This window comes from Candoia aspera, chromosome 1 (genome assembly GCF_035149785.1).
Source record: "Candoia aspera isolate rCanAsp1 chromosome 1, rCanAsp1.hap2, whole genome shotgun sequence".
Taxonomy (NCBI): domain Eukaryota; kingdom Metazoa; phylum Chordata; class Lepidosauria; order Squamata; family Boidae; genus Candoia; species Candoia aspera.
In genome coordinates this window covers 338246053-338299774 of record NC_086153.1, presented here as the reverse complement: position 1 = coordinate 338299774, position 53722 = coordinate 338246053, and the positions used below count along the sequence as shown (strand labels likewise).

At 46.7% G+C, this 53722-nt stretch overlaps 3 protein-coding genes across 3 annotated transcripts; 2 read left to right on the top strand and 1 right to left on the bottom strand.

The window, feature by feature from the left end:
- The first annotated feature begins 5029 nt into the window (after nt 1–5029).
- Nucleotides 5030–10989, top strand: LOC134488464 (mast cell protease 2-like). Its single transcript, XM_063290914.1, has 5 exons — nt 5030–5103; nt 6436–6583; nt 7096–7237; nt 9912–10166; nt 10780–10989. The coding sequence occupies exons 1-5, from the start codon at nt 5043–5045 to the stop codon at nt 10909–10911; spliced, it is 738 nt and encodes a 245-aa protein (XP_063146984.1). The 5' UTR covers nt 5030–5042; the 3' UTR covers nt 10912–10989.
- A 6757-nt stretch (nt 10990–17746) lies between these two features.
- On the top strand, nt 17747–24855 carry LOC134488462 (mast cell protease 1-like). The gene is made up of 5 exons (XM_063290912.1): nt 17747–17851; nt 20345–20492; nt 22106–22241; nt 23062–23313; nt 24585–24855. Exons 1-5 carry the CDS (start codon nt 17794–17796, stop codon nt 24723–24725), a joined length of 735 nt encoding a protein of 244 aa, XP_063146982.1. The 5' UTR covers nt 17747–17793; the 3' UTR covers nt 24726–24855.
- Nucleotides 24856–27957: 3102 nt separating this feature from the next.
- LOC134488460 (guanine nucleotide-binding protein subunit alpha-15-like) lies at nt 27958–45174 on the bottom strand. The gene is made up of 7 exons (XM_063290910.1): nt 45022–45174; nt 42699–42883; nt 40129–40283; nt 37747–37875; nt 33605–33734; nt 31598–31751; nt 27958–28266 (listed from the first exon to the last, which is right to left on the bottom strand). The coding sequence occupies exons 1-7, from the start codon at nt 45146–45148 to the stop codon at nt 28028–28030; spliced, it is 1119 nt and encodes a 372-aa protein (XP_063146980.1). The 5' UTR covers nt 45149–45174; the 3' UTR covers nt 27958–28027.
- Nucleotides 45175–53722: the final 8548 nt, after the last annotated feature.

Below are 53722 nucleotides of genomic sequence, written 5' to 3'. Positions count from 1 at the left end.
ATGTTTCTGCGAAATTGGAAGGTAGATTTTGGCTTTGCATTAGTTCTGGATCAGGTCCCATGCTCCTGGATGCTGCATGTGGTCAGGGCTGGTGGCTGGCAGGTTTTAATAGTAAATGCGAGTGTGCAAAACACGCCATTCTAGAGGTGGCACCTCTGAAGGATTAGTGGAACCATCTTTTTTTCCTTCTAGAACCAGTTCCAGAAATCTGCCAGGCCCCATTCAGAATAACTGGATTGGCACATTCCAGAATTAAAATGGAGTGTTTTGGTGTCCCCCAGAAAATGCTAATCCTGGAATGTGCAGATTTGCCCCTGAAAGTGGGGGGTTGCCTTGGCCAGGGGTGAGGTGAGAATTTGATTGGTTAGTCCAGGGTTCCTCAACCTGGCAACTCTAAGCTGTGCAGACTTCAACTCCCAGAATTCCCCAGCTGGTTTGAGTTGAAGTCCGCATAGCTTAGAGTTACCAAAGTTGAGGAACCCTGGGTTAGTCCTTTTAAGGGGACCTTATCTCCTAAGGGAGGCCTCTGACCTGTGATGGTGATGTCATAAAAAGCAAGGGAGGACCACAAGCCACCCCACCTTCATAACCAGAGGGGGATAATGAAACTGAGGAATATGATCCAGCAAGAATATCCTTCGCTACTTCTGGATGTTTGGGATGGTTTTATTTTCTGCTGGCTTCACACTTCTCTGTCTCCCCAAACACATGAAGATTGCAGATTGGAAGTGAATAGACACAAGGAGGCATCCAGGTAAGAAGAGACATGTTGGTGAGATCCAAGTGTGGAATCCTTTCTCCAGATCTTGATATTCATCTGGTTTGACACACGCTTCTTATTAACGGAGCAGCTGGTATCTCTAATTCAGGTTCCCCAACAGCTCCAGATAGGGTTGAGGGGATTCCAGCCCCTCCCCATGGAGAACTATGACTAATCTAGGTTGATGGTGGCAGGCTGTGCCAGCCACCATGCCAAAACCCAGTGGTCTGCTTAACCATCATTTGTGGGATATACCACAGTGGTCTCACCCGGCATGCTAGGCCAAAATCAAGCAAACCATTGGATGACTTAGCACAAGGGGGCCACTCAATCTATGTAAGGTTGTCACTGAAACCTGTTTTACACTAACCACACAGGTCATATGCCTTGGATAGATTGCCTGCTGGGTTCCCCATCCTGATCAGCAATCATGGCTCTGCGGCAGCTAGCTTCTCTAGATTCAGGCAAGCTAGATTCTTATAGTCTTGTTTATCAGGTTTATGGAAGGAGTGGGGTGGGGGTGGGAAACAGGGCTAAGCTACCGAAATCTTGACACCTCAATCATTTTCTTTAGCAACCCTTATATCTTCAAGTTCAACCCATGTATCTTCAGGTTTTGCCTCAAGACTAGGATTTCTTGATCTTCTTACTAACCACTTACTGACACAGTGAGGAAGTGGCTATCCATTTTCCTGGTAAAGGAGGGGTGAATCAATGTTCCAGAATGTGCAATCTTTGGCAACCCACCAACCTCTCAGAAGTCCATTACAACCCTGTGGTTTGCTTGTCTCTTTTCTAGCGTGACCTTGACCATCCTGTTCTGTCTCCACGGGTAGTAACAATACTGCTCCCTGGAACTTCTCAGCACCAAGAACGTTTTCGTCCATCAGAAGCAGATCGGAAGCGACTAGCTGGCCAGAGAAGGCAGAGACAAGAAGCTTAATGGGTGACAAAGCAGCATGCCAGAGTCCACCACCACTACCACCCGCTGGCCCTGGCCCTGGCCCATATCAAGCCTACCCACCGAGATATCCGCCCCCTTACGCGGGTTATCCACCACTTGGAGGAGGTCCATATGATGGAAGACCAGTCCAGGTAGTGTATGTGAGGGAGCGTTATAACAGGGAAGAGACATGCTTAGCTGGCTGTCTGGAAGGCTGCTGTGCGTTCCTCTGCTGTTGCTGGCTCTGCGACCTCTTGTCGCGCCTCTCCCCTGCACCGACTTGAGAAGCTGCTTAGGATCTCAACTATCAAATGCTCAGCTACGCATCTTCTTCTGACAGGGCTCTCCAGGATGTAATAAACCATCAGCTTTGTACCAGGGCCAAGGACCTGTTGTCTGTCCAATGCCAATGTTGATTTAATGATGGTCAATGACCAGCCAGGTTAAAAACCTAATGCTGTAACCCAAGGCGTTAAAATTCTGCCCCGGTGATACAGAGTCTAAATGTGAAGACTTAAAAAGAAAAGAAGAGGGGAGGAAGGGAAAAACACCATAGGAAACATAAGGTAAAACAGAAAGAGAATAGAATAAAAATATGTAAAATAAAAATACTTCATAACGTCATCCTTCCCAGATTAGGGCATTTTACACTTTGTATGGACATAGTTACAGATGGGAACTCAACAACTAAACATTGGAATTCTGGATGAGAGGTAGCGCTGGATGATGTTGATTCTGCCAGCTTCCAGAGAGGTTGGATTACAATGCTCATCATTCCCAGCTGGCCTGATTTCCAGAGATGAGACAGGCTACATCCTCATGGGCCCATTTCTAATATCTCACTCTGCTTCTATTTCCTCTTTCTTTTACACGGGTTGCTTGTAGATCCTGAGTATCATTTGAACCCAAATCATGTTAAGGCAGAGCATACACACATTTTGCCCAAAGGTGGTTGCTGGGTCTCCACCTTATTTGGATCAGAAAAGAAAGTCGTTCTGAACGTAACCCTCCAAACCATAAAGGTGGAGTGCTAGAGGGGCAGCAACAGGGGGCAACTTCAACTGTTTGTTGTTTATTCGTTCAGTCGCTTCCGACTCTTTGTGACTTCATGGACCAGCCCACGCCAGAGCTTCCTGTCGGTCGTCAACACCCCCAGCTCCCCCAGGGACGAGTCCATCACCTCTAGAATGTCATCCGTCCACCTTGCCCTTGGTCGGCCCCTCTTCCTTTTGCCCTCCACTCTCCCCAGCATCAGCATCTTCTCCAGGGTGTCCTGTCTTCTCATTAGGTGGCCAAAGTATTTCAGTTTTGCCTTTAATATCATTCCCTCAAGTGAGCAGTCTGGCTTTATTTCCTGGAGTACGGACTGGTTTGATCTTCTTGCAGTCCGAGGCACTCTCAGAATTTTCCTCCAACACCACAGTTCAAAAGCATCGATCTTCCTTCGCTCAGCCTTCCTTATGGTCCAGCTCTCGCAGCCATATGTTACTACGGGGAACACCATTGCTTTAACTATGCGGGCCTTTGTTGTCAGTGTGATGTCTCTGCTCTTAACTATTTTATTGAGATTTGTCATTGCTCTTCTCCCAAGGATTAAACGTCTTCTGATTTCTTGTCTGCAGTCAGCATCTGCAGTAATCTTCGCACCTAGAAATACAAAGTCTTTCACTGCCTCTACGTTTTCTCCCTCTATTTGCCAGTTATCAATCAAGCTGGTTGCCATAATCTTGGTTTTTTTGAGGTTTAGCTGCAAGCCAGCTTTTGCACTTCCAACTTCAGCTGTACCCTCTTGTTTTTCAAATGTTCCCCTGTGAGACCAGGTGCCCTCAGATCAGGATAAAAGGGGAGAAAGGGATGGGCCAGGCAGAGCCGTTCCTTCTGGCATCTGTAGTGGTCCTGATCTGAATGAGGCTTATAGCAATATTTGAAACAACTGTTAAAAAAATAATAAAAAGAGCAGACTGGAGACTTCTGTGCCTCTATGGAAGCAGCTGACATTCTGGCCATGGTTTCTGGTCCCCTGCAAACTTGGTTTTCAAGATCATCTAATGTTGGACCAGGTGTATTGCATGCAAATACAGAAAACTCCGGAGTCTGTTTTTTCACTCAAACATCCCAGTGTAAGCTTGTCTCTCCAGAAATGACTTCCAGGTAGCTTTCATGAGGGCGATTCTCAGCTTCGTTAGGGTTCACCTAGCTGAGATACCTGGGTGTGGTCCAGGTGTGGTCCAAAAAGTCAAGATGGGGCCTGCAATGGTGCCATCGAAGCTCCACCTGTTTTGGATGCACCACCTAAAAAACAGGCAGAGCTTTGATGGCACTGCTGTAGCCACCACCTTGACCTTCTTCGGACCACACCCTGCTGATACCCTTGTGCAGCTTGATGTGATGATGTACAAACCCAGCCAGTGTGGTTGTGTGTGATTCCTCTGCTGGAGATACAAATAGCAGAGGTTTAATTCCATGGCCAGAAAGGAGCTAACTCCTTTGTGGGTAATCATCTTTGATCATCGCACCAGGGTGTGGTGAACCTCTAGATCCATGTTTCCCAACCTTGGCAACTTTAAGGGGTGTGGACTTCAACTCCCAGAATTCCCCAGCCAGCATGCCAGGAGCCTGTACTAGGATGCCCGATTATGATGAAGGCTGGAAACTGTAGTCCAGCAGCATTTATTTGCAAGGCCACAGAGCCAGGCCCCTCTGGAGGGACACAAGATGGGAGATCTTTCACACGTAGGGCAGGTCTACTCTTCCAGAGTGAGTGTGAGCCACCCATCGTTTCTGGAGGAGAGGGACACGTGATGGTGGCCTCAACCTACCACCAACCTCTGCCTAGCTTTGTGGCCCATCTCAACAGGAGCATTTTCTGTCTTGCACTGGCTCGAACCTTGCTGTCCAGGTGGCCTGCATTTCAGATCCTTGCAAGCCTCCCCACTCCAAATGGCTCCTGGGCCTTCAGCCGGAATGACCTCTCCCTTCCCATCATTCATGACTGCCCTCCTCCTCCTCCCTCTCCCTCTCCCTTTCCTTCTCCCCTTCCTCTTGTCCTCCTTCTTCTCCTTCCCTCCTCCTCCTCCTCCTCCTGCTCTCTACCTAACCCACCCTTTCCCAAGCTTTGGGCCTGCCCCACATGTTTCCAAGAAGTGACTTTGCTCACTGATTATTGAGTTAGAGATGAAAAGATGGCAGATATGGAAGCCACAAAATCAGATGGCCCCAAGTCACAGTTTACAACTGTCAATGGAGGGACTATATAAGGAGACAGCACTGCCCAGAGGACAAAACTCCCCGTCTTCTTTCCCTGGCTTTGCCAAATCTACTCCAGAGCCAGAATAGGTGATGCTTCGAGACTTATGTTACCTTTTGATGGGCTTCTTGTCTACCTCCTTGGGCAGTGCTGGTAAGTAGCTTAGAGGGCTGTTTTCCAAGGGGCTTCCATCTGGATTGGCTGGGGCAGGAAGAGATGAAAGCAGGCTGCAAATCATAGCAGTGTGATGGTTGCCTTATTCTAATAAAACACAGACTCACCAGCCAGGGCTAAGGATATCTGGTTTATTAGGAATAGAATGCAGACACAGAGAAAGACGGGAATGAGCACATGGCGTGCGAGGTAGCCGGTAAATACCCGTGGTGCGGACCTGATCCTTCCCCACCCCCCATTGTCCCGAAGTCTTGCCCGACGGTGAACTCAGAGTCTCGATGGGCGATCAGGGGGCGATTCCGGAGTCTCGATGGGCGATCAGGGGGATTAGCGCTGATTGGCTTTGTCCTCTTCCTGTGTCCGGAGCAGGTGTGTCCCCCGTGGTAATGCAGAGATGTCAGGGAGATAGGATGATGGCTTCCCGGGTCAGGGCAAAGGTATGCCCCTTTGTCCTTTATTTTTGTCTTTCAGTGCTTATAGGATTAGCACTGATTCTTTCCTTCCCCTTCCCCTTCATCGGAAAGGCATGTTCCCCGTTGTGATGTATGTATACATCGCAACAGGGGACATGACAAGCAGTGTACTTAGAGGTCATCTAGTCCAACCTCTGCTCAAGGCAGGAGCTCCTAGAACATCTCTGACAGATGACCCTCCAGTCTCTGCTTGAGGGCCTCCCGTGAAGGAGAGCTCAGCACTTCATGCAGCAGCCTGTTGCATTAACTGATCGCTCACATGGTCGGGAAGGTCCTCCTGATGTCTATTTTGAAGCTGGGGAACGTCCATCAATACGTGGGTATCCCAACTTCTCAGGGTGGTACCCAACCTTGAGCAAAGCAGCTGGGTTTTTCCAAGGGTGTATGGAGTCACTGAAGCGACTTGAGTGATTTCTCCAGCTGTGGTCCTGATTTCCAGCTCTGGTTGGAGACCTCGGGATCTTCTACATGCAAAGCATCCCCTCAAGGTATGTAAGTTGTAGCCTGCCAGCAAGCCCAATTGTATTACCTGTTCTGAAACAGGCTTCCCCAAGGCCCCGTTTAGAGAGAGAGAGCCTTCATCATCCCCTTGATTGTTTTACATGTGGATTTGAGGGACTGCATTGCAGATCTTCTGCAGAAGACCAAAGACCCAACACCCTACAGTTGGGCCAAGAAATCGCCTTGTGTTATTTTCTCATGTAGTTGAATGAAAGAGCATTTGCTGCTTTGCCCTTAGTGATCCACACAAGCTGGAGAGGTTCATGGTCGGGAGAGCCCCAGGGCCATCAGTGGGGCTGAATAAGGTAGATCCCACCTCACCTATACCTCTTTGCAGGTCCCCCACGCAGCCGGATCGTTGGAGGACACGAAGCGAAGCCCCACTCAAGGCCTTACTCAGCAGCTTTGAAAGTCAATGGACATTTTGGATGCGGGGGGTTCCTCATTGCTCCCCAGTGGGTGCTGACTGCAGCCCATTGCAATGGGTGAGTTTGTATTTTGGATGAAGGCTTCCCTAATAGGGAGTGGCTGTCCATGTTAAGGAGGGCCAGGAGCTCTGGGAGAAGTGACTTTGATCTTCTTTGATGTGGGAGAGACAGCAGGGAGTCCAGAGTCCCACTCCATGTGCTGAAATGTGGCTGTCAGCCTTCCCAGGTAGACCAGGCAGGAAACACGACCAGATGAGCTAATTCTACTTTATTGTAAGGCTACATTGGCAGAATCTTGCAAGTCTGAAAGGACAAATCTCCCGCCATCTCTTTTTACAACCTGTAAGTTACGGAAGGTCCCTTCTGAGCCTCTTTCTCCACCCATTACGCAGCTGTGGGCTAGGCCCTCCCTTATCTGATTGTTCCCTAAGCAGCATCTCTTCCCTCTGTCTCCCAAGGTCATTCCCACATACCATTACAATGGCACACAATAATCTAGGTATGGTTTGCGCGGGTGATTTTGGTTCTGAATCAGAGGAGGATTTATCTTTTTTTGTTTTCATTTCAAGAGAGATTTCTGTTGTTTTGGGTGCACACGATCTGGACGCTGTTGAAAACACCCAGCAAATGATGGAAGTCGAAAGCTACCACAAATATCCCGGTTATGTCATAATGGAGGGCGTCCCTTTCAATGACATTCTTCTGCTGAAGGTATGAGGAAGGAACACCCTTGGTGCTTGGCATTGATGTCCTTCGGATGTCAATAGGAATGCCATTCATTTTGCCTGTTTGAATCAGTACACAAAACGAAGGAGCTGAAATGTGAAGTTTTGCCCCAAATTCCCCACCATTAACAGTGATTGCTAAGAATTCTGGGACTTGTGATCCAGGATTTGTTGTTTATTCGTTTAGTCGCTTCCGACTCTTCGTGACTTCATGGACCAGCCCACGCCAGAGCTTCCTGTCGGTCGTCAGCACCCCCAGCTCCCCCAGGGACGAGTCCGTCCCCTCTAGAATGTCATCCGTCCACCTTGCCCTTGGTCGGCCCCTCTTCCTTTTGCCCTCCACTCTCCCCAGCATCAGCATCTTCTCCAGGGTGTCCTGTCTTCTCATTAGGTGGCCAAAGTATTTCAGTTTGGCCTTTAATATCATTCCCTCAAGGGAGCAGTCTGGCTTAATTTCCTGGAGGATGGACTGGTTGGATCTTCTTGCAGTCCAAGGCACTCTCAGAATTTTCCTCCAGCACCACAGTTCAAAAGCATCGATCTTCCTTCGCTCAGCCTTCCTTATGGTCCAGCTCTCGCAGCCATCTGTTACTACGGGGAACACCATTGCTTTAACTATGCGGGCCTTTGTTGTCAGTGTGATGTCTCTGCTCTTAACTATTTTATCGAGATTTGTCATTGCTCTTCTCCCAAGGATTAAGCGTCTTCTGATTTCCTGACTGCAGTCAGCATCTGCAGTAATCTTTGCACCTAGGAATATCCTTAGAGAATTTTTCCCATGCTTCAAGCAACTCAGGGGATGTTCACAGTGGGGTCAAACAAGTCAAGATGGCGCCTACACCATTCAATCAAAGCCCTGAATTTTTTACACGAGTCATGACTTTTGTTTAGTGATCGTGACATCCTGGCTTTTTTTGACACATGTAAAAAAAGGGTGGGGCTTCAATTGCCTTTTTGTGCCTGACATCTTGACTTTTTTGACCTCCTCCCTGAGGACAACCGTTTTTCAGTGTATGGATGAATTGTTTTCAGCGTTCGCATCCTCTGAATCAAGGCTATCCACAGGGGAGGTTAAAAAAAATGTCAATATGGCAGCCACGACCACCTGATGGAAGCCCCACCTCTTTTCTACATGCATCATATGAAAGGGGCGGGGTTTCAGTCATGTGGTCATGGCTTCCATATTCACTTTTTTTTAACCTCCCCTGTGGACACCCCAGATCGATAATTTTATCCTGGTCTTGTGAGGCCTGACTGCATTGCCAAATTGAGAGTTTATTCCATTCACCCTTTGCATAATTCCTTTTATTAGAACATTCCTGCACAGTGATTGCTATTTTCCTCTGCACCCAAATTATGGGGGCTTCAATTTCGCAGTAACACAGCTTTTACCCAGGAAAACCAATTTAAAGTTGTAGAAGCTATTGGCTGTCATCAAAGTGGTGTCTGCTTTTAGAGGCTGTTTTTCATTTTCCATCTAAACAAGCACACAATCCTGTTTTGTGTGGTTTAAACCATTACAGGTAGTCCTCGCTTAACAGCCATTCATTTAGTGACAGTTCAGATTTACAATGGTGCTGAAAAAAACAACTTACAACCATTTCTCACACTTACAACCATCTCAGCACCCCCATGGTCATATGATCATGATTTGAGTGCTTGGCAACCGGTTCGCATTTATGTTGCAGCACCCCATGGTCACATGATCACCATTTTCAACCTTCCTGGCCAGCTTCTGGCAAGCAAAATCAATGGGGAGCTGCATGATTTGCTTAACAACCACATGGTTCACTTAACAACTGCTGCAAAAAAGGTTGTAAAGTTGGGTCAGATTCACTTAATGACTGCTTCACTTAGCAACTGAAATTCCAGTCCCAACTGTGGTCGCTAAGCAAGGACTACCTGTATTCTTCTGTAGCTGCAGCTATACATCTGCAACAGCTGGACTGTTAAAGGAAGCAATGCTTGTTTTTCTGTTATGGCTTTGAGACCTTGCTTGCCCAACCTCTACTTTCAGCCCATTTCTGTATGTCAGTGTTTTTCAACCTTGGCCACTTTAAGATGTGCGGACTTCAACTTCCAGAATTCCCCTGGCTGGGGAATTCTGGGAGTTGAAGTCCGCACATCTTAAAGTGGCCAAGGTTGAGAAACAATGCCCCATGTGATAATCTTATATGATTCCGTAGCATGCTGCAAAGACTATTTTTAATAATAGGAGAAAAGCTATCCTATATACTTGCAGATAAGCCCATCTGGGGATAAACCAACCCTCAAATTTTTAACCAAAATGCCATGGAAAATGGGCCAGTTAGAAAAATGCTCCACATTAGCCAATTATGAATGTTTGAAGCCAAGTGTTCTGGAAAACAATATTTATTGATACCAAATATGAAAACAAATGAAGTCCTTCAGAATATATTGAAAAAAACACAAAAATTTCGACAGTCAGCTTCTCCATTGATGGGTTTAATCCACAAATGCAACGGTAATTTTAAAAAGTATACCCATGTGGATAAGCTGAACCCAATTTTGGGGTTGTACTTTGGGACCTAAAATTCTCGCCTTACCCACAAGTATATACAGTAATTACGATAGGGGTGAAAGGTAGATCCAGCTTAAATCCAGCGGGGATATTCTCCGTCCTTTGTTCTTTATGGAAGCTGAGACACGAAGCCAAGCTGAATGAGTATGTCCAAGTGATTCCTATACCAATCTCCATGGATGACCTTCCCAAAGACACCAAATGCTTTGTGGCGGGATGGGGCCGGATCGATGCGACGTTCAAACCCACGCCGAAGCTGTTTGAGACCAACGTGACGGCTCTTGGCCGTAGAAAGTGTCTCGTGTTTCGCCCAGAAATGACTGATGGGATGCTGTGCGCAGGCAGCCGGGCCACTCTCTGTGATGTCAGCAACGTGAGTGACGCCATCTTTGTTTCTCTTTTTTTTCATGATAAGAACACATCTTCCTTTTTTTTTTTTTTTAGTGATGATGGGCATTAAGATATCTTCACGGCACATTTTAAAGGCCACGAAAGGGGTCAAGAGTCTACATCAGTGTTTCTCAAACTTGGCAACGTTAAGATGGGTGGACTTCAACTCCCAGTATTCCCCAGCCAGCATTTGTGGACTTCAACTCCCAGTATTCCCCAGCCAGCATTTGTGGACTTCAACTCCCAGAATTCCCCAGCTGGCATTTGTGGACTTCAACTCCCAGAATGCTGCCAGGGGAATTCTGGGAGTTGAAGTCCACACATCTTCATGTTGTCGAGGTTGAGAAACACTGGTTGAGGACCAAGGATGTTAAAAGTGGAGTGGGCTTGGATCGCTCAGTCACTGCCCCCATCTTTTGACACACAAACCCACCCCTGCAGACTCCCCTCCTGGTGTCTTTGATCACTTTTAGATGTCCTTTGAAAGAGGAAATGCTGAGAGGGAGAGAGACCCCGTAGGAAGACTTGATTAAAAATTAATTCGCTTTGTCTCACTTTGATGATAATCCTTTATTCTCTTTTCCACCTGTTGCTAGGGGGATTCCGGGAGCGCCTTGGTCTGCAACGGGGTGGCCCACGGCATCGTCTCCTATGGTTTTCAGGTCCCCCCTTCGATATACACCCGCGTTGCAGCCTTCCTTCCTTGGATCCAAGAGATGATGGGGTGAAAGCTGAGGAAGAGAGAAAAATCCACTGCAATGTTTCAAGTGCCTTTGTTTCGTTTTCCTGCGCTTTCCAGATGCTTTGCGGCTGCTAAAGAGAATGTTGCAATAGAGAAAGTCTTGAGAGGCACCATCTTTGATCGGGTGCATTAGGCATCTTAGAAAGTTGGCCTTTGGATCTGCACAAAATACAATCCTCCCTTGTCAATTACTGGACCAGCTATTGCCCCCCCCCCCCCCGCCTCCTTTGCTGCCAGCTTTTTTTCTTGTTTGCAAAGCTGTGGGTCCATTTATACTGCAACACCACATCTGTTTTCCTGGCCAACGAACAGAATTCTGGATGATTGCTGATGTTCTTCTTTTCCACTTTCTCTTCCCAACCTTTGGTCCAGGCAAAGCTGCATTCTTTGCAGACAAATAATTGCATTTTCATTTCACCCTGGTTTATTCAATTCCTCCCATCTGGAGCAGTCACACAGCATAACCTAACAGGGGCTGGCTTGACCAGACAGACACCAGGGTGAAGTGTGGTTAGTTAATCTGAACAATCAAGTCAGCGCAGCCTCCGTCTTTCTGGATTTCCCAATTTTCCATAAGGAAAATGGCATTGCAATTGGAAGAGGGTTGGGGTAGACGTCCTTTTAGATCCCCTCCATCGCTTTATGCTGCCCCAATGTCAAAATCGTTCTGTATGCAGGAATAACATTGTTCTTCCTGCAAATGAGAATCTGCAAGCCCCTTAAACCGTGTAACCACAACATCTGTGCGTCTTTTCTTACGTCTGGCTCAGAGCTAATGCCTTGGTGGGGCTGGTGCTGCGCCCTTCCTGAAATAAACAAGCTTTTGCATTTCAAACCTGCGTCTTCAGTATGGCATCCTGCTTCACCTCCGGGTTCACAGCCCAGTAAAAACAGAGCCCGTATAGTGACTGACAGATCTGACTTCTGACTTTTTCTTCTCCTCCTCCTCCTTCCCTCCTCCCCTCCCCATCCCCTCTTCTCCTTCTCTTTCTCCTTCTCCTTTCCTCCTCTTCCTAAATTTACTTACAACTAGAGAACCACAGGAATCTGTGGGCAGCACAAGGAAAGCCAAGGGGCCATCTTGCATGCAGCGATATCAGCACACAAACAATGCAGGTGACTTCATAAGGATGCAGAGGACACCATTTGAGCAGTGACATAATTCCAGGAATGACGCACCAACAGACGTGGCGTCCTTGTGCATGCTACCAAACGCCCGTCCTGGGAGATGGAGAAGCGATTAGGCAAAAGGATGGAATGAGTATCTTGGAAGGGGATTTGGCAGATTTTGGGGCAGTTCTCTGTTCGTGAACGTGTATTTTACAATGGTGTAGAAAAAATTTAAACCCCATCCGCCATAAGGAAGTGGTACCCTTCCAGGATGGAGATGTGAAAGATGCACACTGTTTTCCCAACCAAGTCCAAAATCCCTTTGAATGTAACTTCGGCCGTTTCAAGCACCGTCCACCACCAGACAAATGGTGATTTCCCTGGGAAAAGTAATTTGCCAGGAACCTTGGCCCCTTCCAAGGAAGACAAATGGAAAGTTTAGTGAACTCTGGCTTGATTCTCCCCCGTGCGAAACCATGGCTTATTGTATAAACAACAAGTGGCTGAGATCCCACCCCATGCTATAATTATTAACCATGGTTTTTCATATACGGGGCTGCTGAGGATTGAGGTCCCCTTGTGGTTTACAGTAAGTCATGAGATCAAAACTGGAAACAGAGATATTAAAAATAATGAACATCAGCAAGCAAAGCTGGTTTTAAAAAGTGTGTTTTCTGAGCCTTTGCAAAGCCAGTGAAGCACTCCGGCCCCGCCATGCAGGAGACTGTTTCCAAAAAGCAGAGTTCGCAATTTTCAATTTGCACGAGACAAAGCACAATCGGTGAGGCTTTGCACATCCGTTCCTCTGTTACAACCGGAGGACAGCAAGCTAGGAAGATTTCCAGTTCGAAATGCTTGTTTCTTGCTTGCATGTTTACCTGAAACATAAATTTCCCTGGAAAAAAAGAGGGCTTTTCCCCAAATGAAGATATCTGGCTGCCTAAATAACCTTAATTGAAACTCTGCCCGTTCTGTTCTCTGGACCACTGACCTGGAGAAGCCACGCAGGGGTAGACCTGCTCAGTGGTTGGACAGGAGACCACCAGGAAATCCCACAACCGTAGGCTAGCCTGGGAAGTTGAAAAAAACATCAGCAGAGCACTCTGCCCTGCTACCCAGAAAACTTCATAGACACATAGTTACCTTGACTAAACCGGCCTGGGGGGCTGCGCTGCCTTGAATTCTTTTGTCCCTTGACCCGTGACTGCCAGAAACACGTCAATGGCTGTGCATGCAGCCCCCTCCAAAAACAAGAGAAAAACAAAAACCTCGCCTTCTGTGGCTCTTCTCACCCTGCAGACTCAGCAAAGGGGAGCCCGCCTTCGCTCGCGAGCAATCCCAGAGCTGCAGGGTCGAGTTGACTCAGCACCCGTCTCTTTCCCCCGCTCTCCCCAGCTTCTCATCTGATCCTAAACCGAACAGAAAGTCCCGGGTGACGTTGGGCCATCCGCTCCCACCAACCGTTAGAGGTTTGCACAGGAAAAGATAGAGGCCAGAGAACAACAGTCAACCACATGATGTTCGCAAAAAACGGTCTGGGCAACAACAGCCAGTTAACAGCTGAGATCTCTTCCCAAAGATAGGAGCCAAACCGAAAACTGAACTGGGAAGATGTTTGGAGGTCTATCAAGTCTTGAAAAAGAACCTTGGCAGTTGAGATTCAGAAGGACGTAGAGCCATTGATTCTTCGTTTAGTGCCCGGATCAAAAAAGCCACCTTCCCACAACACACTCGGTTAGGCTAAAATGGAGCAAGGTCGTTTATTTTATCTTGTTTTGTTTTGTTTATCACATTTCTTCACCGCCCATCTTGGCAAGTGACTCTGGGTGGTCATTTATAGTTTAAATCTGGGAATCCAGATGTGGTCCGGCACTTTGGGCGAACCGGGCTAGCCCATCTGGTTGATACGCAATCTGCCATCCACGCAGCCATTGGGTTCCCAAACTGGGTTGAGCGTATTTTGGGAAGATCTCCGATATGAAACGGAATCAGCATCTGAATTTCCACTACACCGTTACCACTAACTCAATTAACCCAATATTCTTGGTTCACAAGAGACACCGAGCCTTAAACTGACCACTCAGGCCGGGTCCAACCAGCTGTCTGGGAGAAAAATGGGCTTGGCCTGTTTGTGGTTGAATGTATCCTATGAGGGATGAATATGCAGCCTTGAGCAACTGTTGTCACACAACTGAGAAGCACCATCAGCCACAGCCAGGATGCCACAGAATCAGAGATGCTGAGTGCTCTGATTCAGAGGTTAGTGCTTTTTGAGCAGAATAAAACTCGTTTAATTCTACATGAGGTATCTTTCTTTGAAGGATCAATAGGAGAAGAACATCCATGACAAGGATTTGATTGATAGATAGATTAATTGATTATGTGCCATCAAGTTGATCATACAGATAGATTTTCTCCATGATCGTCTCTCCCCAGCCTGGTCCTCCAGGACTCCCACGGGTGCCCCCATCGCCCCTGTAACTGAGTCCCTCCCTCTGCTGCTGGTCCTCCTCTTCTCTTTCCTTCCACCTTTCCCAGCATTACGGACTTCTTCAGACAGCTGGGTCTTCACGTTGATTGATTGATTACATGCCATCACATCAGTGTTGACTATTCGCAACCAGATAGGTTGATTTTCTGCAGGATGATCTGTCTCCATCCTGGCCCTTCAGTCTTCCAATAGTGCCCCCCTCGCTGCTGGTCCTCCTCTTCTTCCCTTCCCTTCCACCTTTCCCAGCATGATGGGCTTCTCAAGGGAGCTGGATCTTTGCATAATGTGTCTGAAGTAGGATAATTTGAGCCCGGTCATTTGTGCCACCTTGAGTGAGAACTCTGGGTTGATTTGTTTGGTGATCCATCCATTTGTTTTCTTGGCCGTCCATGGTACTCTCAGGCGTCTTCTCCAACACCAGAGTTCAAGAGCATCAATGCTCTTCCTGTCCTGCTTCTTCAGAGTCCAACTTTGGATTCCATAGAGAAGCACCGGGAAGACCATGGCTTGCACGATTCCGATCTTTGTGGGCAGAGACACATCCCGGCATCTGAATATCTTTCCCAAGGCCTTCATAGCTGCTCTACCGAGTGCCAGTCTGTGGCGTATTTCATAACTGCTTGTTCTTTTACTGTTCATGGCTGATCCTAACAGGCAGAAGCTATTTATACCATTTTGATCCCTTCATGGTCAATTCTAAGGCTGGTTGTTCTACCTGTTGTCAGTCATTTGGTCTTCTTCATATTTAATTTTAATCCCATTTTTTCACTTTGCTCCTTGACTTTCATTACTAGAGCTTGCAGATCCTCTGCATTTTCGGCTAGCAGAGTCGTATCATCAGCACAGTGCAGATTATTGATATTTCCTCCTCCAGTTTTAAAACCACCCTCATCTACTTCCAATCCAGCTTCCCTTAATATACTGTATAGTCAGCAAAGAAGTTGAATAAATAAGGGAGAGTTTGCAGCCTTGTGGCACTCCTTTGCCACCCTGGAGCCAGTCTGTTTCACCATGTTCTGTCCGTACGGTGGCTTTCTGACTTGTATATTAGTTTCTCGTGAAAACAATGAGATGTTCTACGATTCCCATGTTTCTGAGCATTTTCCACAGCTCAGCGTGATCAACACAATCAAAGGCCTTCCTATAATCCATCAAGCACGTTCTGACTTCTTTTTGGTATTCCTTGGCTTTCTCAAGTATCCAGCAAGCATCAGCAATAGTGCCTCGTGTTCTTTGGCTTTTTCTAAAGCCAGTTTGAACATCTGGCATCTCTTTTTTCCATGTAGAGCTCTAATCTACATTGGATGATCTTAAGCGTTATTTGCTAGCATGTGAAATTAAAGATATTAATCAATTTTCATTATTACGGTCACAGACCAGAATTAGAAATTAAAGATATTGTAGAATGATTTGCACACTTTGTTAACTGTCCTTCGTTTAGTATTGGTACATAGACTGGACCTCTTCCGATCTGTTGGCCTCTGTGTCATTCTCCAGATTTGCTGGGAAAGAACTTTGACTGATTCTTCCTCTCTTGCTTGCCATATTTCAGGGGCTCTTCCTGTAGCCTTCCGACTTGATGCAAGTAGTCCTCTTTTAGTGACCACAACTGGAACCGGCAACTCAGTTGTTAAATGAAGCAGTTGCTAAGTGAAACTGCAACTGTGCTTACGATCTTACTTCAGCTTTCCTTTCCTTTACAGGCCTACAAAGGCTGTAAATGCAAGGATTGGCCGCAAAGTTACTTCTTCATCACCGTGGTAACTGCAGATGGTTGCTAAACGAGGCAGTCACTAAATGAGGACTACCTGTAATAACCAGAGTGCTGATCTAACTCCATCTTCTAGTACTAGAGGCTCTTGTATGTAGGGAATATCTTCTAAGGTATTTTGGTAGTATACTGTTTCAGTATACTTCCATCTTCCTTTGATTTCCTTTGAATCGGTCACTATCTGTCCATCGGTGTCCTTTTGCATAACATCTGTAACGACATTGAAGATGGAAACAGACGTGGAAAAATAAGGAAAGTCTTACAAAAGATCTCGAACTCAGAAGAAGATTCCAACCTCGAATTGGTATTTTATTTGTTTGTTTGTTTGTTTGATTGTATAGCTGCCCAGAATCACTTGCCTGCCCCTCTTCGTTATTATATGCTTGGAAATGGATCCTGGGTTAAACAATGATTGGAAAACAGCTAATGGAAAAGGCATTCTTGAATATGTAGAATCAAAAGCCTGTTTCACTGGAAGGCAACTTTTTACAGCCGACTGCTCCAAGCTGGAGCAACCTTGATGCCTTGGAACTGCATCTCCCAGAATCCCTAGCCAGAATGATGGCTGGGGAATTCTGGGAATGCAGTCCCAACACAATGGGAGAGGCCCTGTTTGGAGAATGCAGCATAGCACACACTGGGAGCTCCTCAGGATCTGGATCTGGATTCCTGACCTTTCGGATGTCTTCAGAGGATGAAGTGAAGATGTCCCAGGATAGAGAGGGGCCATTCCTGCCTTTTGATGGGTTTAAGGCAGTGTTTGTCAACCTTGGCAACTTTAAGATGCGTGGACTTCAACTCCCAGAATTCCCCAGCCAGCATGGAATTCTGGGAGTTGAAGTCCATGCATATTAAAGTTGCCAAGGTTGAGAAACATTGGCTTAAGGTGTGAAACCAACCAGAAGGCTTCTGGAATGGAGCTTTCCTTGACACCATCAAGCATTCTTCCAAAATGCAAGAAGAAAACAAAAAAAGAAGGGTCTACCTCATGCTCCTGACTTTCAGGGGCAAAACGTCCCAATTTGGCAACATGAGTTGGGGATACTTTGGATCTTTTGGGGGAGTTTTCTGAAGATTGCCTGCCACCCAGAGCCCTCCCATCCCAACCCTTAATCTTGCCTCCCACTTGGAAAAAGGTTGTGCGGTGAAAAATGGGCCGTTCTGCCCCCAAATTTTGGCATATGGTCTTGCAGGGCTGGGGGCTCCAAAAATGGGGTGCTGGGCCATCCCTGCAGGCCATGGGTCATGGGCTACTCCTCCCTTGTATTTGGCATGTGACTTCGCCTCCACCCAACCGCAAAAAGATAAAACTCGTTTATCTGATTGCTGTTTTAGCGAGCATCTGTTCTGGGAGCGTGAGGGGGTTCCATGGCTGTTTCGTAGCCAATGAGAGGCCAGCTTCTACGGCTTCTCATGGGCAAGGGTGAATATAAAGATGACAAGATCCAGCAAGCCAACCATGCATACAACCACTTCCACTTGAAGTGAACCTCAAGATGGAAATCTTCTTGCAGCTTCTTCTCTTCCTGATGGTCTTCTCCCTGGCCCATCCAGGTAAGTGAAACCCAAAAGAAAAGGAAAAATTATTGGGCTGCATCTTAGCATCCTTCATCTTGGCTCATTTAAGACAGGCCCTCCTTCTTCACATCTCCCTGCTGTACAATCATTAGCTAGCCAAAAATGGCACCTGCCCTTCCGAAGTCAGAGAGAGTGCCAAGCTAGATGAGGACACCCAACCTTTGCAAAATTAAGTAAATAAAATCCCTGCTGGATGGGGCATCATCCCCAAAATGCAAGGAGTTTTAAGCTGGCAAAGGATTCTGTGATTACAATGCACCCAAATTCCTCCAGCTTGTGGGGTGATGGTGGGAAATGAAGAGGCTGTTTGGACCAGCTCAAGAAATTCTGCAGCCTGCGGGGCTGTAACAATTAACAATACCCACTGCTCACCTCAGTTAATGTGCATAATGCTCCTATTATTCGGGAACATAAATCAGACATTTTTCCAAATGTCTATTTCCCCCCACGTGTAATGAAATTCAGGTCGTCCTCATTTAGTGACCACAGTTGGCACCAGTAACTCAGTCATTAAGCGAAGCGGTCACTAAGTGAAACAGCAACTGTGCTTATGATCTGACTTCAGCTTTCCTTTGCTTTACAGACCTGCAAAGGTCGTAAATGCAAGGATGGGTCGCAAAGTTCCTTCTTTGTCACTGTCGTAACTGCAAACAGTCGCTAAACGAGGCTATCGCTAAACAAGGACTACCTGTAATAACAAATTAAGTAGCTAACAGTTACAGTAGAGTTTTTTAAGATGTCCAGAACCTACCAATCATGTTTTGTTTTGCTTAGGTTTTTTTTTAAATCATATGGCATAACAGTTCAGTGTTCATGCTGCTTTTTTCTTGCTGGGAAATCCTTGTGAGGTCCAGCAGTCAGATGTGTGGACTGTTTAGCCGTGACAAGTCACATTGCCCGGGGTGCACCACGAGGAGGCTAGTCTACATTGCACCAGTTGGGCTGAGAGGGAGGGACTGGCCCAAGGCCGCCCAGCCGGCTTTCATGCCTAAGGCGGGACTAGAACTCCCATACCACGCCTGATTGGCTCTTGGGCTGAGAGAGAGTGGCTGGGCCAAGGCCACCCAGCCGGCTGTCATGCCTAAGGCAGGACTAGAACTCCCATACCACACCTGATTGGCTCTTGGGCTGAGAGAGAGTGGCTGGGCCAAGGCCACCCAGCCGGCTGTCATGCCTAAGGCGGGACTAGAACTCCCATACCACGCCTGATTGGCTCTTGGGCTGAGAGAGAGTGGCTGGGCCAAGGCCACCCAGCCGGCTGTCACGCCTAAGGGACTGGAACTCACAGACTCCTGGTTTCTAGCCCAGCACCTTAGCCACTAAACCAAACTGGCTCTCATTTTGGTCTATTTTGAGAGGATTGAGAAACAGGATTATGGCTCCCATTTGCCCCTTAAAAGGTGTCTCTCTTACATTTTTGGAAGGCTAGGGGGCATTCAAGGAGCAAAATGGGCTCTTAAGCCTTCTTCCAGCTTAAGGCATCCATTTCCACTCTTAAAACTCCTGAAATCCCCTCTCAGCATGGGGCCTGGTCTCCCCCACTTTGCAAGTGTAGCCCTCAACGCGTCCCAGAAAGCTTGGAGTGAGTTTTAAGTGGTGGAAGTTGTGTGTACTTCACTAAGTTATCCAAGACAGTTTCTCACTTGTGGCTGTTCCTGATGTTCTTCCTACTGGTCAGATCTGCTTTTCATTCCTCTCCCACTGACCTCAAGTTCTGGGATTTACAAGAGAAGCAGAAAACAATTTCTTCAGATGCATTCTTGGTGTCAACCTTAACGTTAGAATCCTTGGCCACGTTCCTTCTGCTTCTCCTCCCAGTATTATGAGATAAGCCAAACATTACAGACGTCCTCATCCATCAAAAGGCCATCGCTCCCATCTTGCAAGAAACTCAATTTCAAGTCCACTGCGTGTGGCTTCTCCTTCTCAGCTGAAAAGCCACCTCAGGGCATCCTCTGCCTGCTTCTTACCAGCCACCCCCCAGCAGGAAAGGCGGTGGCCTTGGGAAAGTCAGAGCTTAGCCACTAATCAGCCAGATGCTCTGACTTGACCAGCTGCCCCGTGTTTCTTTCAGTGCTTCTTAAATGCTGGCTGCTCTCACACGCAACGCTTGAATGTGTTAGGTGTGCACCTTTCCTCGGCTACCGTATTCAGCTGGGTAAAATTTAAAAAAAAAGGATGGAGAAGAGATGGATGCTATGACTTGAACCCCAAATCAGCTTTCCTCATGGTGTCTGGAAGATGTGCTGGGCACCAATTTCCAGAAAAACAATTAGCATGGCCAAAAGGCATCCGGCTGGAGAATTATGGTTTGCTTGCTTTTTTGCTTGCATCGATGTCCATGCAAAGCTTCCTCTAAGCCCCTCTTTAAGATCATCGGGTTCTGCTGCTGCTTTGATGGGACTTTAATAACCCCCTGCAATTACGAAAACCTACTGGCAGCTGAGCATTCCTCAAATTCTCACACAGGTCCGCTAAAGAGCCGGATTATCGGGGGCCACGAAGCTGCACCCCATTCTAGACCATACATGGCAGCTTTGAAGTCACAAGATGATTTCACATGTGGAGGATTTCTAGTGGCCCCACAGTGGGTGATGTCCGCAGCACACTGCATGGAGTACGTGGCGCCCGTGTCTTGCTGGCCTTGACAGGGCAGAATGTGGTGGTCTGAACAGGGCCCAGATCAGCGGTGGAAAGAAACAAAAAGCCACAGGGCGGGAAGGAGGGAAAGAGAGGGAGGGGAGGGGAGGAGAGGAGAGGGAAGAAAGGGAGGGAGGGAGGGGAAGGGAAAAGGAATGGTAAAAAACGGATGAAGAAGGGGAAGGGAGGGGAAGAGGAAGGGGGAGGGAAGGGAAGGGAAGGGAGGGGAAAGGGGAAAATGGATGGGGAAGGGAGGGAAAGAGGAAGGGGGAGGGAAGGGAAGGGAGGGGAAAGGGGAAAACGGATGGGGAAGGGGAAGGGAGGGAAAGAGGAAGGGGGAGGGAGGGAGGGAGGGAAGGGAAAGGGGTAAATGGATGAAGAAGGGGAAGGGGAAGGGAGGGAGGGGAAGAGGAAGGGGAAGGGGGAGGGAAGGGAAGGGAGGGGAAAGGGGAAAACAGATGGGGAAGGGGAAGGGAGGGAAAGAGGAAGGGGGAGGGAGGGAGGGAAGGGAAAGGGGTAAATGGATGAAGAAGGGGAAGGGGAAGGGAGGGAGGGGAAGAGGAAGGGGAAGAGAGGGAGGGAAGGGAAGGGAGGGGAAAGGGGAAAACGGATGGGGAAGGGGAAGGGAGGGAAAGAGGAAGGGGGAGGGAGGGAAGGGAAAGGGGTAAATGGATGAAGAAGGGGAAGGGGAAGGGAGGGAGGGGAAGAGGAAGGGGAAGAGAGGGAGGGAAGGGAAGGGAGGGGAAAGGGGAAAACGGATGGGGAAGGGGAAGGGAGGGAAAGAGGAAGGGGGAGGGAGGGAGGGAAGGGAAAGGGGTAAATGGATGAAGAAGGGGAAGGGGAAGGGAGGGAGGGGAAGAGGAAGGGGAAGAGAGGGAGGGAAGGGAAGGGAGGGGAAAGGGGAAAACGGATGGGGAAGGGGAAGGGAGGGAAAGGAAGGGGGAGGGAGGGAGGGAAGGGAAAGGGGTAAATGGATGAAGAAGGGGAAGGGGAAGGGAGGGAGGGGAAGAGGAAGGGGAAGAGAGGGAGGGAAGGGAAGGGAGGGGAAAGGGGAAAACGGATGGGGAAGGGGAAGGGAGGGAAAGAGGAAGGGAGAGGGAGGGAGGGAAGGGAAAGGGGTAAATGGATGAAGAAGGGGAAGGGGAAGGGAGGGAGGGGAAGAGGAAGGGGAAGAGAGGGAGGGAAGGGAAGGGAGGGGAAAGGGGAAAACGGATGGGGAAGGGGAAGGGAGGGAAAGAGGAAGGGAGAGGGAGGGAGGGAAGGGAAAGGGGTAAATGGATGAAGAAGGGGAAGGGGAAGGGAGGGAGGGGAAGAGGAAGGGGAAGAGGGAGGGAAGGGAAGGGAGGGGAAAGGGGAAAACGGATGGGGAAGGGGAAGGGAGGGAAAGAGGAAGGGGGAGGGAGGGAAGGGAAGGGAAAGGGGTAAATGGATGAAGAAGGGGAAGGGGAAGGGAGGGAAAGAGGAAGGGGGAGGGAGGGAAGGGAAGGGAAAGGGGTAAACGGCTGAAGAAGGGGAAGGGGCAGGGAGGAGGGAAGGAGAGGAGGAGGGAATGGGACAGTTTCTTAACGCTGTCTGATGCTTTTTCCCCAGCGAAGTTACCGTGGTGTTGGGAGCACATGACCTCCATGCTGTTGAGGAGTCTCAGCAAGTGCTCGGCGTCGAGTCGTACCATATGCATCCTGCCTATAATCCCATAACGGTCACGCACGACATCCTTTTGCTAAAGGTAGTGTATTCCAAGCACGGCCCGCTCTCGCAACTGCCCCAGCGGAAAAAGCGTACAGGGCCCACTCTCCCCTGCGGGACCAAAAAGCGCCATCAGCTAAGCCTGCCACTGGATTAACAAACTGCCTCTTTAAGGGAACAGTCGTACCGTGTGGGACGTCCGACCCCCCTCCAGAGGGACTAGCAGCGTGAACGTTGGAGGGAGGCTGCAAGTTCTCCAGGGAGAAACGCGTTTTGTTTCAAAATGCAGAAGTGATTTTGGACGGGAGTTTCAAGGAGGGGGAAGTGAAATTCTCCAAACGTTTGGATTCCTTTACTGTTCGCAGTGCAGCTGCAATGGTCATTTCTTTCTTTCTTTACTTACTTACTTACGTTTAATTAAAAACAGCAATAAAACTGAGAGCAGAAATAGCAGCTGTCCCAGAAGAGAAATCTGAAGCGAATGCCGAAGTATAACAGAGAGAAGTAGAAACGAGGCGAGGCTTTGATCAATGGCCACGGCGGCCATCTTGACTTTTTTGCTGTCTCCTTTCCCCCAAATGCTCCTGACCCACTTTTGGGAGCCAGTGAAAAGAGCCCGCTTTTGCATCCCGCCCCCAAAAACCTTCATATAGCCAAAGCTGTGCCTTTTCAGGCTCACGAAGAGCAGCTACAAGCTTGATTTTTTTTTAAATTAAAGCTATCGCCGCAATCTCATTCTCCCCACCGAAAACACTTTTTTAGGCAAACGTCCCACCACCATCTTCTTCATCCATTGGTTGCAACAGAAGCTCATTCAACTGTCATTTTCCTTCTTTTTCTTCCTCCCTATTTGGCATCAGCTGATCCACCCAGCAAAGCTCAACAAATACGTCCAAGTTATTCCGTTGCCTCGGTCAAATAGCGACCTCCCGGATGGGACCCTCTGCACGACTTCGGGATGGGGAATGATTGACAGGTTGGTCAGGTCATATAAACTCTTCGAAACCAACATCACCATCTACAATCGCCGGAAATGCGCGAAATTGTATCCAGAGCTTGATGATGCCATGATCTGTGCTGGAAGCTTCAATCAACTCCGAGATACCAGCCAGGTTAGGAAAGGAAGCAAAGGATGGTTGGGTTCACTTTAGAGGGTGCAGGGAGTATTCTTCTAGTCTGGGAAGATGTAATTTATTCATTTATTTGGGGGCCACACAGTGGGACATCAATATTTTTAGCCTTTTTTAGTCTACAGAATTGTCTTGGAGGATGGATGGCAGTGTCTAAACTACCTTCTCAGGCCTCACCAGCTAATCCCCATAGTCATCAGGGTTGACCATCTCACTCTCTCGATCAGTGTATCTCAATCTTGGCAACTTTAAGACGGGTGGACTTCAACTCCCAGAATTCTCCAGCCAGCTTTGCTTTGCTGGCTGGGGAATTCTGGGAGTTGAAGTCCACCCGTCTTAAAGTTGCCAAGGTTGAGAAATGCTGCTCTAGATATCTGAAGGCCCAGTTTAGCCTCAACTGGTAGTTCTGGAAATCAGATTCCCTTCTGCCTCATATTCAGCTATTTTTTTGACGCGTTTGCTGAATCTATATAGCCACCCACCTCACATATGTGACGCGGGGTGGTTCACACAATTAAAATAGCAAAAGAAGAACAACCTTAGCAGTAATTCAATTTCAGTAATTAATTAACAGTAATTCAAGCAATTCAAGGGGTTAAAAACTACAGACAAAAACCACATTCAGGGTCTTACCCCCAACAGAGCCATTACGCAGGCTCCCTATTTCTGTGGGAGCCCCAGGCCCAATGGCAAAACCGAGCTATGCTCACAGGCGCACCCATGTGAACGTCCTCACGTTGCACAAGAGAGAAGAGCCGAGAGCAAAGTGTGGCACCCAGGCACCATTGGCCATCCTGCAGTGCTGCAAACAATGTCCGTGCTCTGGATCTCTTTCCCCTTTCCTGCTGGGTCGATTTCTAGCAAAATATCTCCTCCCCAATCTTCCTTAAAGTGGGACTGACTGAAGATGGCTGAGGAATAAGGCTGAAGCTCTTTGCCTGCAGAGCAAACATTCCACCACTCGGCTGGGCCCTGATCCCTTAAAACTTCAGAAAGATGCTAGTCCTCATGGTGTGGAATCAGGAACGAATTTAAATATCAGACCTTATCAGATTCTTTGGCTGGTCTTGCTTAGTGCTGTCAGCCTCATCCTTAACCTGCTGCCTTCCCATCACACGTCCCATCACACGTCCCAAAGAACTGGCAGGAGACGATGGGAGTCCTGATCCCCGATCCCTGGGGAGAACTGGTTTTATAGAGATCCATTCTAAACCTTCCCTTTCAGCTGTTTTCTTTGCTTTCACCTTCCCCAGGGGGACTCGGGAGGCCCGATGGTGTGCAACGGCATCGTGCACGGCATCGTTTCCTTTGGCAATAGCTTCCCGCCGGGCGTTTACTCCCGCATAGCCGACTTTCTTCCGTGGATCAAGCACATCATGGGATCAGAGGTGTGAGGCAAAGCCACCAGAGATATTCTTTTTATTTAAGCTTTCGCTTCCTAAGCAGCAGGCCTCGCATTTTCCAGTCCTGCCCTCTTCTACTTGTGCAAAAAATAAAGAAATTGCAGCAACAGACACGACTGAATGGAATGTTTGATGCACAGATGCCTTCCTTCAGTGCCGACTCTGGAAGATTCTTCCTCCACCACCCATTATGTCTTCCTTTCTCTTCTTCCTCCCATACCTGAAAGTTTCTTTCCTGAACCCCACCTCTTCAAACTGCTTTGCCCATTCTTCCCTCCTGTCTTTTACAGGTAGTCCTCAACTTACGATCACAATTGGGACTGGAACTTTGGTCGCTAAGCGAGGCATCATTAAGTGAGGCACCACGTGACTGTGTCCGATTTTACAGCCTTTTCTTGCTGCAGTCATTAAGTGAATCCGGTTTCCCCCATTGATTTTGCTTGTCTGAAGCCGGCTGGGAAGGTCGCAAATGGCGATCACGTGACCCCAGGACACTGCCAGTATCATAAATACTGGTTGCCAAGCACCCAAATTTTGATCACGCAACTGCGGGGACGCTGCGACAGTCGTAAGTGCGAGGACTAGTCACAAGCCACTTCTTTCAGCATCGTCATAACTTCAAATCATTGCTAAACAAATGGTCATAAGTTGAGGACTACCTGTAGGTCAAGACCTCTCTCCTAGTGTCCTTTCTTGCTGCCCCTTTGCAGTTCCTCCACAAAATGCATCTCTGTCATGCAATGTGTGTCTCCGTTTTCGCCAATGGCATGCTCTGCAGATGTACTGGGGACTAGAATTCCCCAGCCACTGTACCTAGAAATTCTGGGAACTGTAGTTCTAACATCTAGAGGGTTCCAAGTTGCAGGGGGTTTGCTTCGGCTTTGGCTGGTTCCTCCCCACCCCAGACTGAAATGTATCTTAGCCAGTCAGGTAACAACCTAGCAAATATATTCACATAACCTGCAAACCTCAGTTAAGGATAACCATGGATTTTAAGGCTCTGAGCCTGTTGGGTGGGCTACAGACAGCGCTTAAGCCGTACATACAGAAAGATGTCGTCTCTCCATGAGATGGGCGGTGAACAAATATGATAGATAAATAAATAAAAGATGTAACAATTAGGGACATGCAATGGGGAAATCATTAAGTCCATGAAGAATTACCATATTTGCAAAATTAAACTATTAAGTTTGTCTCTCCGATGCTCCCCTTTTTGGAGCATGATCTCAACCTGATGACCCTTGTTCCCACAGATTTGGTACCCTGACATTAGAACAATGTCTAGGGCAGTGTTTCTCAACCTCAGCAATTTTAAGCCACGTGGACTTCAACTCCCAGAATTCCCCAGCCAGCATGGCTGGCTGGGGAATTCTGGGAGTTGAAGTCCACACATCCTCAAGGTGCCGAGGTTGAAAAACACTGATCTACATTACGGTTGTATCGACATACTGCACTGGTTGTATCTACATGCTGACTGGGGAATTCTGGGAGTTGAAGTCCACACGGCTTAAGGTTCCTGAGATTGAGAAACACTGATCTTGGGCTATCAGACCTGGGCTGCAAAGTTCCAGTTGATCACTAGAGGGCTGATTACCTTTTGTGTGTATCTCTGCTGCCCTCTTGTGGTCATCCTGATGTAGGGGAAATATGGGAACCCTACTGAAATCCATAAAAGGGACGTGGTGGCGCTGCGGGTTAAACCACTGAGCTGCTGAGCTTGCCGATTGGAAGGTCGGCGGTTCGAATCCGCGTGACGGGGTGAGCTCCTGTTGCTAGTCCCAGCTCCTGCCAACCTAGCAGTTCGAAAACATGCCAATGTGAGTAGATCAATAGGTACTGCTTTGGCGGGCAGGTAATGGCGTTCCGTGTAGTCATGCCGGCCACATGACCACGGAAGTGTCTACGGACAAACGCCGGCTCTTCGGCTTTGAAACGGAGATGAGCACCGCCCCCTAGAGTCGGACACGACTGGACTTAACGTCAAGGGAAACCTTTACCTACTGAAATCCATACATAATAGGGAAGGACTGCCACTTTCCTTGTGAAACATGAACATGGAAGCTTTTTAAAAAAAAAAATGGGGTGGTGGTCTCTCTCTTTTTTGTTGCGAAGTGGTCAAAGCAGTTGGAGCAGAAAGAGGGCATCAGTCCAAGAAATAACCAGTAGAAAATTCAGAAGGCTGAGTCTCTCTTCCAGCCCACATTGTGGAGTTAAGCCCTGCGGCAGCAAATCCGATGAACTCAAGAAAGTGATCGAGCGATCAGTTTGCCCCCAGTTCTTTCTAAGAGTGCATTTCTTACCGATCTGAGCTCTGGGTTCTTATACAGTAATAAAATGCTCAAGGTAACACCCAAAACATGTAAAGGCTCTGTTAACCTACAAAAGCTTTATTCATTACAATTGTGTAAGCATTACCCACACACACTCACGCTCACACACACATTCGTACCCACTTGCCCTGCTGCATCCCGGCCAGATGATGCATGGGGAAGGCAGGAGTGCATAATTGGTAGATTACAGTAGTATCTGCCTAACCTGTAGATCCATTCATACATAATCATAGATACATGCACATATAATCTCCATCAGTGTTTCTCAACCTTGGCACCTTGAAGATGTGTGGTCTTCAACTCCCAGAATGCCCCATGGCTGGCTGGGGCATTCTGGGAGTTGAAGTCCACACATCTTCAAGGTGCCAAGGTTGAGAAACACCAATCTACATTATGGTTGTATCTAATAATCTGTAGATTACAGCTGGATGCACAAACAGGAAGCCTTTCAACCAGTCGCCTGTCCACCCTTCATTTTATCTGTTGAGAGTTGCATTTTGTCACACGTTCCACCATGCATCACCTCAGCTGCCCTTTCATGCTGCTGCGTGACGGTTACCTTTCTTATCTCTACTTGCTGTTTCAGAGTTGACACCCTTATCTCTTCAGCTTCTTGCTCCTTCTATCTGCCCAAATTTTAGCCATCCTGCCCTGTCTGCTTCTCCCAACATTGTAGTTCCTGTAACACATTGTGCAATGATGCCGTGTGAAGCCAAGCAACATGGGAGGTGTCGATCTCCTATTCGATGGTGCAGGTGCAATGTTATTTCAAAAAATCCTTCCCAGCGGTGAGTCTCCGGATTCACCTAGGACATCCAAGGTCCCCACCAGAAGATGCTGCAAGAGAGGTCAAAAGCACTGACCTACCACCCCGGCACATCTCAGGAGCCTGATTTCTCAATCCAGATGCAACATCTGGATTGCACCCCCAGCCACACTGCGGTCTGTCCGGCACTGGCCCCTTCAGACCAGGTTGAACTCTTCCAGGTAGCTTGCAAGAACGGCATCCTTGATGTCTGCAAAAACTGTGCAGATGTTCTGTGTGTCGGTGGCACAGGTATAATGGGGATAAAGGATCCTGGGTCTGAAGTGGGAAAGGGCTCCACCACGGAAAGGGCCATCGAGGGTTGAGATCTGCTGGAAGATGTCAGAATACATTTCCAGGATGAAGTGCTTGGCTGCATGAACATCTTGCTTAGGACCTGGGAAAGGAGGAGCAGAGAGTCAATGTGCTTTCCACGCGTGAACATGTGCTGGCCACAGCGCTTTATTATTTCTTTATTGTTTTGTTTTGGATTTTTACTGAGGGACGCCACCCAGAATCATAAATTACAAGTTGTGCGGCCTCACACGTCCCCTTAATTCCATAACTGTTTAAGTCAAATCCATTCAACTGTTGAATTCGTTAAGTTCATTCACGTAACGAAATGCCACAGTGAATGACGTGTCCAGGGGCAGCCACGGCTCCACGCCGCTGGGCGGAACGCGGCTGGCCTCGAGGCACCGACATCCCGTTCCGACCTTCCACAAACCTGCCATTATGGGGAGTCAGGATTAGGGGTGCCAAGGGGTGCCCAGCTAGCGTCGGCAAAATGGGAAGCCTCTTTTTCATCCAGAAGCTGCCGGAAACAGCTTAAAACAACAATTGCTTGAAGCTTGACGGCGTTTTCAAGCGAAATTCTAAGCAAAGGTGTGGCTAGCAGCATCAATACAAAGCCAGAGTGTTTTGCTCATTCAAATGCTGCAGGAAATGGCTTAGGGTTGGGCCCCACTTCACACTAACCACAATGTGTCCTGGCAACATCCTTCTGCATCTGTATCCCCACAAAGCTGCTTTCATCGCCTCCACAGCCCGGGCATGAGATGGGTGTGTCTTGTCCTTGGCTGACGTGGCTTTAAAGCTGCCTTTCCCCCCTGCTCTGAAACCAAGGGCAGCCTTAACACGTGCAAAGCCCATGAGGCTGCATTGCACCCATTCCCTTGGAGGGAAGACAGGGGACTCCAGAGACTGACTGCAAGAGAAGCGGTCGGGGAATCAGCAGTGCCCGTCTAGCTTTCTGCAGACTCAACGGTGGTCCCTCGGGAGTGGGGGCAATCTGTCCAACTAGCAACGACAATCTGAGGCCTGAAGAAACGTTGCCTGGGGAAGCCAGGGCGTGCCCACCCCGATCGATGCCAACGTAGCGTCTTGCAGCTCCATTTTTTTATTTGCTGCCTTTTGCACACTGGCTTCGTCTCTGATGCTCATAGAAAAGCTCAGAGTCCCTCTTGGGGGGGAGATGGGCAATAGCAAAAATTTGGGAAATAAATAGAATAAATAAAATAAAAAGGTACAACAAGCAAAGAGGGAGGTCCTATGATTCTTGCTGTTACACCCCACTTTTACGTTTGTACAACTCAAGATGGCATGCATAATGCTCCCGTCTCCTGTTTTCTCTACAACAACACGCTGCCCCCAGAGGTGAGGTTGGCCCCATCGCTCCCGGCCTTCCGGAGGAGCATTGCCGCCCCGCCTGGGGTGGAGAGGGGAACAAAGCTACGTGGGGAGGGCTGCTATCCTAGACCACTCCTCCCACACACAGCCTGTGTCTGATTCTCCTGCCACTTGGACTTTTTTACTTTTTTAGTCTTATTGTACAACTATTTATTAAGGGTAATTTTATATTTATATATTGCTGTTTTAATCGATTACTTTTACTGTAAACTGCCCAGAGTCCCCCACTGGGAGGAGATGGGCGGGGACAAATTAAATGCATTTGAAATTAAATGGGAGACGAGGGATTTTATTTGCACTATTCTACCATAATTATGTTAATTTAGTTTCTCTCATGGCCAAACATGGGAGACATGGTTTGGGCTAAAATTTCTGCGCACATTTTGGCTATCTATCTATCTATCTATCTATCTATCTATCTATCTATCTATCTATCTATCTACCTACCTACCTACCTACCTACCTACCTACTTATTTTTCAAATTTTGCTACCGCCCATCTCCCCAAAAAGAGGGACTCTGGGCAGTTTACAATAAAGTTAAAACTATAATAATAAACAATATCTTCGTTTGAAGGTTTGCTTAACGTATACAGCTGCTGCGAATTACAGGTAGTCCTCACTTAACAACCACAATTGGGACCAGAATTTTGGTTGCTAAGTTAAGTGGTCTTTAAGCAAATCTGACCTGATTTTACGACTTTTTTGCAGCGGTCATTAAGCAAGTCACCACGGCCATAAAACAAACCATGTGGTCATTAAGTGAATCATGTGGTTCCCCACTGATTTTGCTTGCCGGAAGCCGACTAGGAAGGTAGAAAATGGCGATCACGTGATCACGGGACGCTGCGACGGTCATAAATGTGAACCGGTTGCCAAGCACCCAAATTGTGATCACGTGACCGCGGGGATGCTTTGACAGTCATAAGTATGAGCACCAGTTGTGAGTCATTTTTTCCAGCACCATCGTAAGTCTGAACCATCACTAAACAAATGGTCATTAAGTGAGGACTACCTGTATTCTCCACTGCAATGCATTTTTCCATCTTATTCTCATGAATGTATGCATATTTTATGCATGCCCATTTTAAGCAGACTTATTTTTCCTTTCCTTCTCTCTTTGGGATTGGCAAAGTACATGGGCAAATTTAGAGAAATCCTATTTCGAAGGATGATTGAGACCTCACAGATTGGCTTCAAAGTGCAAAATTAGATCCTTTTGCATGCCAGCACAAATTAGGCCAATTCCTCTTTGATTCTACTAGACTGATTGATCAATTGATTGATTGATTGACTGACTGACTGATTATGTGCCATCAAGTTGTTTTCGACTCCCAACAACCACATAGATAGATTCTACTAGGCAGGGAGATAAATGGTTGCAATCTGCTCTATTTATCAAAAATAAAATCTACCCTAAATTTATTAAATTTTAATTTTAATAGATAAAAACTGGATTTATCTGCATTTATTCCTATTTCTCAGTGAGTTTGTGACCTTCGATTTGAAAAGAAAATGACTCAGCAGGGGGCAGCACTTGACCAACCTTAGGTGGCTTCAAAAGCTAAACAAGGGTAGACCTGGGTAGTCATTGGATGGGACACCACAAGGAAATCACAAAATGTAGCCTGGACTGGGAAGTTGAACCTCCTGGGAGAAAGCCAGGGCAAAACACATTTACCCAGAAAACTATGTGGATCTTCAGTGAAGTTCCCAGACGTTTTTGAGAAGAAAAAAAACTTTACATTTTAGATAAATACAGGGTGTCCCTAAAATTCTAGTGCAGTTTCAAGCTTTAATAACTGCAATTTTGAGCTTTAAGCTTTAATAATAAGAGATTTCCAGTGGTTCAAGCCAGTTTTCCAGCCCACAATGCCTTAATAATTGAGGTAACAAAAGAGCACCTTCCCCATAACTCAGGGAGGCAGATCCCAGTTTGCACCAATTTTGCAACCCACCCCTTCTAGAACATGCCCCTTTGCAGATGACCCCTCTCACCACTCCTCACCACTGCCTGTCTGCACAAAGCAGGAAATGTTACCTGGAAAACTGGGGAAATAGGCAGCCAGATCCGAGCTGAGGATCTTCTCCTCCAAAATATCCACTTTGTTGAGGAAGAGAATAATGGAGGTGTTCCAGAACCAGGGCAGCTCCAGAATGGTCCTAAAGAGATCTAAGCTCTCCCTCATTCGGTTCTGAGATGAGGGAGTGACAAATGGGGAAGAACAGAAGGAAAACATGCATGAAACCGCCATCAAGAGCAAGCAGCTGGATCAGGGGGAGACAGAGAGAGAGAGAGATACGGTAGATAGACAGACAGACAGAGTAGATAGACAGCTAGATAGATATAGATAGATTACATAGATAGATAGATGATAGATAGATAGATAGATAGATAGATAGATAGATAGATAGATAGATAGATAGAGATAGAGTAGACAGATGATGGATGGATGGATAGAGGCATAAATCTAAGCACCCCCAGATCAGACCAATGAATAGCAGCACAAGAACAGGCCCTAAGCACCAGATCCACAGAAGCAGGGGTCTACCACACTAGACAGGACCCGAGGGGCAGACTGTGCAGAGAGGCCTCAGAGACAGTCCAACACACAGTGGCAGGGCGTAAGATGCAGGCAGGAACAGCAGACGCTGAACGGCCCAACCAAGTAGCTGGCATTGTGTACAGGAACATCTGCACAGCGTATGGGCTGGACCCTCCCAAGTCCAGATGGGAGACTCCACAGAAGGTCGTGGAGAATGACAGGGCTAAGATCCTGTGGGACTTCCAGATCCAGACGGACAGGCAGGTCCTGGCCAATCAACCGGACATCGTGGTGGTAGACAAGGACCAGAAGACCACGGTGGTGATCGATGGAGCCGTGCCAAGTGACAGCAGCATCAGGAAGGAGGAGTTGAGAAGCTGGAGAGGTCCCAGGGCCTGGAGGAGGAACTGGGGCGGATGTGGAAAGGGAAGGCCAAAGGGGTCCCGGTGGTGGGAGGGGCACTCGGGGCTGTGACCCCCAAGCGGGGAGGGGGGCTCCAGCAGATCCCAGGAGCAACCTCAGCGCTCTCTGTCCAGAAGAGCGCAGTGCCAGGAACAGTCGAGATCCTGCGCAGGACCCTCAAACTCCCAGGCCTCTGGTGGAAGACCCGAGGTTGGGGAAGACACACACTGCCCATAGGGGTGAGAAGGGAATTTTATTTATTTTATTGGGAGCATAAATCTAAGCACCCCCAGACTAGACCAATGAAGCATGAAGATCTCAATGGCGAGAAGAGGAAGAGGAGGAGGAGGAGGAAGGAGATCAGCATGAATGCAAGGGTTCAAACTTTCTCAGGCTGCAGACTCATTTCCCGAAAAATGATTTTCATGCAAAAGGATTTTTGTTTTTCATGCAAAAGTCATTTCCCAAAACCACTGATCAAACAGGAAAGCTCTAACGAGACACTAGCAACAAAGCTTGTCGTAATTTATTTATGCACATGTATACAGGTACTCCTCAACTTACGACCATTCGTTTAGCGACCATTTGAAGTTACAACAGTGCTGGGAAATGTGACTTGAGACCAGTTCTCACACTTACAATTGTCACTGCGTCCTCAAGGTCACATGATCAAAATTCAGGTGCTTGGCAACCAGTATATATTTATGACAGTTGCAGTGTCCTGGGGTCATATGATCGCCATTTGCAACCTTGCCAGCTGGCTTCCAACAAGCAAAGTCAATGGAGGAAGTCAGATTTGCTTAAAGACTGCATGATTCACTTAATGACTGCAGCAAAACAGGTCGTAAAATCAGGCATGACTCACTTAACCACCACCTTGCTTAGCGATGGAAATTCCAATCCCGATTGTGGTTGTAAGTCGAAGACCACCTGTATATTAAAGTTATTGGTGGGGGGGTTGCCCTTAATCTCTCAAGGAACTCTATCAGGTTCTCCCACTTTGAAAAACCCTGGATTAGAGTGTCCTGTAAGGCATGGCTGGTAGGAATCCTGCACAATTCCCTCCCCCCGAGTATTCCTGTCTGAACACTGCTCCATACTTCAGTGTTATTCTCCTCCAGGGACTGGTCATATTCGCTGAGAGATGCCAAATAGATCATGGCAATCACGTTTTCGAAACAGTGGATCCATTTCCGGCGTTCGGATTTCTGCCCGCCAACATCGATGATCCTGAAAAAATAGAAATGAAAAAACCTACAGGGAACTGCTTTGAAATGAATGAAGGCATCCATTTAGCTAACTCAGGATTGTCTGCCCAGGTTAGAGTCAGCAATGTGGGTTTACCAAAGGGGGTGTTCTCAGTTTTTTCAAGGTCCCATGGAATTGAACCTAATTGCTCTGCCAGCAATGTCCGGTTTCTATCCATTGGAGGTGGGTTCAGAAGCATCAGAGAATCCTAGGATGGGAAGGGACTCTTAAGGCCATCTAGTCAAACCCTGGCTTGGTGCAGGAATCCAGATTAAAGCATCCAGGATGATTGGCTTGTATCTTCTGCTCAACCACATCCAGCAAAGGAGAGTTTGACGTCTCAGTAGATCAGGGATTTCACTGCTGAATTGTTCTTACTGTTGAGACAGTTTTCCTATGATATCCCCAAATAATAAGATTGCCAGAACAAATTCTACCCATCTGGTCCAGATTAAATGGGGCTTCTTGAGGGTCCTGGGGGGTGGACCAGATCATAAGTCTTCAAAGTGATAGCCCCCTATTTATTTATTTGAATTATAAGTCTTCAAAGTGACATCTATCTATCTGTCTATCTCTCTTTCTTAATTGAGACTTGACTTGACTTGACTTGACTTATAAGGCTACCTGACATTCTCCTGGAGGTATGGCTGGCCCCAATCCAGCTTCTTCTGGATTGGCAAACAGGCTCAATCCATTCTGTTTCAATTCGCTTTCGGCCCTTAGTTATTTTTAAGTGCCTTGATTGTAAGTTTGTAACTGCTCTTCTTTTTTATATATAGTATATTGTACATTTTATTTTCCTGTAATGGGTATTTTGCTGTATTTAACCTGCCTAGGTTGGGGTGGGATATACTGTAAATACTGTTAATTTAACAAATACATCTGGAATCAGCTTTCCTGCATTTGGAGAGCATTCTGTGGGGTCAGGGAACAGAACAGGTCTTGATCTGGGATCTTCCCTGTGATCTCCTTTTAGATATTTGTAAGCCACCATGTCTCTAGCAGTGCACAAATTTAATCAATAAAGGACACAAATTTAATCAATCAGTCAAATCAAGCAATCAATGAATCCAATAAATCCATGTTGATTGATTGATTGATATTCCCTTCTCTGTATTAATAGCCGTAGTATTATTTTCTTTCGATTTTTTTCCTTTCTTTCTTGATTGCATAGTTTTAGTAAATAACATTATTACTTTACTATTGTTTATTTTTTGATGTTATGTAAATATATTGGTCAAATTCCTTGTATGTCTAATCATACTTGGCCAATGAAGTATTCTATTCTATTCTATTCTATTCTATTCTATTCTATTCTATTCTATTCTATTCTATTCTATTCTATTCTATTCTATTCTATTCTATTCTATTCCATTCCATTCCACTCCATTCCATTCTTCTCTGTATTCTAAAATCTAACTATTCCTAGTTCTCTCAACCCCTCTACCTAGGATTTGTTTCCAGTCCTCTGACCATCCTCAATGTTCTTCTCTGAACCTGCGTGAGTTCATCTCACTCCTTCTTAAAAGATTAGAAGCATGACTCATGAAAGCCAAGGAAGCTTGGCGAGTATGCTTATTTGCCAAATTTCGTAAACGTGATTAAATTATGCCTGACATTTATTTACTGAATTTCTTCCCACTTGTTTACCCCAAAGGCCTCCAGAGTGGAATAGACAGGGGAGTCTGCAGGGTGAGGTCAAAAATGTCCAGACGGTGGTCATGATGTGTGATCACAGACCCTGGAGCCCTCTGGGGGACAGACTTACAGTCTAAAATCCATGATACAGGAAGAGAGAGAGAGAAAGAGAGAGAGGAGGAGGAGGAGGAGGAGGAGGAGGCGGAGAGGAAGAAGACAGAGAAGTTCAGGCACCCTTTCTATTGTCTTCTCCAAGAGGGACAATTCCTTTGACCCTCATCCCATTCACAGCATCATTTAACTCTTGATATGATGAGATGAATCAGGAATTGTCCATCCCAGGGCAGCAACAGGAAGGTGTTGATGCAGAGAAATATCAGAGATAACGATATAATTGTAATCATAATTATATTATTAATTATATTAGGCTTATAATTAATATAACAAAACATATAAAGCAGAAAATTTTGCAACTGAAATTTGAAACGAAACTACAATTCTTCCTACTAGGTATAATCCCAGAAAAAAGTCAACAAGAAGCATCATAATTTAATGGGATACACGCTTTGTCCAATACTGGAAGAAAGATATAATCCTGACAATATCTAATCAGGAACTTAAACTCAGATAATATGCAGCAACGGCAAAATTAACAGTATATATTCACAACAGAAGCTTAACCAAATTTAAGCAAGTTATGCAATACATCACTCAGCATGGCAAATATAAACATTTACAGCCATGTTTTCCAACCTTGGCCACTTTAAGATGTGTGGACTTCAACTTCCAGAATTCCCCAGCCAGCATGCTGGCTGGAGAATTCTGGGAGTTGAAGTCCACAAATGCTGGCTGGGGAATTCTGGGGGTTGAAGTCCACAAATGCTGGCTGGGGAATTCTGGGGGTTGAAGTCCACAAATGCTGGCTGGGGAATTCTGGGGGTTAAAGTCCACAAATGCTGGCTGGGGAATTCTGGGGGTTGAAGTCCACAAATGCTGGCTGGGGAATTCTGGGGGTTGAAGTCCACAAATGCTGGCTGGGGAATCCTGGGGGTTGAAGTCCACCCATCTTAAAGATGCCAAGGTTGAAAAAACTGATTTACAGCCTGGCTTCTGAGGAGGCCCAGTGTTTATTAAAAACTGTGAATTAGCAGAAGCACAAAAAAGAAGCTGAAAAGTCTTTTCCTTTTTTCATTTCCCTCCTCCCCCCCCTTTTTTAATCTATTGGTATTTTAATTGTTGTCAAATTTGCTTTATTTTCTCTTTTCCTTTTCAATATGTACAAAGAACATTAAGTAACAATACAGTGATATTAAGTAATCCGCTTAAGTCTGAAACCTTTACTGTATAACAAATATTTTATTGTTATATTCAATTCTGGATGAAAAAGCCAGATATTCCTGTGCTTACTGACATTTTAAACCATAATTAAGATATATAATATTGCTTGCTCTTATTGTATCCTCAATGGCTTAAACTATTTAAACGTTAGCGTGTTAATAATTTTTAATCAACACCGTATAAATACCACTGTATCAGAATAATATAATGTAATGCAATTTTATAATAACATTACTAATAATGCTAGTATAATATAATGTTATTTTAATTATACAACAATATAATTAAAATATATTTTCATAAAAAGATTTTATAAAAATACATTTTTTAAAAAAAGAACTGAGGAGAGAACGTAGACCTCCCAGGGAAGGTCAAATACTCAGCTCGGGGAATCATTTCAAAGGTGTTTCAATTGCGTCTCCGACTCAAATGAATGAATTGAAACAGAAAGCCCACTGAACAGTTGAATTGAATTGTCCGACTCCAAATCAATTCAAACGATTCCCATGCTTCTGTGCGTGCGCAAAAAAAGCCCTGCAGATTTGACCCCGTTAGATGACCCAATCGGAACGTCTGAATCTGCATGGGATCAATTTTCCACATCAACTTAAATCACCAAATCCAATCCTGTCAATCCGATGAATTGTGGTGGGCAAAACGTGCCAAGTTCAACTCGTCCTCAGTGCAAAACAACCCCTAATTTGGCGGTGAAACACGTGGTTTTTGCAAGATCTCAGGGGTGAGATTGCAATACGTTCCAATCTCATCAGATTGAGGCATTGTTCTGTAATCTCTCCCATTGGGGGAGAGGGGCGGTAATATAAATCTAATAAACAAACAAACAAACAAATAAATAAATCTGTGCTCACGTGTCACTTTTGCACAAGGACACACAGCCTCTCAGAAGCTTACTGAATCTTTCCTGAATATTCAATCTTTTGATTCTGTTATATCCTTATATTTAGGAATCCATTATAGGCACCTGGGGATGAATCCATCACACCCTTTTTCTGTTCACCTTAGCATCACCTTCTGCACCAAGAAGCAGTACTCATTAATGCCAGTCGTTGGCACGCGAGTCCTCAAGATATCCTGGGCACTTGGCACGTATCCTTCGGAAGCAATGCGGTCCAGGTTTGAAAGGAAGCTGAAACAGAGACTCCTGTCATTCTGGGCAAATCACCGCGCTGCTCTGACAAAATAACTCGAAGTTAATGCAGGCATCTCTTAGTGCCGTGTTTCTCAAACCTGGCAACTTTAAGAGGGGTGGATTTCAAAAGCTTCCCTTTTTTTTTTTCCTTTTAAGCTTTCAAAGAAAGCGTATAAACAAACGCAAACAGAAAACAGAAAACAGATAAAGAAAATCAAGGAATAAAGCATGAATAAGCAAGCAAGGGTTCTGAAAATGTCAAGGAGGGTGTAGTTCTCCGGTATATCATTAGTAAATTGTGTTGAATGTATCATTTTAAATGACTAAAAATCATCGTGAAGCTTTAAGCAAGGATCAGTATCAAAAACCAGGGATAATACGGTGCCTATCACCCCATAGAATTTTAAGATACAGTAGACTGAGTCAAAAGTGAGAATCTGTTCTGTTCTCATAGCCATGAGGTTGAGGGACGAAGTTCATACGTAAAAACAAAACCCCAAAATTTGGGATGGGGTACAAATTCATGTCTGGTTATTAAGCAAATATAGATGGCTGCCCATCTCATACGTTTCTATCTGCTTTCATGGATTTTTTTTCTAGTTCTGTACGCCACCCAGAGTGCACTGGAGTTGGGCGGCTAATCAATTCAAACAAACAAACAAAATACATTCAACAATTGAAAACAAAATCAAAACATATAAAACCACCATTAAAAAAAAACATAACATAGAATAGCTGCTGGGAACATTCACCACGTCCCAAGTTCAAATCAAGCATAAAACAGGCTCACCCTTACTGCCAGGGCTCCAGGCTAGATGGCAAAGCCAGGTTTTTAATGCCTTGCGAAAATTAAATTCTGTTATAGTCCAGGAAAAAAAAGAACTCCCAAAATCTCAAGGCAGGGGGGCAGGGCAGATCTTATAGGGATTGGGAGTGTGCTCCACGACAGAGCATCAGGGGAGAATCCTCATCTTCCGATTCTCTTCCGGTGTATCTCCCAAGGATCAGGGACTCTCATCCCCCTTAGCATCCAGCCCTAACCCAGGCAGGACTTTAAAGATGTCAAGTAGCTGCACAATTTCCAGAAGGTTTCAAAAATGCCAAATAAATGCAGAACCCCAGAATTTGCAAGAAGAATTTCTGCCCTGAGTGATTGTGGATTCATTAAAAGGTAATCTTTGGACGACCTGAAACTTTCTTCCCAGGTTTTAGGGGTGTTTTTTGAGCCAGTTGGGCTGAGATGCCTTTTAGGAGATAAGCTAGCAGTGGATTTTATCCTTTGTCTCCTGATCTTGTAGATCTACTCTGTTTTCTGTTTCTTTCCCAAAATCTCTCACAAAAGATTACAGCCAACACCTTCCAGTGCACTGGGAAACAAACATTCCTGCAGTTATATGACAGTATTGGGTTTACCCCATTAGTGTATGGGCCACTGTGTTTTGCAACAATGGAGGTTGCTGGATGGTCTTCAAGGGCAGCCCTAAGCAGCATGCATTACAGTAGTCCATCTGTGGTGGGGATGAGGGAAGAGTGACTGTTCCCAGCATCTTCAGCTCCAGAAAGAGTTGCAACCCACTGATGCTGGGCAAAAACCCCTCCTGGCCACAGCTTCCACCACATTCAAAATCTAGAAGACCCCCACATTTTCTGGGGGAACACAGCCCCATCTAGAACTAAAGTTGGTACTGTCCCACAGTCAGATGGCCACAGCCCCCTTCTTGCCACAGAGTTAATTCACAACCTGCTTCTCCCCACCCAGAACCTTCCAACCTCTAGACATGAACTCATGGCTTCCACCATGCAGGGGCAGAGATGGACAGATGTCAACTGTAGAGTGATAATCCCAAAGCATCAGAGAAGCTCCTCAATGGCTTCATGTAGATGTTAGAGGAGAAAGGGGAGAGGGTTGAGCATTGTGGCCAAGGGCTAGACCAGTGCTTCTCAACCTTGGCAACTTGAAGAGGTGTGGACTTCAACTTTGCTGGCTGGGGAATTCTAGGAGTTGAAGTCCACACCTCTTCAACTTGTCAAGGTTGAGAAGCATTGGTCTAGACCTTTCATCCCTCACATACACTACCCACTCAGGAAGCAGCTGAACCACTGAACAACCACAGTGCCAAGAAATCCAAAAGGACTGGTAGGGTCATGTCCCCCCTCTCCGCCCTATCATAGACCATCAACGCAAGCTAAGAACATGACATGGTGGCCCCCAAACCTGGAATTAGAGTAGTCTAGAGCAAGGGGACTCACTAGGCAGTAGAATCAAGCAGGTGGAATTCACTTCTCCTCTGGTAACAGGTTCTGATTCCAGCATCCTTCCAGAGGTCTCCGATGATCCTTGCATGGCAGGGCTCCATTGTGACCACTTTATAGGTGTCCACTTCCAGAAGCTGCTGGGCATTTTGCTGGAGAAAGAAAAGGGCAGAGCGGAAAACGCTGGTGTAGAGAAATATTAGAGGCGTACTGCAGAGGGGACGTGCTTCGCGGAAGGCTGTCCACTGAAAGACAGTGGCCATGGAGGTGTGAAGTGATTTCATGACAGCAGTAGGCTCTGGGTCACAATCAACCAATATAGAAAAAAACGGAACCTCCATGTTCATAGGGAGTCTATCTCTGTGTACTTGTCATGAGTAAGGACAGTACTAGTCCCTAGGGGGCAACAACAAGGAAGGGCATATCTTTGCCATTCCTCTTGTTAGTCTTCTGGAGCAGCCTTTCTTAACCTGTTGACCCTGGAGGAACCCTTGAAATATTTTTCAGGCCTCGGGGAACCCCTGCATGTTCAGGCTCAAATATAAGCCAGAAGTTACCAAATTATTATACTCATTTCACGCGTAGACCTATATATACAGGTAGTCCGTGCTTAATGACCATTTGTTTAGCAACGGTTCAGACTTACAACAGTGCTGAAAAACCAACTTGCAACCTATCCTTGCACTTATGACCACTGCAGTGTCCCATGGTCACGTGATCGCCATTTTCGACCTTCCCAGCTGGCTTCCAGCAAGCAAAATCAATGGGACTGCGTGATTTGTTTAATGACCACGTGGTCATTAACAACCACAGTGATTCGCTTAACAATTGCCATGAAAAAGGTCATAAAATCGGGTTGGATTTGCTTAATGACCACTTCGCTTAGCAACCAGAATTCTGGTCCCAATTGTGGTCATTAAGCGAGGACTACCTGTATGCATTAACATGTTCTTAAACTAAAAATAAAGAATGAAATGCACCTCTTTAATGTGAAGTTGCCTGAATCTGAAATAATTTTTTTAGTAAATTATGAGCTCCCAGGGAACACTTAGTGACCCCTTGTGGAACCCTAGGGTTCCATGGAGCCCTGGTTGAGAAACCCTGTTCTGGAGGAAACCAGTAGGCCATTGTGGGAAATAGGGTATACACAGAGTGGAAAAAACAAATAATTCTAAGTTCTGTACAAAACAGACCCATCTGGAACGGTCTATTGGGATATAACTAAAAATATTTCAAGGATGCAGGGAACAATGGAAACTCAAAAAATCCCTTATTTTTCATTACAGAACAGCAAAACTTAAGTGTGATTGTAGTCCATGCTGAGTGCTATTGACCACCTAACCTATAGAAAAATTGGTAAATGGAATTATTTTAAAATGTTTAAAAAACATAACAAACAACAAAAGCAACAGCCATTTGTTGCCTCCTACCCATTTGCTACAGGATCTTTAATTTAAAAACAAATTAAAATAATCCTTTCACCAATGATTAAAAATCACCCCCTTAATCCATTTTTCTGTAAATTAAACAGTAACACTCAGCATGGATTATCTCCCCTACCTCTAAAGCAAAATAATGATGGAGCACAGCCTTTTTTCTAATTACTATTGTTTCCTATAGTAGAACACTTAAAATAAAGTGGAGCAAAACTCCTTGGATGCTCCTGGGCCAATTAGCTCAACCTACCTCACAGGGTTGTTGTAGGGATAAAAAGAAACCAGCCCCTTGTGTAAACCACCCTGAGCTCCCGGGGGAATGTTGGACTATGACTCTAACTAATAATAACACTCTTGTTATAAGCATCGAATATGTGAAAAGATTTTTCCAGGCTGCAAATATTGGAGCAGCGAATGTTTTATACACCTCTAGTGGGCAACAGAGAGCCAGTTTGGTCTAGTGGTTCAGGCACTGGGCTAGAAACTGGGAGGCTGTGAGTTCTAATCCTGCCTTAGGCACAAAGCCAGCTGGGTGACCTTGGGCCAGCCACTCTCTCTCAGCCCTGGGAAGGGGGCGATGGCAAACCACTTCCAAAAAATCTTGCCAAGAAAACTGCAGGGACTTGTCCAGGCAGGCTCCAAGAATGAGACACGATTGAACGGATTTTAAAAAAAGGGGAAACAGAGACCTGGCCAAAGAGATGTTGCACGTATATGGTTACTGTCATGTTTGCCGTTACAATGTTTAATGTACATCGTAACGTTTCGCATGCCATGGTGCTGACGCGCGTTCCGGTTGGGAGGGAGCTGCTGGGAGACCTTGTACCAGGCTTCTATCTCTATTCATTGGGATGGAATGTGTTTGGGTTATCGTTTGTGTTCAAGGTCCTTTTTGCCCGTTGATTAGCAGAACGTGTTAGGAACACCTGGGATGGGGAATTTGAAACAGTTGAGCGAAGGAGGAGGGATCACGTTCGCACCGAGGGTTTTTAGTTTGTATTTGGTGCGCTTTTGCTCATTCTCAGCTTTCTTTGTACTTGCACACTATTCTTAAATAAACCAGATTTGATTCAAGCTCTTGCTTGTGAGTCTGAGTATAATTTAGGATAGGCAACCATTACAGTTACTCACTGCATTCTCTTCCTGGGCATACGGAATCTGAAGGCTCTCCATGGCTTTGATCATGGCCTGCATGGATGCAAAGATGTTCTGATACACCACTTTGGCAAAGTCTTTCCGATCCTCTTCCGTGTATCCCACGCCGTGGATAATCCGCATCTGTTTGATGAAGGTACTCTTCCCACTCTCCCCAGTGCCTGATTGGAAATGCACAAAAAACACAGCCCCAGTGCTTGATTTTCCAGCAGAACATCTGGCTCAAAGTCTATTCCACCTTCTCCAGCCTTTGTACAAAAGCCCAGATGCTGCTGCATCGTCATCGCCACCATCCTCGCCATCACCAACACCCACCATTAAAATGAAACACAGAGAATTGCACCAGGTGGTGTGCAAGGCCACCACAATCACATGCGATTTCAGCATTCCAGGTGAGAACTCAGGAGCCTGGCAACTTCACAAAGATTTCCTTTAATGGTACTGGGCCCTCAAAGGCACTTTCGCAGCTGAAGGCACTGGGCTGCCAACCCCAGCATTAAGCTGTAGGTGATGGGGAAGACCTTAGGAGAGCAGGGATCCATGCAAGAGACCAAATTCTATCTTTTCAGGAGGAAAGGATCAATGGTTCGGGGCAAAACCCCTGAGTTACCTGCAGAAGTTAGCTGGTTTGATCCCTGACAATTCCAATTCAAAAGAAGGAGGGAATAAAACAGAGGGAAGGTCTTTCTCTAGACCAGTGTTTCTCAACCTTAGCAACTTTAAGGTGGGTGGACTTCAACTCCCAGAATTCCCCAGCCAGCATCTAGACCAGTGTTTCTCAACCTTAGCAACTCTAAGGTGGGTGGACGTCAGCTCCCAGAATTCCCTAGCCAGCATGCTGGCTGGGGAATTCTGGGAGTTGAAGTCCACACATCTTCAGGTTAAAAGGCCACTTTCCAAGGCTGATGGCTTTAGTGTCACACAATCATTTATATGCAATTGAACCCCGCTTTTAACCGTGGCCACTTCCAAATCAAATGTGGAAATCTGTGCCATTCTCTGAGTTACTGACATCTAACTTCAGATTCACTGTCTCAACTCCAAAAGTATTTTCACTGCAGGTGACACAGAGCCAGCCAACAGCTCCAACAGCTTTTTTCCTGCTGCTTTGACCAGGATGAACCAATAAAAGGGCATGTGGTTAACAATAATATTTGCAACTCCAGGAGTAGATTTTGCTTGCTTTTGGCATGTATCGTGGACATTTCTCATAACAAGCATTCATCATCGAAGGAGCCCCCGACGTCATTGTTAGATCTGGCTGATAAATTCTGTAAACACTTGGCTTTTACATTACAAAAGAGAGGCACATTTTTGCTCTATGGTCCAAGGAAACACAGAAGGACCTCACCCGGGTGGGATGGACAAGATTTTGGGCTTTTCTCTTAGCATTCCTTTGCAGTTTGGGAAGGAAAAAAATAGTCTGTCTGCCTTAAAGCTCTACGCTAAAAGTGGGCGGAGCTTCCATCACACCATTGCAGGAGCCATCTTGAGTTTTTTGACCGTAACGTGTGTCTACAGGGGATCTTTGTGTTTTAACTGCTAACACCAAACTAAAGCTAAACTTTCCCTGCCCCAATTTAGCATTTTGCTTCAGATTTTACATTTTGGACCGCTGGAAGAGAATTGCCCCCAGAAGGGGGATCTGGAAGAATCAGGAGAGGCCTTCAGATCACCCTTCTTCCTTTTTTTAAAAATAGAATTCATGAATGACACAGGAAACCATTATCAACAGACTATGATAGATAACCCTGTGGAGGATAGAAACGGAGGAAAGATTACTCTTCCTGTGGGCTAATGAAAAGTATTCATGCCAATGGCTATCCAGCCCATAATACCACATACTTCCAGCCCCCTCCTGCTTCCTTTGTTAAGAACATAAATAAATAAAGGTGTATGTTTCCTATACTTCAAACTCAACTCCTAGTGACTTCATGGACAAGTTGGTATTTACCAAAAGTGGAACCTACCCATGGACTTCAACTCCCAGAATTCCCTAGCCAGCCATTCTGGCTGGGGAATTCTGGGAGTTGAAGTCCACCCATCTTAAAGTTGCCAGCTTTAAAACACTGTTCTAAAGGAACAACACAGTCTGTGCAGTTTCCTTGGCAACTGTGTGGAAGTGTTTTTCCCTTGCCTCCTCTGCCTGACTTTCCAGTCTAGCCAATCATTCGGGGATCTCCTATTGGTCTCCCATCCAAGTGCGAATCAAGTCCAATTCTGCTTAGCTCCCGATGTTGAATAATCAAGACATGCGTACATATCCATATCCACAATATAGATATAGTTATATACTCACCCAACAGAAGCAGCTTCAGTTCCCATCGATCCCGTTTCTTCTGTTCCTGAAGTTGCCGGCTGATTTCTTTATCTATCACAATGGCATTTTTCTCATCTTCGGACAAAAAGCACAGGCACCAGACCATGATGCTTTGCCCCCAGATGCTTCCAAACTCGGAGGGGGAGCCCTGAAATCTCCACGTCAGGATCTGAAACGGGAGCAGGGGCCGAGCCTCTCCGCCAGTGTCCCGCCTGAGCAGATGGGCATCGATCCTTCCCTGGAAGGTGGTGCCCAGCAGAAAGTGTTTGGAGATCAAGTTTCAGCAACAGAAAAAAACTTGGCAATGTGGGCTGGGACGTCTCCACCGTCAGCATTCACGGGAAGCTCCTGTCAGTGGGGGTTTCAAGCCCCATTCTGGATAGCAGTTCCTTGTCATTTGTGTTTCGGATCCAGCAAGTGTTTTATTTCAGGCTCCTTTCAGGATTTTCTACGATCAGACATCTAGCTCTTTTCCATTTTCTCATATATATACGGTATATATAAAAGTAAAAGCTGGGAGTGAGAGAGAAAGAGAAAGAGAAGTTACACAAAGCAGGATGGAAACTGCACGTTCATTCCCCCCAAGTTTCATTTCCTTGTTCCCTCTTAAAGCGTCCGTGCCGTAGCCTGGGACGAGGAAAGCAAGTTATGTTCATCGGCCAAGCTTGCAATCTGCACCCTTTTTTGTGTGGGTAAAGCTGTTTTGCTTTGATTTTGGGGGCAGGGGGAGAGACTTGGGGTTCCTTCGAAGAAACTGGGGTTTCTTTGGTGCCAAGGACCCTCTTCCTAAGTTGCTAAAATAGATTTCACATTTCCCACCCGGTTAATCAGGGGCCACCTTGAAACAAAGCCATCTGCGTCCAGACCTCCAGCATGAATTTTCCAGCTCAGCACGTCTGGCATGAAGCTGACCTCATTTATCTTCTCCTCTCTCCCCTAAGCTGCCCCTCTGTCTGGATACCCTCCATGAAAGCGGTTGCCCGCTCCTTTTATTCCACTTCAGAGGTACCAGGCAAAGCCCTAAGTCGAGCTCAGCCCCTGTCCACTGTGGAAGGGGGCACGCCCATGCTGCTTGTGGAAAAGCAACACAGAAGTGGTTTGCCACTGGTTTCTTCCATGATGTGTTTTTTCTATTTCTCACTTTAATCAAAATGATTTTATTTCCTGGTGGCCTCCCTTCCCAGGACTAAACAGGCTTCACTCCTGCTTAGCTTCTGAGCCCAGAAAAAGTCAGCCAGGGGCTAACACCTGCTGAGACAATTCTATCATTAAGCCTACATTCATTGGTTTGACCTTAACCCTAGTCTAGCTTCCAGCCCTTTATTTTCTCAGGGTCCAAGGATTAACCAGATCCAGTGCTGCTTATGTTTTCTGGGGCGGGGCTAGATGATCCTTGGGGGTCCCTTCCCACTCTGCAGTTCTATGATTCTATAACTTTTTGGGATAGGTAATGTGGTGCCAAAGGACTTACCCATTTCTCCTAGTCCCATTAGTCTGCCCCCCAAAATTTTCAGATTTTTATTTTCATGCAAAGAATTCTATCCTTTCTTCAGAAAGGAAGCAAGGTTCTAGTCCTCAGGCCACAGAAGACTGACTTAACTAGGAGCCAGCTCTACATAATACATTGCTCATTCTAACTGGCATCAGGGCTTCTGCGGGCAGAATTTTTCCTAGCTCCACATGGCAGTGCCAAGGACTGACCTTCTACGTGTACTGCAGGACACAAAGAGCTGAGTTCAAGTCCACCCCCAACCAGGGAAGCTCCTTGGGGGTGATTTTAGGCCAATCACTCTTTCCTGATCCAAATCTACCTTGCAGAGCTGTTGTTGGGGAAAGTGGAGGAGTGAAAGTGTTACTGGACAGTGCCTTCAGGCCCAAGAGGAAAGTTGGGATATCAACTAACAAATTAATAAAGAAGAACAAATGCAAGGCCGCCAGGCCACACCTCCAAGCGCCAGGCCACCCTGCCACCATCTTCTAGGTCTGTCCAATATTCCAAAATTCCTTTCCTGGAAACCAGGCCAGGAAGATGTGAGAAGAAAGATAGATTAGAGCAGTGTTTTTCAAACTTGGCAACTTTAAGGTGGGTGGACTTCAATGCCCAAAATTCCCCAGCCAGCTGGGGAATTCTGGGCATTGAAGTCCACCCACCTTAAAGTTGCCAAGTTTGAAAAACACTGGGTTAGTAGGAAGCAAAGCGGGGAGGGTCCCAGGGGGGTCCAAAAAGTGGCACGATGCACAAAAAAATGGGTGGAGCTTTGGTGGCACCCTCCCAGCCACCAACTTGACTTTTTTGACCCTATGCTGCAGACACCCTTGGGAGCAAAACAAAGAAGATGGCTTATTCCAACCACAAGTACCTCAGATGAGGCAGCCGCCTGGGGGTGATGCTGGCAACCGTCCAGGGACTTGAGATTTTTCAGAGGAGGCCTATTCCATCTGGCTGAAGCAAAGCAGCAAAAATTAAGGAATCATCCCGAGCCCCACTGCGCAACGGGGACACACAAGCATTGCTTTTCCACACTTCCCCAGAAGCGCTTCTCTTCAGGAAGAGCCTTAGCACACACACCCTTCCGCGTGCTCACCCACCCACAAGCACACGGTTCCCATAAAGCTGCCCCCCTCCCCGCTGAAAGGCCACCACGCAGGGACACGCTCTCCCCCCGGGGCCGGAACCCCTCCCAGCGAAGGAAACATTTGCACGCATTTGCACTCCCTCCCTGCAGCCCCCCAAACCGGCCTGGCGCCTAGGAAGGGAGAGAAGAAGGGGGGTAGAGGCTGGGCAGAAGGAGGGTTGAAGGCAGCCCGAAGATCTCCCCAAAGGATTGGGAGTCTCTCTTCCCTGGAGAGAAGCCCCGAACGATGGGCTACCTAATTCCTCTCCAGATCTGCGCTCGCCGTCCAAGCCAGATTAAGCTCGGGGGCACAGCCGTGCGCCCCTTCCAGGGGAGGAGGACTCGGCCGGACGCCGCCTTCGGTGCCCGTCTGCCCCCCACACCTCGAGCCCACCCTGTTTGCTCACCCAAGCAGCGGAGGTTTACAGCCACCCGCCCCCTTCCCGCTTCCGAAGCAAGTAGACGTCCGCCTCGACGCCACTTAAAACAAAACTTTCAACCAACGCGCCGCTTCCTCCTTTCTCTTCTTGGCTCTCCTGCGCCCAGCTGCGCATCTCTCCCATCCGCCGCGGCCCGGGCCTCCTGGCTCGTCGCCGGCTGCGTGGGGGCCCTTCCGGGTCTGACCTGCCCTCTTGACCGGCCTGCGGGATGGCCTTTGAACGCCACCGCTGCCCCGAGAGAATCCCCAGGCTGCTGAGGGTGAGGTTCGCGATCCAACCCCAAACGCTGACAGGCCCTAAATTGCAGGAAACCCACATTACCAAACGCTCAGGAGGGAGTTGCGTAAAATCATCTAGCCAATCAATCAAAAGAGGGGGGAAAGAAGAAGAGGAGGAGGAGGAGGAGGAGGAGGAAGAATGTGCTATGTTTGCCATCTTGAGTTATTTATAAACATAATGAAGGCAGGGTATAAAATGAATAAAATAAACAAAGAGGAGGAGGATAAAAATATCGCAGTAGCATTAATGTGTTATTGAAAAGCCTGGGAAAATAAGCATGTCTCTGCCAGGCACTGCAAAAAAAATAAAAGTGGCACCCAGGACGAATTTCTCCAGAAATGGTATTCCGAAGTCCGGAGATTTGAATTCAGCAGCATCTCTTGTTAGGGGATGGGTCCCGGAGCATGTACAGAGGGCTAAAAGAATTCCAAGTCATTAAGCAGCAATAGATCCCACTGGGGGGAAAAAATGAATGAAATGCTCAGCACAGCGTTGGTTGGAGTGCAGGGCTATCAGCCAAGGTAGATCTTCATTGTAGTTGATATAGTTAAGAAAGTTGGGTTTATTAAGATAGGATAGTGTCAGCCCTCTCAGGTAAACCAAACAGGAAACACAGCCAGATGAGCAACTTCTACTTTACTGTTGGGCTACATCAGTGTTTCTCAACCTTGGGAACTTTAAGATGTGTGGACTTCAACTCCCAGAATCCCCTGGCCAGCATGGCTGGCCAGGGGATTCTGGGAGTTGAAGTCCACACATCTTAAAGTTCCCAAGGTTGAGAAACACTGGGCTACATGAACAGAATCCTGTAAGTCTGAAAGTACAATGAGAGAGACACAAAGAAAAAGACCCCTTTTTGTCTCTTGAGCACCAAGGTCATTTAAGTAACCGTGAGAACCAGACCCAGGGACAGTATATGAAGACCTTCCCTTTTATCCATCGCTGGCCTTAAGCCCTAGTGGTCAGAGCAGCTCCTAAGCACAAAGAGGGAATGCCCCCTCCAACAGGGGGGGCTACCACCAAAAAGGCCCTCTCCTGGACCTAGCTTTGCATGGGAAGGCACCTAGCTCGATCTTTAAGTTTGAGGGACTTAGGCCAGGCCCTGTAAACGTGAGAGGCAATCCTTCAGAGGCCGTGCTCCTAAGCGGCAACTGAGTGATTCGCTCACTATGAGCCATCGGGTCAGTGCTGACTTTCAGCAAGCTGGGGAATTCTAGGAGTGGAAGTCCATGCATCTGAATATTGCCGAGGTTGGGAAACACTGGTGTAAACTTTCTCCAGAAGGATCTGGCCCAACTTGGCCTTTCAGAACTTCCAAGGGTGTACCCATCACCACTGTAAATGAATCCATCCCCCTGGCTGTTGGTCCTCCTCTTCTTCTCTTTCCTTCCACCTTTCCCAGCGTCAGAGCCTCCTCCAGAGAGCTGGGTCTTTGTATCATGTGCCAAAGTAGAATAATTTGAGCCTGGTCATTGGCCCCTCAAGGGAGAACTCTGGACTGATTTGTTTGATGATCCATCAATTTGTTTTCTTGGCTGTCCATGGGATTCTCAGGCATCTTCTCCAACACCAGAGTTCAAAAGCATCAATACTCTTCCTGTCCTGCTTCTTCAAGGTCCAACTTTCACTTCCATAGAGGGTCACCTAAGATGCAAAGGAATCTTAATTAAGATCTTAATTAATTAATCTTAATTTGGAGGACTTGGCAAGTAATGATACATCTTCTTAACTAGGGATTGATTGATTGGTTGGTTGGTTGGTTGACTGATTATATGCCATTGAGTTGTTGTCGACTCTTAGCGACCACATCGACTTTCTCCATGACAATAACTAATGATGAGTTTCTTGAAAGAAAAAAATAGGAAAGAATACATTCAAAAAGATCAAATGTTTGTTGGCAGCTATGGATACCCTTGATTCAAAAAAAAAAAAAAGCTTTACAGCATGACCTAGACTGCATGGTATACATTAGTATCAATCAAAATTTATCAAAATTTTCAGGAATGTGTTTTGCCCAGGCGGAGATTCAATCACACCATTGTGGCTGCCTTCTCGCTGTGCTTTGATGTCAGGGATAGATTTTAAGAAAAAAGGCTGGTAGGAGTGGGCAACTGAGACAAAAATGCAGCCTGGAAGAGCAAGGGAGGAAAGCATCATGAACCAGTGGGGGTTTTGCACACTGTTACTGCTGAGAATTAGGCAAAGTTGCTCAGGACCAGTTGCAAAATTGGTGCACTGAGTTTGCTAGCGGGACAAACCTACAGTCAGCCACATGGTTGCGTCTCCAGACAGTGTCTGAACGCTAAACATTAATGACATAATGTTTGTGTACAGCGGTGTTTCTCAACCTTGGCAGCTTTAAGAAGATGTGTGGACTTCAACTCCCAGAATTCCCCAGCCAGCCTTCTTTTGTCATGGAGGAATTCTGGGAGTTGAAGTCCACAAATGCTGACGGCAGAATTCTGGGAGTTCCATCTTAAAGTTGCCAAGGTTGAGAAACCCTGGCGTACAGAAACAAGTAACCTTGGAAGATCTTCAGCAGAAAGCTGGTGTGAGCTGGCATCAAAATCTTGCAAGGGCTGGGCTGGTTTGGGAAAGAGGTGCACAGGTCCTTGCATGACGCTGTCCAGAGCTGGGAAAGGCCAAGGACCTCTGGCTTAAACAAGCCAAGTTCAAACTGATATTCAAATTCATCCTGCCCATTTTCCATAGCCATGGAGGAGGATTTTGGATTGCTGCTGTTGTCCAGGCCCAAGCCCAAAGACGCAACTTGGCCCTGAAAGATACTCTGCAGCTGCCGCACGAACCATTCCACCGCGGAGGACAATTTCCAGGACGGAAAAAATTGACTCGCGAGTCCATCCTCCACAGCCGGGAAATGGCCAAAGCTCCTCTCCACAGCTGAAGGTGGCCAGCCATCTTCTTGAAGCAGCCGCCGCCAAGGCAAGCCACCCGTTAAACCCCCACAGAAAATCTATATGGTTGCTAAGAGTCTACTCCGAGGTGTTTATAAAGAGAATATTTAGAGAACTGGCATTCTTGGTGGACAACGCAAAGCAGGGAGCGGAAGATGGAGGGAACCCAGATCTGCCACATATCATGTTTCACCAGCCGCTGGATTCCAGAAAGCAGGGCTGGCAACGGGGTCCAGATCTGGCCACCCACATCTTTCTCTAGGAAAGGCTCAGCTCCTTAGAATCATGCCATGGGCAAAGGGGCCCTAGGTTTCCCCTGCCTTTCCTACCCACCAGGTTGGCACCAAATGGGAGCCATCCCCTCCCTCCTTCTGTGCCGTCCACATTTATTATTCTATAAACTTCGATGCTGACAATGTACTTCAAACATTCCTTTTCAACCCTGCAATTCATCTTAGAGCGTTTACAGATCCAATCACCGCTGGTAACCTCAGCTTGTAAACCCAGGACGACTCGTAACTTTTTGCCTATATATGTCCAGGTCCTATTGTTCCCCCCTCCCCTCAAATATATATATCACAGTACAATGGAACTTGAGGTCAAAACTCCCCCACGGAGAAACCAAGCTGCAGCCCATCAGGCCACTCAGCGGCTGAGTATGACCTTGATGCAAAGTTTGCAAGGCAGGACCAGTACATAATTTGCTTTAAATAAGGTAAATATATTCAACTATATTAAATGAATATAATATGATTTGCATTATTAATCATTCCCTTTTTCAAATCTGTTTATTGATTTGTTAGATTTAGTTCTGCCTTTCCACCAGACCAGTGCTTCTCAACCCTGCCGATTTTAAGATGCGTGGACTTCAGCTCCCAGAATTCCCCAGCCAGCATGCTGGCTGGGGAATTCTGGGAGCTGAAGTCCACGCATCTTAAAGTCAGGGCAAGGTCGAGAAACACTGCTCCAGACAGTGTCCTTCAGTTTTCTCCATAAAAAAAGTCCCGTGAGGTAGGCTGGGCTGGGAGAGAGCAACTAGACAGAAGTCCCACAGTGAGTTTCCTTGGCTGGAGTCCAAACTAGCCAAACACTGATTTTCTGTCACATATCAAGAAAAAATAGTGACAATTTTGGAGAGGTTTCTGGAGGCTCTTGCGATCTCACTTTGGGAATCTTTGTTGTAGAATATTAATTGCTGGAGGAATAAAGAGTCCCCCTTTTGGGGGGGAGATGGGTGGTGATAGAAATTTGAATAATAAATAAATAATAAAATAAAATAAATAAGGGAGCAGGTATTGCAGTGATTTTGACTGACTATGTGCCATCAAGTCAGTGTCAACTCTTAGCAACCACATAGATAGGTCTTCTTGAGGATGACCTGTCCCCAGCCTGGTCCTTCAGGTCTTCCAGGGGTGCCCCCGTGGTCACTGTAACTGAGTCCATCCATCTTGCTGCTGGTCCTTCTCCTCTTCTCTATCCTTCCACCTTTCCCAGCATCAGAGCCTTGTCCAGAGAGCCGGGTCTTCGCATCATGGGTCCAAAGTGGGATAAATTGAGCCTGGTCATTTGTGTCTCAATTGAGAACTCTGGCTGATTTCTTCAACGATCTACTGGTTTGTTTTCTTGGCTGTCAGCAGTATTCTCAGGAGTCTTCTCCAACACCAAAGTTGAAAAGCGTTCTTAGTGACCACATAGATTTTCTCCATGATGATCTCCCCCATACCTGGTCTTTCAGTTTTCCAAGGGTGCCCCCATCGCCCCTGTAACTGAGTCCCTCCCTCTGCTGCTGGTCCTCCTCTTCTCTTTCCTTCCACCTTTCCCAGCATTACGGACTTCTTCAGACAGCTGGGTCTTCACGTTGATTGATTACATGCCATCACATCAGTGTTGACTATTCGCAACCAGATAGGTTGATTTTCTGCAGGATGATCTGTCTCCATCCTGGCCCTTCAGTCTTCCAATAGTGCCCCCCTCGCTGCTGGTCCTCCTCCTCTTCCCTTCCCTTCCACCTTTCCCAGCATGATGGGCTTCTCAAGGGAGCTGTGACCTTTGAGGCACCGCCTTACTTCCCTCCCTGGTTATTGTGGTCACCTGGGGGAAAGGGGCAGGCAAGGAGGCAACTGATGCAACATGCATCACACTATTGCAGCGCAAACCACATGAAGGACTGCTTCTGTGCAACATCAGGACACAAACCCAAAGGGCAGGGCTTGCATGGGGATGTCACAACATGCCTTTCATCCCTTTCGCAACCTCGCGCGATGTATTCAGCAGCCATACTGGTTCCTCCCAAGCTTTCATCATTTCATCAAAGAGATGAGCAACTGCAGAGCCTCATATTTACTTAAAGCCTTTTCCAATGTCCCTCAGACTCTGCTGCCTAGCCAAACTTCAGGGGCAGAGGTGCCAAAAATCGAGGGTGGGCTATCGC

Coding starts and splice junctions, on each gene's coding strand:
- LOC134488464 (XM_063290914.1), top strand. CDS start 5,043: ATGCTTCGAGACTTATGTTACCTTTTGATGGGCTTCTTGTCTACCTCC. Junction 6,584..7,095: donor ACTGCAGCCCATTGCAATGG/GTGAGTTTGTAT, acceptor TTTCATTTCAAG/AGAGATTTCTGTTGTTTTGG. Junction 7,238..9,911: donor ATGACATTCTTCTGCTGAAG/GTATGAGGAAGG, acceptor TCTTTATGGAAG/CTGAGACACGAAGCCAAGCT.
- LOC134488462 (XM_063290912.1), top strand. CDS start 17,794: ATGGAAATCTTCTTGCAGCTTCTTCTCTTCCTGATGGTCTTCTCCCTG. Junction 20,493..22,105: donor TCCGCAGCACACTGCATGGA/GTACGTGGCGCC, acceptor CTTTTTCCCCAG/CGAAGTTACCGTGGTGTTGG. Junction 22,242..23,061: donor ACGACATCCTTTTGCTAAAG/GTAGTGTATTCC, acceptor ATTTGGCATCAG/CTGATCCACCCAGCAAAGCT.
- LOC134488460 (XM_063290910.1), bottom strand. CDS start 45,148: ATGGTCTGGTGCCTGTGCTTTTTGTCCGAAGATGAGAAAAATGCCATT. Junction 37,876..40,128: donor CTGCTTGATTCTACTGCCTA/GTGAGTCCCCTT, acceptor TCTCTGTTTCAG/CTTCCTTTCAAACCTGGACC. Junction 31,752..33,604: donor TGGAGGAGAATAACACTGAA/GTATGGAGCAGT, acceptor CCCTCATCTCAG/AACCGAATGAGGGAGAGCTT.